At 38.4% G+C, this 72,089-nt stretch overlaps 3 protein-coding genes across 6 annotated transcripts; 1 reads left to right on the top strand and 2 right to left on the bottom strand.

The window, feature by feature from the left end:
• Positions 1 to 5,074: 5,074 nt before the first annotated feature.
• LOC104233860 (uncharacterized) lies at positions 5,075 to 15,862 on the top strand. 3 transcript variants are annotated; one of them, XR_712760.2, is made up of 9 exons: positions 5,075 to 5,184; positions 6,371 to 6,550; positions 7,177 to 7,282; positions 9,203 to 9,382; positions 12,215 to 12,703; positions 12,851 to 12,919; positions 13,000 to 13,074; positions 15,432 to 15,484; positions 15,580 to 15,862. XR_712760.2 is itself a non-coding variant. In XM_009787306.2 (8 exons), the coding sequence occupies exons 2-7, from the start codon at positions 6,503 to 6,505 to the stop codon at positions 13,062 to 13,064; spliced, it is 957 nt and encodes a 318-aa protein (XP_009785608.1). In that variant the 5' UTR covers positions 5,075 to 5,184; positions 6,371 to 6,502; the 3' UTR covers positions 13,065 to 13,074; positions 15,580 to 15,862. The 3 variants fall into 3 exon arrangements, 2 of the variants coding, with proteins under 2 accessions (XP_009785608.1, XP_009785609.1); XM_009787306.2 differs by lacking the exon at positions 15,432 to 15,484; XM_009787307.2 differs by lacking the exon at positions 15,432 to 15,484 and having other exon boundaries at positions 5,081 to 5,180.
• A 12,083-nt stretch (positions 15,863 to 27,945) lies between these two features.
• LOC138881952 (uncharacterized) lies at positions 27,946 to 45,812 on the bottom strand. The gene is made up of 11 exons (XM_070162257.1): positions 45,806 to 45,812; positions 45,662 to 45,762; positions 45,495 to 45,551; positions 42,079 to 42,264; positions 41,876 to 41,968; positions 41,709 to 41,794; positions 41,571 to 41,637; positions 36,598 to 36,664; positions 36,359 to 36,495; positions 29,043 to 29,134; positions 27,946 to 28,292 (listed from the first exon to the last, which is right to left on the bottom strand). Exons 1-11 carry the CDS (start codon positions 45,810 to 45,812, stop codon positions 28,235 to 28,237), a joined length of 951 nt encoding a protein of 316 aa, XP_070018358.1. The 3' UTR covers positions 27,946 to 28,234.
• On the bottom strand, positions 45,674 to 50,256 carry LOC104233014 (uncharacterized). Of its 2 annotated transcripts, XM_070162703.1 has the most exons (10): positions 49,477 to 50,256; positions 49,194 to 49,397; positions 48,325 to 48,429; positions 48,154 to 48,219; positions 47,901 to 48,065; positions 47,325 to 47,396; positions 47,114 to 47,244; positions 46,057 to 46,195; positions 45,854 to 45,959; positions 45,674 to 45,762 (listed from the first exon to the last, which is right to left on the bottom strand). In XM_070162703.1, exons 1-9 carry the CDS (start codon positions 50,002 to 50,004, stop codon positions 45,876 to 45,878), a joined length of 1,494 nt encoding a protein of 497 aa, XP_070018804.1. In that variant the 5' UTR covers positions 50,005 to 50,256; the 3' UTR covers positions 45,674 to 45,762; positions 45,854 to 45,875. The 2 variants fall into 2 exon arrangements, with proteins under 2 accessions (XP_070018804.1, XP_070018805.1); XM_070162704.1 differs by lacking the exons at positions 45,674 to 45,762; positions 45,854 to 45,959 and having other exon boundaries at positions 46,068 to 46,188.
• Positions 50,257 to 72,089: the final 21,833 nt, after the last annotated feature.

Raw genomic sequence — 72,089 nt, forward strand, 5'->3', positions numbered from 1 at the left:
ATCACTTGGTGGAGGAATATATAGTATTTCATTGCTACAAGTATGGATTATTGATAGGCTGCTTGGTTAGCATTTACATTGGTTGGGCCGTTTGTTAGTCTTAGGAAGATACAAAATTGGATTGGGATTAAAACGAATATGATATGTTGGTTCGAGCCATTTCATATATGAATTGGTAAAGCAATTAAGTCATGAAGCTAGCATATTTTTCATTTAGCAAAATAATCACTTATGAACATCCTTAGTTTGTTTTGGCTGAGTAAAGTAATTCGAGGTGCGCCATGTTGAATAAAATCCCAAAACCCATGGCCCTCATTTAATTAATTTTAACTCTTTAGAAATTGAGATTTACCATTTTTATTAAATAAGTCATGCCCCGCAGATAATTAATACTAACTCTTTTATAATCGGGGTTTGCCATCAATTGAATTTTTCATGACCTCCGCAAATTTCTTTTGTTATTTTGAACGATCGTAGTTTGCTTTAGACCCAATTTAGATTAGTATTGTGATTATGTATACGCTCGCGTAACATAATTGTAAATTTAACTCTTTAAAAAAAGGGACTCGAGGGATGCGTTCGCGCAGCTTCAAACTAAAATTTTCTTAAATAAAATACGTTATCAATTATGGATACGTACGCGTGACATAATTTTTGACGCTCTAAAACAAAAGAGTATACGTACGCGTAACTCAATTCTTTAATTACGAATAATCAAGTTTTTTTTTAAAAAAAAACGGTAAAAGTAAAATGCATGTAGGATATTAAATAATTTAAGCCAAGTATAAACTGTTAAACGACTGTGCTAAAACCATGGAATTCGGGAATGCCTAACACCTTCTCCCGGGTTAAGAGAATTCCTTACCCGGTCTTCTGGTTTCGTAGACTTAAAACTGAGTCAACCTTCCTCGATTTGGGATTTAAAACAAACCTGTGACTTGGGACACCATAAATTATCCCCAGTGGCGACTCTGAATAAAATAAATAATCCCGTTTCGATTGTCACTTAAACTGGAAAAAACTCTCTTATACCCCATCTCAGGTAAAAACGGAGGTGTGACAGAGCCCCTAGTAGTTTACCGGATAAATTGATAAGTCGGGCATTCCCAGCCCACCAAGCGAAACCCCTTTAACTATTCATGTCAACTAAATGGGGGGATTGAAGGGAATTTTGTGAAGAGAAAATGGATTATGGGAGTGTGTGACTTGAACTATTAATTGGTTTGTGTAGATATATGCCTGCCACATGGGAATTCACAACCAAATGTGTCTTTGTTCCAATCGTCGTGTAAGCCCTATACAGAGGATAGGCTGGTTCGCTTAAAGAGAATCTTTTCTATGATCCAAATTGGAATCCGTAGACAATCAAGTGAAATCCAATCCACGAAATAATTTGATCTATGGACAACATTATTGTGGTAAAGGTCGTAATGCCAGAGGAATCATTACCGCAAGGCATAAAGGGGGAGGTCATAAACGTCTATACCGTAAAATCGATTTTCGACGGAATGAAAAAGACATATATGGTAGAATCGTAACCATAGAATACAACCCTAATCGAAATGCATACATTTGTCTCATACACTATGGGGATGGTGAGAAGAGATAAGGATAATTTTGAATTTATATATATAAAGTTTTTAAATTTGAATTAAAATTAAAATTAAAAAAATTATCTTTTGTTACCATGTTATCATACTTAATTCGGTTAGTGATCATATACAATTATATTAGGAACTTTTGTTAGCTTAATTCAAATTATGTAAATACTACTTCGCCTCTGGCCAAAAAAAAAATACTCCATATAACTATAAACTCTTTTACATTTAAAATCCTATAATTATAGTCTATAGCTCGATTTGAATCTATATATATATTAAAGCCATAAAGTTACCATATATAATTGACTTTGTAGTTAAGCCAAATGACAAACTAATAAATGTCAATAGTATATGGTAATTTTATTCTATATTTGACTATGTTATATATATATATATATATATATATATATATATATATATATATATATAAGGATAATTTTGAATTTATATATATAAAGTTTTTAAATTTGAATTAAAATTAAAATTAAAAAAAATATCTTTTGTTACCATGTTATCATACTTAATTCGGTTAGTGATCACATGCAATTATATTAGGAACTTTTGTTATCTTAATTCAAATTATGTAAATACTACTTCGCCTCTGGCCAAAAAAAAATACTCCATATAACTATAAACTCTTTTACATTTAAAATCCTATAATTATAGTCTATAGCTCGATTTGAATAAAGTGAATTTCTTTTAAAATAAATATAATATATAGGGTACACATCTATGTTTATCCAGATAACAAAAAAAAGTCTAAAAGTTGATAAAAATTTACTTACATATATAATAAAGTAAACCTACATGTTGGGGAAAGAAACATTACAAAAATCAGTCAATATTCAACACTAGTTGTTTTTTTTTCTTTTTGAAAAAATGTTTGTTTGAAAAATCAATCTATATAAATGGACATCAAACAGATAACAAAACTTTGGCTATATAATTTATTAATTTCTATTTAACACCCTCTAGGAATTGAAAGGTATAAGCCGAAACCTCTTCATTTAGCTGCAGTCAAACCAACATTACAATGGTGTAGTATTTTTTTATTGAAAAATATTAGTTTTGAATCATTAGATTATGTGAAAGATTTTTTTCTCGATTTCAAAAGGAGGGATATTGGTTTCTAATTGATAGTTTCTATAGCGATTTTCAAGTATAACAAAAAAAATATTTTAAAAAAAATTGGTATGGCATGAAATAGTTATTTTTAAAATGTAAACAAATTATTTCGAAATGGGATTATTTTTTAAATTATAATGTAATTTTTAAAATAAAAGACAAGATATTTTTAAATTTTAGTAGAGAGTTTTTAAAATAATTATAATAGAAGTCATATCATGGATAAAATCAAGAAACCGAAATCTTGTGGATTATTACATAAATATCCGGGCAGATTTATTGTTTACTTTTTATAGCTAATATACATAGATGATATACCTATTACAAACGATTATACACATGTTACATATGAATTATATATAAATTATACATCCTCAATTTATTAATTTAAGTGGTTGGGTGACCTCCTGTTTATGTTGATAAGATAAAGCCAAAAGAATAATATGACAGAATTTCAACCAAAGACTAAACATATAAATAAAGTTCTTATGTAGACAATTTCTATTAAATTAAAACTCATCCTTTTTTACGAAATAACTTAATTTTATGTAAGAAAAGAAAGAAAAAAAAAGGATAAAAGAAAATAAATATAGAAAAAAATGTATGAAAAATCTAAAAACCAGAAATAAGAGACGACAACGAATTTTTTCTTCTGTTTCATCTTTGTTGAGTGTAAAAAATTTGGAAGACGATCTCATCGATTTCAAATATTTTTTTCAACTCAAATACATAGATTATAAGATAAGGATATCTTAGAATATTTTTTTTATTTAAATTGTGTGTCGTTTTTAAAAAAATTTACTATTACTAACAAACTGATATGGTATTCGAATTTGAATTTTATTGTAACTTAGTAGTTTGCATTGAGGTTAAGCCAAGTATGGTGTCGAGAAAAAATTGCTTGGCAATTTTAAGACAATATATGCAATGCTATATAATAACAATCAATTAATCTAACATTTAATGATTCAAAGAATAAAAAATCTGTATATGTATAGGGTATTCAAAATTTAAAATCTGTGGCTAGAGATATCGATAAACTCAAGATGGAGTCATACTAGAATAAAATTTACGGCCAAAGAATCATTTAAATTTTTAGATAACCGATTAAAGCGAATTTTAAATTAAAGATAATATCTTCACTTGCATCATTATAAAAATAATCATTATTGAAATATATATAATGTTGTAGAAATTGAAATTTCAAAATAGAAATATTTTTTTTAAACATAATAGCATACCAAATAAGAATTCAAGTCGTAGTAAAAGAGTCACGTCGTAACCAAAGAATCATTCATATTGTGCCAACCTTTGTGCTTTGCCAGAGCTCATAAATACGAGTTATTATTTTGCTTTGTGACTATTTTTAGGTTCCAATGACACCAATAAGAATGGTGCAAAAATAAAATTATCGCCATGTGATTTGAGAAAATGTTAGCCTTTTTTCATGTAGTGTTCCATAAACAATATCTAACAATTATCTATAGTTACCTAGAAGGTTTAAATTTTAAGGTTATTTACATATAATTCAAATAACTCACATATTTCACATGGTTAATATCAAATATCAAAATGGAGTCATGCTAGAAAGAAAATCACTCGCTAAAGAATTTTTTAAATTTTAGATAGCCGATTAAAATGAGTTTTGAATTAAGGATAATATTTTTACTTATATTGTTATAAAAATAATTATTATTTAAAAATAAAGTTTTAGAAACTGAAAATTTAAAATAGAAATAATTTTAGAATATATCAACACACCAAATAAGAGTTCAAGTAACAGTAAAAGAGTCAAGTCGTATCCAAAGAGTCCTTCATAGTCTCAACCTTTGATTGGTTTGCCATAAACACGAGTTATTATTTTGCTTCCTGACTATTTTTTGGACCCAATGACACCGGCGAGAATGATACTAAAAAGGAAAAATAGAATTATAACTAGGAGATTTGAGAAATGTTTAATCATTTTCATGCAGTGTTTCTTAATTAATATCCAATGATAATCTATATTTATCGAGAAGGTTTTACTTTAAAGATTTTTTTACATATAATCCAAATAACTCAAATATCTAACATGGTTAGTATCCGCGCATCTGCGCGGGTGCTAATACTAGTTAAAACTAATATGAAAAGAATACTCCTATGTATTTTCCATTTTTAGCCCATCAAGAAATAAAAGCAGTCAAAAATTTCCAAAAAGCTCCAATAATAATAATAATTAAAGAAAAGGATAAAAAAATGAGAGTGGAATTACACGAGGGAAAAGCAGAAAGGAGGTCATGCAATGGCGAAATAGCCACGTCATCAGTCTCCTACCTTTCCCTTTCTTCAATAAAAAGACTCCTCTTTTGAATCAAATAACACTTAGCTCTTATTATATTATTATACTTACAACTCTTCATTCAGACTCCTTTGCTCAAACACTTTCTCTCAATTTCTGAATATTTACGCTCTCAAGTAGGTAAGTTCTATTTTTTTTTTGTATTTATTTATATTGATGCATTTTCAAGTTGGTTCTTGAATCTTGATACTATTATGTATTCAATTGATCTCTGTTTCTATTTGTCTTTAAGATTTCTGGGTTTTGTGTATTTTTGTGGAGTTATTGTGTTTTTAATTGTGATGATCGTGATATGGAGTTGGCGTATGACCATGGAGTGGTTTTATATTTAGTGTGTGCATATACAGAAAGACGACTAATTTATTCTTTTTGTGTTTTGATTTTTCAACCCCTCTGCGCTAAATTGTCCACTTGTGAAGTTATAGGAAGTTGGATATGACCATAATGTGGTTTTATACTACGTGTGTATGTTGTTGGTTGTATTATGTATGCAGAGATGTAGTTCTTTATGGTTAATTTTACTATCTGGGTCATTTCGCTTTGTAGCTCAAGAATTGTAAGGTTTCTTGGAAGTAGAAGAATAGTGGACTAAGTGGAATTTCAGGAGGAAAGAAGTTCGAGATAAAGTTCTTGATGCATTTTTGCAATGACCTTATTTTCGTGTAACTGTATGTTAGCTTTTGTTATATCGCGGAGACTGAGTAGTTGAATGAGTCCTTGTAGCTCATACTTATGAAGTCATTGTATGATAGGGATTTGGCTACAAATTGCATCACCGAAAACCTTAAGGTAGGATTGTGTCTGGAGGTTTACTTTGTTACTAGGGATGGGATGGATTGTATTCGTTTGCAGTTATATATATTCATCCTTTCCCAATAGGTCAATTTTCTACTGACTCGTAAGATATTAGTTATTGGAAATAGCCTCTCTATCTCCACGAGTAGGGGTAAGGGCTGCGTACACACTACCCTCCCCAAACTCCACTATGTGATATTACACTGTTTTTTTCTTGTTGTTGTTGTTGTTGTAAGATATTAGTTGAGCTTCATCCTTGCTGGCAATAAGGACACCGAAGATCCTCTCATATCACTCCACATTCTTTTTGTTTGTTTTTTATTGTACTTGTCATCATTTAAGTCATCACGACTTATACATAGCCCTCTCTTCCCTTTTCCAATGACCTGTTGCTGCAGGGACATTAACTTGAATGCCTTGGTGAATCTTGTCGACCCCTGCATCCTCATATAAATTTCTCTTATTGAGCCTTGATATGTGATTTGCTAATAGTAAATATTTTTTAATGAAGCTGGACAGTAGGTGTAAGTGACCACCTTTTACAATATACTCATTGATGGTGCGCATAAGCTGGGTGTACACTTCTACTGAAATATTGGCATAGAACTTTATTGCAATAGTTCCAAGTGTTGGAGCCTCAAAAATGTCGAGCGGAGATGGAAGAAAAGTCTCTTGTGAAGATATACAAATGGTATGCTTTCAATCTTTCTGTAGATGAGTTGTGATCTCCTACTGTTACTTTGTCTCTTTGCTTAGTCTTATTCTCGGTTGTAATCATTCTTTAAGAAACACAATTGTCGAAAAGGTAAGAAGCAATTGTGATGATTCTAATTACTTTATTATTACTTCTCTAAAACACAAGAACTTGTTCGTGGTTCCTCTTCCCCATTAACATGGAAGAATGTTTTGCTGGCTCGTTGATGATGTATATGAAGATAATTACAACTAATAAAATCCTTGAGCCTGTCTCCTTATCAATATTTAACAACTAATAGCATCTTTTTGGGGACAAAGAGCGATTTAGTTCATTGGTTGAAGGAGAAATAGTTTTATTTTTAATTATTATTTCAGTTGTCCCTTTATGGAATGTTATCATTAATGACGTATACTTCAACCAACACTGCATAATCTAGTGTTGCATTTTAATATTATTCTCTGAAGCTTAACCCCCTCACTCTCCAAATAAAACCAAACCAAAAAGAAAGCTTGGGTATCCTAGTTAGTTGAGTTTTCACAATCACCAGCTGTTCTAAATTGAATAATCATGCGATGTGCGCAATGACACGTGAAAAAGCTGATGGTTGTTTTGAGTTTCAGGTGCAAAATCGGATAGAGCAGTGTCTACGGCAATACATGAGTCGAAAAGAAGTTGTGAACACTCTCTTCATCCAGGACAACATAGAGCCTAGATTTACTGAACTCGGTATGTTATATATTTTTCAAGGCATAACTCACTTCCTCCATGTGTTGTCAAATGAGGATGAACCTAAGAATTCATACAACACAGATAGTCCGAAAGAGATTTGAATAAGGATCAGAAAGCTCCCTATGGTTAATAGTGGCTGCTAGTATTCCTCATACTTCTTGAAAATACTAGATACATTATCAAAAAATACAATATACATGGAAAGTGTCAATCATAACTTATAGAAAAAGAGTTTCTTCTGCCCATGTCTTTTTAGCTCTTTCACACATGCTGATGTTCTATGCATTTTTAACCAAAAATCACCTTTTCGTGCTGTGACAGTCGAGTTTATTACTGCTTGTTATAAGCTTTATATTTTACTAGTTGAATGACCACCTCTGTTTGAGTGCCTTTTTTTTAGCTGTCCTGTGTTGTTGTCTATTTTTTATCTCTAATTTTACAGCGGAATGCTTCCTTTGTGTTTAACAAGTGTCTGAGGAAAACAAGTGTATGAATGCATGAGTATGTAAATATCCTTGAGCAGGGCCAGCTAACCTCCAACACTAGTGTCATTGCTTCTTTCCCCCCTTAATTATGGATTCATTCTTTAAATTCTTAGAACTCAAATAAGTAATGACTTTTTGCTAAACACGGCTACAGAGGTAGTTGTTCTAAGGATTTAAAGGTAGAAGCAATCTGAGTCATACCTTAAACTCTCTCTGTATTAATTTTATTTTTTGGTGCTTGATTGGGCACATTTTAAGATATTAGTTTGACTTGTGTATTGAGAGTGGAAGAAAAATATTAAAGTATTGGTTGAGAAATTAGTTTGATAGATAAAATGTCACATCAAAGTTTAAAAGTTGAATAGTTTAATATGATTGAATTCTTGAAAGTTGTGAAAGCTGCATAAAAATGAAATGGTGTCAAATATTTTGGAACATCCAAAATTAAAAGAGTCAGAAAAGTGGAATAGAGTCAGGATTTAAATATCTTCATTAAACCTTGTGTTAACAATTGTTTAAGCGAGTGACTGGAATTGAGAGCTTCCTAGATCAAACTTCCTTGGCCTATAAGAAAGAGATAGCTTCCTAGATCAAACTTCTGCGGCTCATAAGGAATTGGTTCTTACCAATTGGCATCCATTTTGGGAAAAGATCAAGCAAAAGATTAGTATCTTGTGCAACTTAACAATAGATTGTTGCATTTTTATCCGTGGACGAATTTCTATGTTATCCAACCATATGTTATAGTTTCTCATTTCTATTTTTTCATTTGCGTTTGGTTAATAGGCAAGAGGAACTGCATAACAGCCAGTAGTGAAGTAACATAAGATTAACTATTTTTTCACAATTATATCTTCTAGAAAGCAATACAGGGGGGCATGGATGGATGTGTCACAGAGCTGAATTTCTTGTTTGGGGTAACCCTGAGTATTGACCTTTTGGTAACTGGAAAAGATTGGGAACCCTGCACAGTAGGGGTTAGCTTATCTGCATCATATTTGATAGCATATTGTGGAATTTTTACAGAATTCTCTGACACTTCTGTCAACTAGGCTACTTTTAATCATTTGAACTCATCAGTGGGTGTAAAGCTGCTACATGTACTATATACCTGTGTCATTCGAGAAGCAATCAGAGAGATTTTTGTGCTGTCCTCTATTTATGAATGTACTCATGAACACTTGCAGCTCTAGCAGGCATATTATCAAGAAGATGGTATGTGAAAAGATGATATTAATACTAATGTGAAGCTACTAATGCCTCTAATGAGCTGTTTTTTATAGCATACAAATATACTTACTAACTATTCTCTGTGCTGTTTATTTTTGTGTCTTTGTTTCAGTATTGCTTTTATGCATGTAGCAATTCAAATCTTTTATGTGATTCTAGTCTCTTAACTCTTTAGCATGATGATGTTCTCCCTGTTTTCCAGTTTGGCAGAAACTAGAAGAAGAAAATCAGGAGTTTTTTCAAGCATATTACCTGAAGCTGATGGTGAAAGAGCAAATAATTGAGTTCAATAGGTTGCTTGCAGAACAGGTGAAGATGACGCAGCAAGTTCCAAGTGCAATTGCTTCTCTACCTATGTCCAATGGGTGTAATATTTCCCCATGTAAGATAGATATTTAGTGAAGCTTTCTGCATTTTAGTTGTCATGCATCAATCAGTATCTTGTCACTGAGTAGCTCTAGAAGCAGTCTTCTAACTGGCTCAATTCATGCTCAGTTTGTGCATATACCAAAGTAGTGTATAACTTTTTAACCATATGACTTTACCTCAAAGCACATCATACACTATAGCTGCACTTAAATGTAATTGGTTGGCAGACTCTTCCATTAGGTCTGCAATCGAAGCCTGTGTTCGCTCATTATGATTGGATGCTGCTGATGAAGTTGCCCTCATTTACGCTCAATTTCTGCCAATGCCTGAACACATCTATAAGCCTCTAGTTTTATCCTTCTTTATAGGTATTTTGATAAATCCTTCTTTATATAGATATATACTTCATTTGTCTTACTACGAGGAGTTATACCGTAACCTTCTGCTCCTTTCTTTCTGATAGCCTCTTGCATTTGCCTCCTCCGAATTTAAAATTTCTTTCCAGCGTCTGATGCATCACCCGCTACATTAAGTGTTATTTGCAGATTTTTAAACTATGCACCGCCATTGTAGAACATTGGCTTTCAACATACGTGATCCATTATTGATATGTTGATGAGAGTATTTGATGCATCTCTTTCCTGACATTACTCCTATTATTTTTGCTTAAACATGTCTAATATCCTATATATCTGGCTTTATGATCTGCGATGTTACAAACAACACCCCCCCCCTCACCCCCCCCCCCCCAAAAAAGTATTTGCACTTCCTTAATTCCCAGTAAGACACTCTTAGAAGCTTCTGTCTGACCGACGCCTAAATTTTTTTTTCTTGGTTGATTATTTTCTAATCCCTGTTGTGGTTAATGTGTCCTCCGGAAGGGTTGTATTGGGGAAGGGGCAAGTATATTGATATTGGTAAAGCCAGCAAGAACCATTTTATCTTATGCTGTAAGAACTCATAAAAGTTAGCACTCTTTTTGTTTTAGACGGAGGATCCAAATATGAAATTGTCATTCTTTGTTTTTATTTTCGTTGTTGAAAAAGCTATGCATATAGTGGTTTCGTCTCTAATCTGTTCCCACATGTACAAGTGTTCATAAGTATGCCATATGTCAAGTGTAAGCATTAGAATAGCGTTGAAGAGAGAGATTATTAATTAGATATTGTCCCACATGGTACAAATATCAAGCAAGTCTTGTATTTGACACCAATTAATAGGTGTCTTATATTCCATTATCATTAAGTCTTCAATATCTATTTTTATTCTTTATTTTTTCACATGGTATCAAAGCCTCTATGATCTTGTAGAGATTCGAGTAGCTCGTCTAAGACTTCCCACCCAGAAATACTTTTCTTTCTTTTTGCAGCAATCGTCTCCAGCACCACTCTTCACTCCAGCAATCGCACAACTCATCTCTCCAGTGACCAGCATCCTTCTCTCCTTAACATCACTCCTCTCTGCTTCAACCGTTTCTTCCTGCAACGGCTCTGGCGGCATCTTGCCTATTTAGGCAGCAATGTGTTCCTTTCTGGCAACCATTTGAATCACTGCACCTTTTTCCAAGTGAATGTTCTGGCGATGCGGCACCTCTATATGGTGACTGTTCCGGTAGGCCATGTCATTTCAGCATAACCATTGCAAGGGCGCCGTGTTTCTATCTGCTGGACATTTCTTGCTTTTGCACCTTTCTAGCCATTGTTTCAGCAACAACTTTTGCAGCGAGATTACAGCGACCAGAGCTGTTTCATCCAGCTTTTTTAGTCGTTTCTGGCGTTATTTAGTTTGCATGTTTGCAAATAGACAAACTCAAGATGTTTTCCCCATTTTGAGTTTAGGGGGCATGTTAGAATGATAAGTATTAGTATTAGAATAGTGTTAGCAGAGTTATGCTATTAGTTGGATATTATGCCACGTGGAACAAATATCACGAGTCTTGGGTTTGGCACCTTAAGTAGGTGTATTTTGTATTCTATTATAATTAAGTCTTCAACATAGTTCTTTCCTCTTCTTTTTTCTTTAACAAGGTTAGGGTGAACTCAGGAATGTAGAGTTTCCTTTCTAAGGATAGATCTGAATGTTCCTAATCCCATTTAAAAAAAAAACAAGACAAGATTGCTCTGATTTTCTTGTCCTACATTAGGTTTTTGATTTTCAGATGCTCTGAGCTCTTCTCAGCTTCCCAATCAAGAGATTCATTTGTGGCACTCTTTGTCAATGAGCTTTACAGTGTCTTAATCTTTAAGTATTGACTTCTTTAAGTGTTGTGAGCAGGTTTCCCCAAGATGTGAAGTAGATAGTATAGGGGTGAATGTTGCTGATTATGTCGAGGTTAAAGAATATGTAGTGTGCGTATATTGAGTTCATTTGTTGGAGGAGAAACTTATAATTTATACTTCCCAAACTTGGAAGAAATTGTTCCCAATCCTACTTCTTTATCTTTAAGCTTGTGTCTAGAGACGAGCTTTTTCCTGGTAAATAGTAGCCCTAATTCACCAAGCACGGATATTTGGCTTGGAAAAAATCGTTTAGCATGTAGCATCTGAATTTTTTTAGCTTATTAATTTCTTATTTTAATCCATTGAATCAACTAGTTTTCTATATTTTGAAATTAACGTGTAAAATTTGATGAGCCATTTGCTTTTAGTTTGTGTGATCTTATCTGCAACAAGCATGAAGAGTACTGTGTTCGGTTTGGAGTCAGCCACTAAATATCTTGTCCAGACTTATCCTTAAGTCAATGCCCTCTATGTGCTTTATTTTATCTGTGTTCTTGCTAAAACCTGCATTTAAGAAGCTGTGTTGTTGTCTCTACTTAATGTTATGTTTGCTTGCCTTACTGCAGTGCATCAAAACTCAACTTGCCATCCTGCAGAAAATGTTGGAACTGCTGCAAAGCCTAATGGCATGCATGAGCCTATACATGCAGATAGACACAATGCATTCAGTAATTGCAGCTCGTCTGTTCTCTCTTGCATGCAAACAGCAACTGATATTCCTGCCCATAGCAGGAAAATTGATGTTCCTCCTGATGTGTTTTTGGGCCAGCACTCTAATATGGGGATGAGACAAACATTGGATGGGAGGATTATTAAGACAGAACCTGTTTATGGTGGCAATTCTCCGTTTGCCTTTGGTCCTCATAGCAGTTACTTGGAGTCACGTGCTGCAATGGGCGATGCATCTGTTTCGTCATTTAGTAGTGTGGAGTCGAACACGCAGCCCCTTACTGAACCTCTTCTGGATGCTGACACCACTTCATTTGGATTTTTAGGGGAAATACCTCAAAATTTTGGTTTCTCAGACTTGACTGCTGATTTCACTAATAGTTCTGGTATATGTCTTCCTCTAGCCGTTCTCTCTGTAATTTCACCGATCATCTCTGGATTCTTTGCTTTTCCATTTTCAAAGTCTTAGGCATTCAGATGAGCTGGTATGATGCTAATTATGCATGCTTTACATCCATTTTGACCATGTTCAGATATACTGGAGAGCTATGCTAGGACTCCCTTTCTAGCAACAGATACAGACAACTTGCTTGATTCAAATGGTAGGGTACAGAACCAAGGCAAGACTTTTGTGCTTTTTGTTATTCTCATTCGATAACCAACTTTGTGTCTTGACTTTCAGGAGGCATTGAGAGATTAACCAATGCATCAGAAAACTTGAGATACAATGGTTTCACTGGAGATTGATTGTGTATAGGTACTTTCTCCATATTATAAAATTCATTAAATTTGCAGTATTTACTCTTATTGCAATGCATCAGAATACTTGAGATACAATGGTTTCGCTAGAGATTGGTTGTTTAGGTACTTCTCCCGTCTCATAAAAATTCATTAGACATGAAAGGCTCTGGTGATCATATTATTGTTACTCTGATTCCATTTTATATGATGATTTTGAGTGGACATGAAGTCTAAGATATTAATTTTGATTTATGGTGCACGTATCACATATAGAAGATTAAGCTAGAGATCGTCATTTGAGATGGTTAGCCATGTCCTGTGTGGATCTTCATGTGTCGGTTAATAGCCGTGACATTATGATTATGGAAGGCGCTAACTATGTATCAAATAAGTCAAATATCACATGGGAGTGAAGTTATCTCAAAAGTCTTAGAATTTCTTGGAATCTATATAGAACTAATTAAGAATAATACACAATTGCATATAATTCTTTTTGGTTTGGTAGGATCTTGTATGTCAGTCTAGAAATACGTGTGAGTATTAGAGAACTGAACGTCTGGTTTTACAAAAAATTTCTTATTTGTCTTAACAAACAAATTATTTAATCTTGAGTTTGATGTGCCGAAAAATAGCATAATGGTTATAGAGACCCAAACTAGTTTGGAGTTGAGGCATATTTAATTGATTGAATGAGAAGGAGGGGGATGAATTTTTGAAATTTGATTAGGTAGTAAGTTGATAGGATTCTTGTTCGAACGTGCTGAGAAATGTTTTTCTTGAGCCAAGGGTCTATACGAAACAACCTCTCTACCTCCACAAGGTAGGGATAAGGTCTGTGTACACATTCCTCCCTAGACCTCACACTCTGGGAATGCACCAGGTATGTTGTTGTTGTTGTTGTAGTAAGTTGATAGGGAGAAAAACTAGGTAAGTGAATTGAAATCTTGAAGTTGTTGTATTACAGTAATTATGTTAAATATTTAGAACATCCCAAAGTGAAGAGAGTATCATATACATTCAGCTAGAACATCCCATACGGGAAGACTTTGTTCTCAGCTTGGAAAAAATACTACGAGAATTATATTGTTCTTTCTTCATCTTTCTCTGTTCTCCTTCGAGGAGGACTTTGTTTTGGTAACTTAGTATTGCTCGAAGTAGGTCTGGTTTTTATGCCATGGGGCCAATTGATGTTTCTTTGAAAAATAATTTTCCAGCTTCCACAAGTCAAAATCAGGTGTAACGGTTTGCCTTTCACCAAGTATTCAAACAAATAACTCAAAAAGTCAAGAATCCTAGGAGGTTGGTTGAGTTAGCAAGCATCTTTTCATCAACTAGAAGGTCCTAAAACTAATCCCAGTCGGATGATGTGTGCTTGCTATGGAAGTCTTGTTATTATTTGTTTAGTGTAAGTTTATATGATTCTTTTTTCCTTTTTCGAGGATTCACAGACTAAAATAATAGAAATAATGGACCTAGCTACATAGATTTTTGAAAAAATTGGACGAGTAAAAAGGAAGAAAAAAGAATCATGAGAGTATAAATAATTGTGTTTCATATCTGTAATAAGTAGATTAGCATAACAACAACAACAAAAAATTCAGTATAATCCCACAAGTGGGTTTGGGGAGGGTAGTGTGTACGCAGACCTTACCCATACCTTGAAGGTAGAGAGGTTGTTTCCAATAGACCCCCGACTCGAGGAAAGATGAAAAGAAAGCAGGAGCACAAGCATTAACAACAAGATAATAAAAAAATGAAGCAAAAGGAACAACACGCAGTAATAGAAATCTCACAATTATAGAACACCAGACTAACACTAATACTACTGGTATGGGAAGAAATACTCTTGACTACGTACTAGCCTTTTACCTTAATTCTCGACCTTCATACCTCCCTATCAAGGGTGATGTCCTCGGTAAGATGAAGCAACACCATACCCTGCCTAATGACCTCTCCCCTATAATTATTTGGCCTACCTCTACCTCTCCTCAAACCACCAAGATCAACCTCTCGCACCTCCTTACCGGGACATCTGCGCTCCTCCAAACCATCTAATCGTTCGCTTCTTGCATCTTGTACTCCACCAAAGCCACTCCCACCCTGGCCTGAATATCTTCATTCCTAGTCCTATCAATCTTGGTATGCTCGCACATCCATCTCAACATCCTCATTTTTGCTACGTTTATCTTCTGAGTACTTGACTAACCAACACTCTGCCCTATACAACATAGTTGGTCTAGTAACCACTTTGTAGATTAGCATATGTTAATTAATTATCAGATAATGTTTTTGAATTTATTCAATTGAATGAATAAAAAGATCGTCAAAGTAATTTAGAGGTGTGTTTAAATTGACTTTGCTGAAATTGTACAGTACAATTGGAACTACAATTGGAACACATCTTGGTAGTTGTGCGTTGGAGGATGGTGATTTCTATTTGCTCTATTGTCTAAATTCTTTCCCCTTCTTTTGGTTATGATGGTTCAATGTAATTGACTCATTGTTGATGTTCTCACTGCAGATTCGATCAAACAAATACACAACAGTAGGTTTTGTATATGCCGCTCAAATTGTTTAGGATATTAGGATTATCTGGTATTGTTGGTTGAGGTTTTTTGGAGAATAATTCAAACATGATAGATTTCAGTAGAGATCTTGTACAAAGAGTTGATTGTGACTTAGAATATTGTTACTTTAGCCACGCACAGCATACTGTCTGATTTGTAGTACAACTATGGAACAGTGATGAAGTTTAGTGTATATTGGACCAGGAAATTGCAGCTTCTCCTTTTGTTGTTGGATAATCTTTAATTTTTTATGTGTAGTCTCTCTCTCTCTCTCTCTCTCGTACGAGGTGTATTACTTCTACTCGTGGTTAACGGAAAAAATTCTCCATTGTTGTTTGAAAGCAAGACGTATTCACCACGCTTAAATCCCAAGTTCTGAGTCATCTCTGCATTATTAAGGTCTCTATATAGTATCGGATGGTTCATTTTTATGTTAGTTATTAGCCTACTGCAATCAACTCGCTTTGTCCTTTCCTGTCTTGGGTTGTTTCAATGTTGAGGCTAGACAAGTGAGGCTTCCTCAGTTGGTAAAAACACCTCCTTTCGTTGCTCAGTTGGTAAAAGCACCTCCTTTCGAGTCACGCCGGAGGGAAAGTGTGAAAACACTATAGATCCTCCTAATTTGGGAGGGGTTTTAAAAATAAAATAATAATAAAAAAAGTTGAGACCAGAAGGTTGTGCCTATAACTGCAAAACCAATTAATATCCAGCAAAGAAAAACCTTTTTAGAAGACTTTGATAGGTCAACGAGCGGCCTATAAAGATGCTTTGTGACGTAAATTGACAATAAATCATATGTAATACTAAAGTGTTATGAATAGTTTGTACATTGGATGCCCATGTTGTGAATAACTTAAAGATTAAATCTCCTACTTTATGTCCATCATCTTTTTTCTTTATGCCTATAAAAGGCTATGTAATTGCAATGGAAAGATACACACAATTGAAGAAGAAAATCTCTTCCTTCTCTCTATCTATATTTCTTGTTCATGTTTTACTAAATTGCTTTTATTTTATAACACGTTATCAGCACGAAGCTCTAATTTTTATTTCAGCCATCATCTTTAAGTATGAAGATAACCAAGTTCATCGTTGAACTACAAAATATTGAATACCTAAAATCAGAAAATAAGCGGGTTGAATCAAGAAGAAACATATGTAAGTTTACAGTTTACTAATTTTCATTTATTGAACTTGAAAATTTTCCAAAGCTTTCAAGGATGTGATTCTTCTCTGTAAAATATGTGAGATATGTTTCCTTCACTTAATCTTCTTAGCCTAACAAGTATATGCGGTCCGCTTTGGAACTCTTATATCATCATTTATTAATAATATTCTTAGTTACATTGATTTTTAATAATAGCTAAGCTTTTCATATGTAAGCTTTCAAAACAGAACTTGCTTACTATGGTTTGAATATTCAGTTTTTTTAAGTACTTTAATTTTTGTTTGAATTTTTCATCAATTTGGATTTCTTTTGAACCTCTCTGATCACTTTAAACTATTTTAGTCTTTGTGTAATTGAAATAGCTTGATCAAGTGTGTTGACTTATTCAATAAATACTGAACATGCATACATTTTTAATTTGGCTACTAATATATCATGTAAACACTTAGTGTTTTTTTTATGTGTTCTATAATATTTATCAAACACTATCATAATTTATTACAAGTTATTGGATGTAAATTTGCAGCCTATAAATATATTGATAATTTTGAAGATGTCTCTCTCTCTCTCTTTTAGAAAAGAGGATTTTAAGATTCATTTATTTGGAAAGTGGTAACTGACAGATGTCAATGCTTAATTATGAGATTTAATTGTCAATGGATCATAATAATTTCTTAATCGATTTCTATATGGTTGTTACTACTTTGCTGATGGTTTATCACTACCTAAACTTTATTATATAATAGTTATTTAAAATTGAAAATCTTGCATTAGTAAATAACAATTGAATTATAGCAAAGTTTCATGATATACATGACTTGTAGAAGTGATTATATACTTATAACTAATCCCGCTTCTACTGATGACCACAAGATTGATAATTGATATTTTTCATAAAGGCTCAAGGGTGAGTCATACTGCACTTTGACATATTATGACAATGATTTTATGATCCATTTAAACTCTAATAAAATTTAGAAGAAATGTTCTGACTACAAACAATTGTATTTCATACAGATGCTACAAATAATTAATAAAGCTTTACGCTGATTTGAGATTTGTCCACTTATCTAAGAAAGCAAATGTGATTTGCTAAGTTGCAAATTAGTTGTTTACAACTTTCTTGGCATGTTATTAAAATTAAGGCTTGAGAGTGACTCTAAATATTGTTTAGCCTATTATACCATTGATTGAGGGTAAGACATTGAGATCAAGTCCTGATGCTCCATAATAATAAGAGTTGAGTTTGGATCCCAATTTATTAAGGCCTAACATGCCTTTATAGAGGTAAGACATTGAGTTTTGTGTCCCATTGTACCATACTGATGATATAATGATGAATAAAGAGAATAAATATTATTGTGTGGTTACATGAATATGTCATTGGTCGCGTACATGAAATATTATTTTGTCATGCCTTATAAAAGTTATTAAAGGCAAAATTAAAGCAAGAAATGATTTTGCTTATGATGATTTTGACCATGACAATTTATTATGATATAAGTTTCTCCGTGAAAGATACATTTACCATATGAATGGTATGATAAAATATCTTGTAGTACAAAAGTTATTAAGAGCTCCGGAAAAACTAATTTGTTACTACCCAGATGAATAAAATTATTCATGATATTGATATTGTAAAGTCTCAAAAGAAACTTTTTTGAGTTTCAAATGTATAAGTCAAAGTGGTTGGCATATTGAGACTATAAATGAAAGGAAGATTGAATATCTTCATATTTCTATAATCATACAAGGTAAATATGAAAGGTTACCCGATTTTCTTTCTATTTGTACTACACAAATAAAAGCATGATGATGGAATAATATGCCACAAGTAAACTAGAGGTTTACTAAAATAAATATTAGTTGGCATAACCGGTTGACCATCCTGGTTCAATTATGATGCGAAAAATTAATTGAGAATTACATTGGCATATATTGAAGAATAGAAAGATTCTTCAAGAAATATCTTGTGCTGCTTATTCTCATAATATACCAGTTAAGGTTGGGATTGAATCCCTTGATTTATAGAACAATTAAAAGGTGATAAATATATGGGCCCAGTCACCTGCCATGTGGACCGTTTACTATTATATGATTTTAATAGATGCATCTATTTTATGGTCACATGTGCATTTGTTATCAACTTGCAGTTTGGTTTTTGCAAGATTGCTTGCTCAAATTATTAGAGCACAATTCCAGAATATAAATTATGATGATTTATCTTAATAATACTGGTTTAAATCCAAGTTGGTTTAGCAGAAATTGTATGCCTCCAATTATAGCTAAATCATTGGTTATGAGAACAAAACTCCCAAAAACGAAATTTGGTATGAGATGTATTATTTAATATACAACAGCACTTGTACACATCTAGCCAAGTTATATATAAAAAATTCTCCCTATTACAATCGGTTCAGGGTCAGGAAACAAATAATTTCTATATAGAAATATAGATGTACTATATGATTTAATTATGCCACAAAATGCACAAAGATGAGTCCCCAAAGAAGGTTGAGAAATGTGTTGGTGATCCCAACATTAGGGGGAGAAAATGGGCAGCTAAGAAAGTGATACGTGAAATAAATTATTATGAATACATATAGATCCTCGCACAAGAAAATATGAACTTGAAGTTCAAGTGATAATTCATTTACAAATTATTGCCAGACGCATTTGCTGACCCAAAGCTAAATGTTATATTTCAGCTGTTAATGCTCAAAATAAAATAAAGTCCATAAGGGGCAGAGTCTATGGTACGCATGAAGCATAACAGACCAATCAGTTCCAAAGATAAAACTCCTTGAAGAAGGAGAAGGGCAAATATTCAAAATGGTCATAATAAGGAGGCAAGTGCTTTAGAAGAATACCACGACATAACACTTCGTAAAATCTCATGTGAGAGGCTCAGGTACCTAAAAAATAATGAGATAAATAGATCTCAATAAGTTATGTATTTATTGTATAATAATTGAACCGATATAAAATGATCGTCGACGATATTGTTAACATAATGTAGCGCTCAATATTATTAATATTGACGAGGATCTTGAGCTCAAATCTGTCATGAAATTTGGACAGATAAATGATTGGCCAAATGAAAAATACTCAATAAAAATTGACTTCACTTGAAAAATATAAAGTTGGACGGAGTCCCAACACCTGAAAGTATAAATCCAGTGGAGGTAAATGTGTTCTTGTGCGAAAAAGATCAAGCCGATAGACATAAAGACGACTTGTGTCACAAGAATATTTGTAAATATCCTGGCATTGATTATATAGAGACATGTTCTCGTGTGGTGGATGTAGTCATTTAAGATTTTAATCTGGCAATACATGAAAAACTTGATATGCGTATAATGGAAATTATTGAAGGATTTAAATTGTTCAGAAGCATATAAAAGTTTTCGAGAAACTTGTTCAATAAAGCTTCAGATATCTTATACGGATTGAAACAATCAGGTCGTATGTGGTACAATCGCCTGAGTGAATACCTGTTGAAAGAAGGGTACAAGAATGATCCACTTTGTCCCTGTGTCTTTATAAAAAGGTCTGGATCTGAATTTGTTATAATCGCCGTGTATGTTGATGATTTAAATATCATTGGAACTCCTGGGGAGCTTCCAAAAACAATAGACTGTTTGAAGAAAGAATTTGAAATGAAAGATCTTGGAAAGACAAAATTTTGTCTTGGTCTACAAATTGAGTATATGAAAGATGGAATATTTGTCCATCAATCAACATATACCGAAAAGTTTTTAAAGCGATTCTATATGGATAAAACATATCCATTGAGTACCCCGATGGTTGTGAGATCACTTGATATAAAGAAAGATCCATTCCGACCTCATGAAAATGATAAAGAGCTTCTTGTTGCCGAAGTACCATATCTTGGTGCAATTGGGCATTAATGTATCTTGCTAATAATTCCCTACCAGATATAGCTTTCTCAGTAATCTTATTGGCAAGATTTAGTTCTTCGCCAACACAAAGACACTGGAATGGTATTAAACATATATTCAGATACCTCCAAGGGACCATTGATATGGGCTTATTTTATTCAAATGAATCCAAGTCATCATTGATTGGTTATGCAGATGCAGGATATTTGTCTGATCCACACAAAGGTCGATCTCAGACAAGCTATTTATTTACAAGTGGAGGTACAGCCATATCACGACGTTCAACAAAACAAACTATGGTTGCTACTTCTTCAAATCATGCAGAGATAATAGCCATTCACGAAGTAAGTTGAGAATGCGTTTGGTTGAGATCGATAACTCAACACATTCAACAAACATGTGGTCTTTCTTCGAAAGAGAATATTCCAACAATATTGTATGAAGACAATGCTGCATGCATAGCTCAATTGAAAGGATGATATATCAAAGGAGATAGAACAAAACACATTTCACCGAATTATTTTTCCCACTCATGATCTTCAGAAGAATGGTGAAATAGATGTACAACAAGTTCGTTCAAGTGATAATTTGACTGATCTGTTCACTAAGGCATTACCAACCTCAATATTTGAAAAGCTGATATATAAGATTGAAATGCGTCGTCTTCGAGACATTAAGTGATTTTTCATCAGGGGGAGTAACTACACGCTGCACTCTTTTCCTTAACCAAGGTTTTGTCCCACTGGGTTTTCCTGGTAAGGTTTTTAATGAGGTAGCAAGCAATGCATATTATAAATAACTATGTATATCCCAATATTTTTTTTAAGTTCTTAATGAAACATATTATCTTACATGGACATCCAAGGGGGAGTGTTATGAATAGTTTGTACATTGAATGCTACATGGGATGTCCATGTTGTGAATAGCTTAAAGATTAAATCTCCTACTTTATGTCCATCATCTTTTCTCTTTATGCCTATAAAAGGCTATGTAATTGCAATGGAAAGATACACACAATTGAAGAAGAACATGGCTAAAGTTCCTTATTCTTCAGCAGTCGGAAGCTTGATGTATGCAATGGTATGTACTAGACCTGATATTGCTCACGCAGTTGGTGTTGTCAGCAGGTTTCTTGAAAATCCTGGAAAGGAACATTGGGAAGCAGTCAAGTGGATACTCAGGTACCTGAGAGGTACCACGGGAGATTGTTTGTGCTTTGGAGGATCTGATCCAATCTTGAAGGGCTATACAGATGCTGATATGGCAGGTGACATTGACAACAGAAAATCTACTACTGGATATTTATTTACATTTTCAGGGGGAGCTATATCATGGCAGTCTAAGTTGCAGAAGTGCGTTGCACTTTCAACAACTGAAGCAGAGTACATTGCCGCTACAGAAACTGGCAAGGAGATGATATGGCTCAAGCGATTCCTTCAAGAGCTTGGATTGCATCAGAAGGAGTATGTCGTCTATTGTGACAGTCAAAGTGCAATAGACCTTAGCAAGAACTCTATGTACCATGCAAGGACCAAACACATTGATGTGAGATATCATTGGATTCGAGAAATGGTAGATGATGAATCTCTAAAAGTCTTGAAGATTTCTACAAATGAGAATCCCGCAGATATGCTGACCAAGGTGGTACCAAGGAACAAGTTCGAGCTATGCAAAGAACTTGTCGGCATGCATTCAAACTAGAAGACAGTGCTACCTCCTCTGGATGAATGAGACTGGAGGGGGAGATTGATGATGTCCATCTCATTGAAGAAGTATTAGGCATGTGCCTAATAAGAGTTTTCTTTGGTTTGGTAGCCAACCTTGTTGACTTGGTTTGGTTGGTAGCCAACCTTGTTGAATTTCTTTGGTTTGGTAGCCAACTTTGTTGAATTGTGAAAAGTGTGTGTAAATTGTCAAATATTGTAGGCTTTAGAGGGTGAAGCTTTGGCTATAAAAGGAGAGCTTCAACTCTCATTTCTACACACCAACAAAGAGAGAAAGAAAGAGTGAGGTTTCACAGACAAGGTATAAGAAAATAGTCTGTGAGGAAAATAGAGAGTGAGCGATATTGTAGTGAGGTGGGAATATCAAAAGAGGGTTATTTCTTTTGAGTGTTGTAGTGGTCTTTGGAGTATTTATCTCCGACCTACAAAGTGTAAAATTCCTTACTATAGTGATATCAGTTGCTCCTCTCGGGGTCGTGGTTTTTTCCCTTATTCAGAAGGGTTTTCCACGTAAAAATCTTGGTGTCATTGTTACTCTTTTATTCTTGTTAATTACCGTATCTCGGTGCTACATTATTATTCCGCTTTATTACCGTGAATATTATTTTGGTAAGGGGTTTATTCCCAACAACTGGTATCAGAGCACAGGTTCTGCTCGTTCACTGAAATACTATTCACTGTCGGTAGTACTATACTTGGTGAAAAATAAAAATGTCCGGAGTAAAGTACGAGGTAGCAAAATTCAACGGAGATAACGGTTTCTCAACATGGCAAAGAAGGATGAGAGATCTGCTCATCCAACAAGGATTACACAAGGTTCTAGATGTTGATTCCAAAAAGCCTGATACCATGAAAGCTGAGGATTGGGCTGACTTGGATGAAAGAGCTGCTAGTGCAATCAGGTTGCACTTATCAGATGATGTGGTAAATAACATCATTGATGAAGACACTGCACGTGGAATTTGGACAAGGTTGGAAAGCCTATACATGTCCAAAACGCTGACAAATAAATTGTACCTGAAGAAGCAGTTATACGCCCTACACATGAGTGAAGGTACGAATTTTTTGTCACATTTAAATGTGTTTAACGGACTAATCACACAGCTTGCCAACCTCGGAGTGAAAATCGAGGAAGAAGATAAAGCCATCTTGCTATTGAACTCGTTGCCATCTTCGTACGATAATTTGGCAACAACCATCCTGCACGGTAAGACTACTATTGAGTTGAAAGATGTCACATCGGCTCTTCTACTCAATGAGAAGATGAGAAAGAAGCCTGAAAATCAAGGACAGGCTCTCATCACAGAAGGTAGAGGCAGGAGTTATCAAAGGAGTTCGAACAACTATGGTAGATCCGGAGCTCGTGGGAAGTCAAAGAACCGATCCAAATCAAGAGTCAGAAATTGCTACAACTGTAATCAACCAGGTCACTTCAAAAGAGATTGCCCAAATCCAAGGAAGGGCAAAGGTGAAACCAGTGGCCAGAAGAATGACGACAACACAGCCGCCATGGTGCAAAATAATGATAATGTTGTCCTCTTTATAAATGAGGAAGAGGAATGCATGCACCTGTCAGGTCCAGAGTCGGAATGGGTGGTTGACACAGCGGCATCTCACCATGCCACACCGGTAAGAGATCTTTTTTGCAGATATGTAGCAGGTGATTTCGGCACAGTGAAAATGGGTAACACAAGTTACTCAAAGATTGCGGGGATTGGTGACATTTGTATCAAGACAAATGTCGGATGCACATTGGTTCTAAAGGATGTGCGGCATGTACCTGATTTGCGGATGAACTTGATCTCGGGAATTGCTTTAGACCGAGATGGATACGAGAACTATTTTGCAAATCAAAAGTGGAGACTCACTAAGGGATCATTGGTGATTGCAAAGGGAGTTGCTCGCGGCACGTTGTACAGGACAAATGCAGAAATATGCCAAGGTGAATTGAACGCGGCACAAGATGAGATTTCTACAGATTTGTAGCACAAAAGAATGGGTCATATGGCACAAAAGAATGGGTCATATGAGCGAGAAGGGATTGCAGATTCTTGCCAAGAAATCACTCATTTCTTATGCCAAAGGTACAACGGTAAAACCTTGTGACTACTGTTTATTTGGTAAGCAACATAGAGTCTCATTTCAGACATCGTCTGAAAGAAAATTGAATATACTTGATTTAGTATATTCTGATGTTTGCGGCCCAATGGAAATTGAATCAATGGGCGGTAACAAATATTTTGTTACTTTTATTGATGATGCTTCACGAAAATTATGGGTTTATATTTTGAAAACCAAAGATCAGGTGTTTCAAGTTTTCCAGAAGTTTCATGCTCTAGTAGAAAGGGAGACGGGTCGAAAGCTAAAGCGTCTCCGAAGTGACAATGGAGGTGAGTACACTTCAAGGGAATTTGAAGAGTATTGTTCAAGTCATGGGATCAGACATGAAAAGACAGTTCCTGGAACCCCACAGCACAATGGCGTAGCCGAGAGGATGAACCGCACCATTGTGGAGAAGGTGAGAAGCATGCTCAGAATGGCTAAACTGCCTAAGTCATTCTGGGGTGAAGCAGTTCAGACAGCCTGTTACCTGATCAATAGGAGTCCATCAGTTCCGTTGGCGTTTGAAATCCCAGAGAGAGTTTGGACCAACAAGGAGGTGTCCTACTCGCATCTGAAGGTGTTCGGTTGCAGAGCTTTTGCACATGTACCAAAAGAGCAGAGAACAAAGCTGGATGATAAATCTGTTCCCTGCATATTTATCGGATATGGAGATGAAGAGTTCGGGTACAGACTGTGGGATCCTGTAAAGAAGAAGGTCATCAGAAGCAGAGATGTAGTCTTCCGAGAAAGTGAAGTTGGAACTGCTGCTGATATGTCAGAAAAGGCGAAGAATGGTATAATTCCTAACTTTGTTACTATTCCTTCTACTTCTAACAATCCCACAAGTGCAGAAAGTACGACCGACGAGGTTGCCGAGCAGGGGGAGCAACCTGGTGAGGTTATTGAGCAGGGGGAGCAACTTGATGAAGGTGTCGAGGAAGTGGAGCACCCCACTCAGGGAGAAGAACAACCTCAACCTCTGAGGAGATCAGAGAGGCCAAGGGTAGAGTCATGCAGGTACCCTTCCACAGAGTATGTCCTCATCAGTGATGAGGGGGAGCCAGAAAGTCTTAAGGAGGTGCTGTCCCATCCAGAAAAGAACCAGTGGATGAAAGCTATGCAAGAAGAGATGGAATCTCTACAGAAAAATGGCACATACAAGCTGGTTGAACTTCCAAAGGGTAAAAGACCACTCAAATGCAAATGGGTCTTTAAACTCAAGAAAGATGGAAATGGCAAGCTGGTCAGATACAAAGCTCGATTGGTGGTTAAAGGCTTCGAACAAAAGAAAGGTATTGATTTTGACGAAATTTTCTCACCTGTTGTCAAAATGACTTCTATTCGAACAATTTTGAGCTTAGCAGCTAGCCTAGATCTTGAAGTGGAGCAGTTGGATGTGAAAACTGCATTTCTTCATGGAGATTTGGAAGAGGAGATTTATATGGAGCAGCCAGAAGGATTTGAAGTAGCTGGAAAGAAACACATGGTGTGCAAATTGAATAAGAGTCTTTATGGATTGAAGCAGGCACCAAGGCAGTGGTACATGAAGTTTGACTCATTCATGAAAAGTCAAACATACCTAAAGACCTATTCTGATCCATGTGTATACTTCAAAAGATTTTCTGAGAATAACTTTATTATATTGTTGTTGTATGTGGATGACATGTTAATTGTAGGAAAAGACAAGGGGTTGATAGCAAAGTTGAAAGGAGATCTGTCCTTATTCTTCAGCAGTCGGAAGCTTAATGTATGCAATGGTATGCACTAGACCTGATATTGCTCACGCAGTTGGTGTTGTCAGCAGGTTTCTTGAAAATCCTGGAAAGGAACATTGGGAAGCAGTCAAGTGGATACTCAGGTACCTGAGAGGTACCACGAGAGATTGTTTGTGCTTTGGAGGATCTGATCCAATCTTGAAGGGCTATACAGATGCTGATATGGCAGGTGACATTGATAATAGAAAATCCACTACTGGATATTTGTTTACATTTTCAGGGGGAGCTATATCATGGCAGTCGAGGTTGCAGAAGTGTGTTGCACTCTCTACAACTGAAGCGGAGTATATTGCCGCTACTGAAACTGGCAAGGAGATGATATGGCTCAAACGGTTCCTTCAAGAGCTTGGATTGCATTAGGAGGAGTATGTCGTCTATTGTGACAGTCAAAGTGCAATAGACCTTAGCAAGAACTCTATGTACCATGCAAGGACCAAACACAGAGATGTGAGATATCATTGGATCCGTGAGCAGGTGGCGAACGAATCTTTACAGGTCAAAAAGATTTACACAAGCGAAAATCCTGCGGATATGCTAACCAAGGTAGTACCAAGAGACAAGTTCGAGCTTTGCAAAAAACTTGTCGGCATACACTCAAACTAGTACCTCTGATGTTACCTCCTTCGGGTGAATGAGACTGGAGGGGGAGATTTGTGGGGTCCAGCCCTTGAATTATGGAAGAATTCTCTTCCTTTGTTAACTTTTGTCAAATATGGCTGCTAAGCAGCCCACGTTCGATTTCTTTGTCAAATTAAGCAGTCTGCAGAACCTGTATTATCAAATGAGGTAGGATGTATTCTGCCTATAAAATGAGAGCTTCGGTTCTCATTTTTATCATCATCAATCTCAGAGGAAAATATATCTGAGAGCTAGAAAGAAAGAGTGAGGTTTCACAGACAAGATATAAGAAAATAGTCTGTGAAGAAAATAGAGAGTGTGAGCGATATTGTAGTGAGGTAAAATATCAAAAGAGGATTATTTCTTTTGAGTATTGTAGTGGTCTTTGTAGTATTTTACTCGGGCCTACAAAGTGTAAATTCCTTACTATAGTGATATCAGTTGCTCCTCTCGGGATCGTGGTTTTTCCCATATTCAGAAGGGTTTTCCACGTAAAAATCTTGGTGTCATTGTTACTCTTTTATTCTTGTTAATTACCGTATCTCGATGCTACATTATTATTTCGCTTTTATTACCGTGAATATTATTTTGGTAGGAGGTTTATTCCCAACAGTTCTGATATTGAAATAACCTCTGTAAAAACTGAGATAATTTTTGGAAAGTGCTCATAATTAGGACCCAAAAGCTCTCTGTCTGCTAAGGTCCCAATGGCAATTGGGACATTAGCTATGTGCTACGACAACATTGAAGTCTTCAGAGGAGTGGTAAAAATGAGACGTGGTCTGACTGCTAAGGTCATTGACCAGACCAGGACTATTGCAGATGTATATGGTGCTTTTTTTGACTTTTCTTGTATGCTGAAATCCAAGGTTAATAATAATGATCCAAATGAAACAAAAACTCTGAAGAGGCTCGAAGCGATCCTGAAAACTTGCAGAGATTCGGGAACCTTGAACAAAAGGAAATCCTACATAATCAGGAGCGAGCCTAATTACAGTCCAGTTCTGATTGTTGTCATTTTCATCATACTGGCTATTATTCTTGCACAGCTATCTGGAAACCGATCTTAGACGATATTTTGGGTTACAAAAAAGAAGTCAGGTCAAGGAAGACAGCACAAGCTCTTGGCCAATTATGTGATTAGTGCAGATTTTGATGTTTGTAATTCTATGTTCATTAAGTGATAGTTGCACCTTTTAACCTGACATGATAATTACGAAAACCTATTTTTGGTGGTTTGTTGGGTATGTACTTGTTTGCAAGCTACGAAAGCAAATTCCAAGTGTTGTAGAGTCACCATGATGTAATAAACATGTCTTTTATAATAGTTTGTTCATTTTTGTGGTAAAAAAAAAAAAAAAAAGCTCTCTGTCTGACCTGCAAATGAGAAAAATTTGCTAACACATTAAATACTAAACAAGAAATTAATATAAGAGATTACATATTAGAGTTTGCAAATTTCAGCTAGTGTTTAATTTGCTGAATGGGAAAATAGACAAATCCTAGTAACAACCACCAATAAGATGATCAAGTCAAACCGCCAAATGCTACAAAGATCATAGTTTAATAATTCATCTATGTAAAAAACATGGTGATGTTTTAGCACAAATGCTTGCTGTCAAGAGTCAAGGTTGCACTAACTAACAAAATTATGTTAAACCAAATAAATTAATTGCGGAAATCTAATGGACCAACTAATTAATGGGTTGAAGAAAACCAACAACAACAACAATAACATACCCAGTATAATCCCACGGGTGGGGTCTGGGGAGGGTAGTGAGTACGCAGACCTTACCCCTACCTGGAGAGGTAGAGAGGCTGTTTCCGATAGACCCTCGGCTCAAGAAAAGGTGGAAAGGAAGAATAGGGGAGAAGAAGAGGAGGAAAGAGGGGGAGAAAGACGATAAGCAAAGAAGAGAAAAATGTAGCATCAAATAGTAACCATCAAGGAGCAACGGGTTGAAGAAAGCCAATACAATTATATCATTGAAATTAGTATTGATAGGTTGTCATTTATAACCTTGTAACCTGCCTTGGCTATCAGTGCCAAGGTAACAAAAAGGAAACTTAAAAGGTAAAGTAGAGACCAGATGATGATAAAAGTACTAGAGCAGACTAGTTCAGTACCTTTCAACCATTGAACAAAGTTGGTCATGAACAAATTTGGCTCCATCCAAGTCACCTTTTATAGGCAGAGAATTCAACCAAGCTGGAATAATCTACCAGAAAATATGGAATGAGAACTTTGCGGAACTTTAAGTAGATTTTGAGGTACAAAGGAGGAGCATCATTTCATCTTGGAAGATCAAAAGCCACATGTTTTACCAAAATATTGATATGGTGAGTATATGCACAATGGGACAATACCCTTCCCAAAAAAAGTGAACAAGAGGAATATTCAGTTGTACCAAATACTAATCAATATATGTTCATAGTCCATTTTCCTTGAAACAAGGAAAAGTACTGATAATGTATGTTACACATCAAGTGTCTTCAGTTTGCTTTTAATACATAAAAGTGTCTAAACTCAGCTTTTCTTAAGTTGACTAAACACCCTCAGCTACAGGTTAATTAAAATTAAGTCAGTTGTAAAGGAATCAACCACTATAATCTATCTATATATGCAGGTATTATCTAAAAGGAACACAGGGAGTCACAGTGTATATGCGTTTAAACTTTTCCCCCTTCATTTTCTGGAGAGGTAGGAAAAGCAAAAACAACTGCATATATATTGTCATGGGTGGCTTTCCAGCCGTGCCCCATGACCCCTTGGGCGCGCCCCGTGGCGTCCTAGCAAGCCTTCCAATGCCTAGCGCCACGGACGGCCCCGTGGTCTTGGTCGCGCCAAGTGACAAGCGCGCATGTGCCTCTGTCGCCCCACCGATATCCCTCGCCAGCGCCCAACCGCAGGCAGATGCCAACAGCGCCGCGCGCGCAGACAATGCCGCGCGCGCAGATCCTGATGCCAAAGACTATGCTGCCGACAACGGCCCTGTTTTCTGCCTTATAGCAAACTAAGTCTTTTTCATTGTAAATATAGAGTAGTTTTATTCCATGTAATTTCATTATGTTTCTCTAGCTTAATCAAGTCTAGTCTTGTAGCTTTGGATTATTTTTTTAAGCATTATTAAGGGGGACCAAACAATCAAACTTTCTAGCTAGCAAACAATTCTCTGTACTGGTGTCTCTCCCCCTCGACACCGCATTTCCTTTCTGTAATAGCTTTCATTAATGCAATCAAGCTTTCTTTCATTCTCAATTCTCATTCCTGTTCTCTCAATTTCTCTTGACATTGGTTTTCCCGTACGGCACTGACAATCTAGTCTAGCGTACGGAGGGGACCTCAGTTGGCGGACAGCAACTGCACTGACATCAGTTGCTTAGCCTTACGTCGCCCTTCCAAGGAATCTCAGGAAGGCGCCGCGTAACAGTTGGTATCAGAGCCTAGGCTCGACATCGGACGAGGGAACGCATTGCCATTACCACCATTTCTGACCATGGTGAATCATGGGGACCGCATTGCGGCCCTTGAACAGACGGTTGACGGATTACTGCCCATCATGGATACGGTGCCTGAACTAAGAACCAGCCTAGGGCAAAGGTTGGATGACCTGGACCGCAGGGTGCTCCAGGCCGAAGTTGACATAGAAAACATCAGTCGTGACTCCGAGGGAGATCGGCAAACGGCAGCCACAGAGGCAGCCGAAATTTTTGGCAAATTCGAGGGACTCCAACAGGAGCGTGCCGAGGATTTAGCTTACAGGGCACAAGAGGCAGATAGGGTGACTGCCATGCAACAAACTATTGACGACTTGACAGACAAGCTCAATGTTGTCAATGCTGCCTTACAGGGCCTACTGCGAGGCGGTGGAAACCAGGTCGGGGGCGCTGCAAACCCCACCTCCGCGACACAAAAATTGAAAATTCCTGAGCCAAAGCCATACAGTGGAGCTAGGATGCCAAGGAAGTGGAGAACTTCATCTTTGATGTCGAACAATATTTCGATGCTGTTGGGGGCCTAGAAGAAGCTAAGAAGGTAGCAACTGCTGCCATGTATCTTCAGGGTGATGCTAAACTCTGGTGGCGGGTGAAATACGAAGCCATCAAGGCCGGTGAAGATGCTCTCGAAACATGGGCAGAACTGAAGGCAGCCATCCGCCTACAATTCTTCCCCGAAAATGTTGAATACAATTCAAGGAGAAAGCTACGGGAGCTCCGTCAGACCAAATCTGTGCGGGACTACGTGCGGGAATTCTCCGCGCTCATGCTAAGCATACGCAACATGGGGGACAAAGACAAGCTCTTCACTTTCCTAGAAGGGCTGAAACCTTATGCCCTCTACAAAGGCAACGGGTAGATACCCTGCCCAAGGCGATCCAAGCAGCTGAATGCCTTGGGGACTATCAAATGGAAGCTCGGAAGGATAGGCCTCAACCGCCTACCCGAGCGGGATTCAAAGGGGGCCAGTCTAGCAATGGTGGCCCTAGCAGAAGTGGGGGAGATCGGAGCTCAACCAAACCTAAGGCTCCCTCCACAGGCAGCAACAGTGCTGCGTCTAACAACAATGATCGGGGGAGGAAGCCTCCTTCAGGGTGCCGTCATTGCGGTGGACCACATTGGAACAATGAGTGCCCACAGGCACAGATGAATGCCCATCAGACTTTTGATGATGGGACGGATGACGATTCAGACGATGCGGATCAGACTGAACCAGTAGGTGCCTTCAATGCAATTGTTGGCTCCATTTCTGAGGCATTAGCAGAGACTAGTGCTGGTATCCGTAAGAAGAAGGACCCATGTCCAGTCACCAAGAAAGGGAAAAAGAAGGCGGATGATGAGACTCCTCTTAAGCACGAGAGGACCTTAATGTTCGTTGAGATGAAGGTGAATGGCAAGCCCATTCGGGCCATGGTAGACACGGGTGCTACCCACAACTACTTAGCCTCGACTCAGGTGGAGCGCCTTGGTCTAGTCGTAGGGAAAGGTAGAGGCCGTGTCAAGGCTATCAACTCACCTCCCCAGCCAGTGGGTGGAATAGCCAAAGAAGTACCGATGAAGCTTGGCCCTTACGAAGGAAAATTCAACTTGCGCGTGGTGATCATAGATGACTTCGAGTTGATAGTTGGATTGGAATTCCTGAGGCAAACCAACACCATGCCTGTACCGTATGCTGACATGTTACTGATGATGGGAGCAAACGGGGCCAAGCCCTGCGTTATCCCGTGCATGCCCATGAAGATGGCCGTTGAAAACATCTCGGCCTTGCAGTTGAAGAAGGGGGTCAAAAGAAACGAACCTACGTTCCTGGCAACCCTCTGCATCGAAGATGTAGAATGCTCCTCGGGTCCCATTCCTGAACCCGTGAAGGAGCTACTACTAGAGTTTGAAGATGTCATGCCACAAGACATGCCAAAGCGACTACCGCCTAGGCGCACTGTGGATCATGAAATTGAGCTGGTGCCGGGCGCGAAGCCACCTGCCCGGGCGCCTTACAGAATGTCACAACCCGAACTCACCGAGCTTCGGAGACAATTGACGGAAATGCTAGACACAGGGATTATCGTGCCCTCCAAATCCCCATACGGGTCCCCTGTGCTATTCCAAAAGAAACATGATGGTAGTCTACGACTCTGTGTGGACTATCGGGCTCTAAACAAAATTACTGTGAAGAACAAGTACCCTATTCCGTTAATGGCAGACTTGTTCGATAGACTGGGTGGTGCGACGGTGTTCACCAAAATAGACCTGAAGACAGGTTATTGGCAAGTTCGGATTGCAGAGGGTGATGAGCACAAGACGACCTGTGTGACAAGATATGGGTCGTACGATTTCCTGGTTATGCCATTCGGCTTGACTAACGCCCCAGCTACATTTTGCACTTTGATGAACCAAGTCTTCCGAGAGTACATTGATGAATTCGTGGTGGTCTACTTGGATGACATTGTGGTATATAGCCAAACATTGGAGGAACACCTGATGCACTTGCGGAAGGTCCTAGCTCGATTGCGGGAGCATGAACTATATGCGAAGCTATCTAAGTGCTCCTTTGCTCAAAAGCAAATTGACTTCCTCGGACATGTCATCGAGGAAGGGCGGATCAAGATGGACCAGCAGAAGATTCAGGCAATCACAGATTGGCCGCCACCTAAGGATATCCACGCCTTGAGGGCGTTCCTTGGTCTATGCAATTTCTATCGGCGATTCGTGAAAAACTACTCCCTCATTGCAGTACCATTGACAGAACTCCTCAAGAAGGTCACGCCTTGGGAATGGGGACCCAAGCGAGCGGAGGCCTTTAACGCATTGAAAGCGGCTATGTCTAGTAGCCCCGTCTTGGCCCTTCCTGATCTGGCCAAGCCATTCGAAGTACAAACAGATGCATCTGACTATGCCCTCGGTGGCGTCTTGCTACAAGAAGGGCATCCTGTGGCGTACGAGAGCCGGAAGCTAAAAGATGCAGAGCGGCGCTATGCCGCCCATGAGAAAGAATTATTGGCTGTCGTCCACTGCTTGCGCCTCTGGAGGCACTATCTGCTGGGAACCCCGTTCGTGGTCAAGACAGACAACACAGCTGTTAGCCATTTCATGACCCAGCCGAAGTTGAATGGTCGACAGGCCAGGTGGCAGGAACTCCTAGCTGAATTCCACTTCAACCTGGAATACCGAAGTGGGAAGACCAATCATGTTGCTGATGCGCTCAGTCGGAGAGCTGATCTAGCATCAGTGTGCTTACTCGCCACCCTAAGGGGGAGCGAGGTAGCCACCTCCATCAAGGACCAGATACAAGATCTACTCATCAAGAGATCCTGCTTCACAGTATTTGGTTGATTTGGTAGGACAAGGCAAGACTCGCCAGTTCTACATGGAAGATGGTTTTCTGAAAGTGAAAGGGAACCGACTTTATGTTCCTAAAGGAGGAGATCTACGAAGGACTCTTCTAGCGGAATGTCATGATACTCTGTGGGCCGGCCATCCCGGTGAAGAACGCACCATGGCGTTACTTCGCCGTGCATATTATTGGCCTCAAATGGCCGATGACGTTGCTCAGTATGTGAAGACTTGTCTAGTATGCCAGAAGGACAAGTCAGACCGCTTAACACAGGCGGGACTCTTGGAACCACTAGCTGTCCCAAAGAGACCTTGGGAAAGTGTTTCCCTGGATTTCATCACCGGATTGCCCAAGGTCGGAGATCTAACAACTATCTTGGTTGTGGTAGATCGGTTTTCCAAATATGCTACCTTTATTGCTGCCCCACAATATATATCAGCAGAAGATACAGCTCGACTCTTCTTCTCTCATGTCGTCAAATATTGGGGCCTACCCAAAGATATTGTTAGTGATCGTGACTCACGCTTCACTAGCAACTTTTGGACCCAACTCTTTAAGTGTCTTGGGTCGAAGCTGAATCACAGCTCAAGTTTTCATCCGCAATCTGATGGCCAGACGGAGCGGTTCAATGGTATGTTGGAGGAATATTTGCGTCATTTTGTAACCGGATCGCAGAAGAATTGGGTGAAGCTTCTGGATGCTGCTCAACTGTGTTTCAATTCACAAAAGAGCTCTAGTACAAACAAAAGCGCTTTTGAAATTGTTACCGGACAGCAACCGCTACTCCCACACACCGTCAATGCACCAAATATGTCTAAATCTCCTCGAGCTGCTAGCTTCTCTAAAGAGTGGAAGCAAAATTTGGAGATAGTGCGGAGCTATCTTGTCAAGGCTCAAAAGCGGATGAAGAGGCATGCTGATCAGAATCGTCGCTTTGTTGAATACCAAGTAGGAGACAAAGTGATGGTCAAAATTCCAAAACGTTACTTATTTGCAGGGGTCCATGACCCTCGCTTATTGCAAAAATATATTGGACCCTTGTCCATTGAAAGGCGTATTGGGAAAGTTGCATACCGGGTGGATACCCCAGCTTGGTGGAAAATTCATCCTGTTTTTCATGTCAGCCTCCTGAAACCTTTTCGGGAAGATACAGAGGATCCTTCAAGGAGCCAGCTCACAATACCCAGTATTCGAGGGCCCAATTCAACCGGGAAAAGGCGTGTTGAAGCTATCCTTGATGATAGAGTGATTCATGCCTCAAGGAAAGATCACCAGGAGTTCTTGGTGAAATGGCAGGGCTGTGATACAGAGGAGAACACTTGGGAGAGGGGAACAAACCTCAAAGCCTACAAGAGCCTAATTGAAGATTATCTTGCAAGTAAGGCGCCGAGGACGTCGCCAACTCAGGTGGGGGAGAATGTCATGGGCGGCTTTCCAGCCGTGCCCCATGACCCCTTGGGCGCGCCCCGTGGCGTCCTAGCAAGCCTTCCAATGCCTAGCGCCACGGACGGCCCCGTGGTCTTGGTCGCGCCAAGTGACAAGCGCGCATGTGCCTCTGTCGCCCCACCGATATCCCTCGCCAGCGCCCAACCGCAGGCAGATGCCAACAGCGCCGCGCGCGCAGACAATGCCGCGCGCGCAGATCCTGATGCCAAAGACTATGCTGCCGACAACGGCCCTGTTTTCTGCCTTATAGCAAACTAAGTCTTTTTCATTGTAAATATAGAGTAGTTTTATTCCATGTAATTTCATTATGTTTCTCTAGCTTAATCAAGTCTAGTCTTGTAGCTTTGGATTATTTTTTTAAGCATTATTAAGGGGGACCAAACAATCAAACTTTCTAGCTAGCAAACAATTCTCTGTACTGGTGTCTCTCCCCCTCGACACCGCATTGCCTTTCTGTAATAGCTTTCATTTATGCAATCAAGCTTTCTTTCATTCTCAATTCTCATTCCTGTTCTCTCAACTTCTCTTGACATTGGTTTTCCCGTACGACACTGACAATCTAGTCTAACGTACGGAGGGGACCTCAGTTGGCGGACAGCAACTGCACTGACATCAGTTGCTTAGCCTTACGTCGCCCTTCCAAGGAATCTCAGGAAGGCGCCGCGTAACAATATATATGAAATTTATCAAATAGATAGGAGAACTATATTTAAAGAAAAAGAAAGTAAAGGCTGAATAATGGAACCTCCATGCATTTGGAACTAACATTCAAAGAGCTTAGTTATTACAGCCATATTCAAATTTCCTAATATTAAAATTCCTTGTTGAGTTAACCAAAGACACCTTTCAACTAAAGGCTTAAATAAGAATTACAGGGTACTCTTGTGAATCACTATATGAGTAGTTAAGACTAGCACTGTGTCTCTACATTCCTAGTTTACTGGAATCGCTAATCGAGCTGGTATAATGGCTTCAGATTTTAAAATCTATAAGACAAAGGTGATCAAAAGACTATAGCAAGTCCAGAACTGTTGATGCATGAAATGAAGTTAGTAATGAAGTAACTTAAATCTAAACCTGATATTTTAGAATAACTCGAGAATATATGAGTTGAAGGTATATATAATGCATGAACAAGAAAACTTTAGTGATTATCAGAAGTACAAACCTGTGCTGAGTCAATAGTCTCCCGATGAAACTGCAATATCTTATCAAGTGCAGAAATAGCATTATCATATGCAAGTTCATTCTCAACTTCACGAGCCCGAAAATGCATTATCACCACATTGATCCTTGGAAGAGCCTCTGAATCATGTCATGAGATTTAGTAAATACCAAAATAGATCACTCTTTTTCCACTTCCCCACGATGAGAGGAATCTCAATATTATGTTTAACAGTATTATACCTCCAACAAAAGGTCTGAAAACAGAACCAGCGTATTCCGCACAAAGCCCAAGTCCAAAAAGCGCATTCTGAACATGACACTTGTTAGAGATAGCTATGTAATTGTCCCACATTAGAATAGGAATAGTATCTCCTTTGTATAGAGTAGCTATAAATAGCACCTCTTGTATTGCATCACACACAATATCAATATATCATATTTTTCTCCCGTGCCTTCTCACATGGTATCAGAGCTATCGTGAGAGATTTATCGCTGTGCATAAATTCCAGCGATTCCGGGAAGTAAAATCAGTCACCGAAACCCTTTTTTTCCGGCGACTTTCAAAGTTGTTTTGCGTCTGCTTTGTCTCGGTCAGTGTTGTGCACAAAATCCAATACTACCACAAGAGTAGTCACTGTCCGGCGACCAAATCCCAGTGAAAATCTCCGGCGGTACTGTAGCTGTCCAAAGAAAATTTTCCGGCGAAGTTCCAACGTTGCGTGGGCCACCTTCCGGCCATTTTTTGGCGACGACTCTTCAGGACAGATTGTTTCCCTTGCAATTCCGAGCCTACCCATCCAGGTTACACCAAATTCCGACCACTTTTTTATTTTTCCGGCGTGAACAGTGATTTCAAAAAGTTGACTTCCGGCCATTTTTTGAAAAAGTTCCTTCAGAACAGTTGGGTCTTCTGGTAATTCCGATCCTACCCCTACCGTTTTTATTTCATTCCGGCCACTTTGAATATTTTCCGGTTGCAACAGTAACTTTCCAACTGCTACAGTAGTTTACTATTCTGGTTCAGTGTTCCTTACTCTATTTTCAGTGGATTACAGTTGATTATTTCTCTTATTTGGTAATAATTTACAAGATGTCTTTGGGAATTGATGTTTTTGGGTCTAAAAGCATGAGTTCTGGAAACTCTAATGTTATGATTACCTCGGAACCTTTAATGGGAGGTTCAAACTACTTAGCTTGGGCTTCATCTGTCGAGTTGTGGTGTAAAGGTCAAGGTGTGCAAGATCATCTGATTAAACAGTCTAGCGAAGGAGATGAAAAGGCGATAGCGCTTTGGGCAAAAATTGATGCTCAATTATGTAGCATCTTGTGGCGTTCTATTGATTCTAAGTTGATGCCTTTGTTTCGGCCATTCCAGACATGTTATTTGGTTTGGGCAAAGGCTCGTACGTTATACACTAATGATATATCTCGCTTCTATGATGTGATATCACGGATGACAAACTTAAAGAAGCAAGAATTAGATATGTCTACTTACTTGGGTCAGGTACAGGCAGTCATGGAGGAATTTGAGACATTGATGCCAGTTTCTGCTAGTGTGTCAAAACAACAAGAGCAGCGACAGAAAATGTTTCTAGTTCTTACACTCGCTGGACTTCCTCATGATCTTGATTCAGTACGAGACCAGATTTTGGCGAGTCCGACTGTCCCTACAGTTGATGAATTATTCTCTCGATTACTTCGCCTTGCTGCAGCACCAAGTCACCCAGTGATTTCATCACAGATACTTGATTCCTTTGTTTTTGCATCCCAGACAGTGGATGTTCGGGCATCTCAAGCTATGGAGAATAGACGAGGAGGCGGTCGTTTTGGGAGATCTAGACCCAAGTGTTCTTATTGTCACAAACTTGGACACACTCGCGAAATGTGTTATTCCTTAAATGGCCGTCCACCCAAAAATGCCTACGTTGCTCAAAGCGAGACTACAGGTAACCAGGGCTTTTCTGTATCTAAAGAAGAATATAATGAGCTCCTTCAGTATCGAGCAAGTAAGCAAACATCTCCACAAGTAGCCTCAGTTGCCCAGACTGACACTCCTATTGCTGGTAATTCTTTTGCTTGTGTTTCCCAGTCTAGTACTCTTGGACCATGGGTCATGGACTCAGGCGCTTCTGATCATATCTCTGGTAATAAATCACTTTTGTCGAATATTGTATATTCACAGTCTCTTCCTACTGTTACTTTAGCCAATGGATGTCAAACTAAGGCACAAGGAGTTGGACAAGCCAACCCATTGTCTTCTATCACCCTAGATTCCGTTCTTTATGTTCCTGGTTGTCCTTTTAGTCTTGCATCTGTTAGTCGTTTGACTCGTGCCCTCAATTGTGGTATATATTTTATTGATGATTCTTTTATTATGCAGGACCGCAGTACGGGACGGACAATTGGTACAGGTCGTGAATCAGAAGGTCTTTACTACCTTAACTCGCTCAGTCCTTCCACAACATGTCTAGTTACAGATCCTCCAGATCTAATCCACAGACGTTTAGGACATCCGAGTTTATCCAAACTTCAAAAGATGGTGCCTAGTTTATCCAGTTTGTCTAGATTAGATTGTGAGTCGTGTCAGCTTGGGAAACATACCCGAGCTTCCTTTACGCGTAGTGTTGAGAGTCATGCAGAGTCTGTTTTCTCCTTGGTTCATTCTGATATATGGGGTCCTAGTAGAGTCAGTTCAACCTTGGGATTTCGTTATTTTGTTAGCTTTATTGATGATTACTCAAGATGTACTTGGCACAGCTTGTTATTTGATTAATAGGATGCCTTCATCTCCCATCAAGGGTCAGATTCCACATTCAATATTGTTTCCCCAGTCAGCCTTATACCCTCTTCCACCTCGGGTTTTTGGGAGCACATGTTTTGTTCATAACTTAGCCCCGGGGAAAGATAAGTTAGCTCCTCGTGCTCTCAAGTGTGTCTTCCTTGGTTATTCTCGTGTTCAGAAGGGATATCGTTGTTATTCACCTGATCTTCATAGGTACCTTATGTCAGCTGACGTCACATTTTTCGAGTCTAAACCTTTCTTCACAACTGATGTCACTTCTGCTGACCACCATGACATATCTGAGGTCTTACCTATACCGACTTTTGAGGAGTTTAGTAATCCTCCTCCACCTTCAACCACAGAGGTTTCACCCATACCAACTTTTGAGGAGTCCAGTATTATCCCTCCTAGTTCCCCAGCCACAGGAACACCAATCTTGACTTATCATCGTCGTTCGCGCCCTACATCAGGCCCATCTGGTTCTCGTCCTGCACCTGATACGGCTCCTACTGCGGATCCTGCTCCTAGTACACCGATTGCACTTCGAAAAGGTATACGGACCATACTAAACCCTAATCCTCATTATGTTGGTTTGAGTAATCATCGTCTGTCATCTCCCCATTATGCTTTTATATCTTCATTGTCCTCGGTTTCCATCCCTAAGTCTACAGGTGAAGCATTGTCTCTTCCAGGATGGCGACAGGCTATGAGTGATGAGATGTTTGCTTTACATACAAGTGGTACATGGGAGCTTGTTCCTCTTCCTTAAGGTAAATCTACCATTGGTTGTCGTTGGGTTTATGCAGTCAAAGTTGGTCCCGATGGCCAGATTGATCGACTTAAGGCACGTCTTGTTGCCAAAGGATACACTCAAATATTTGGGCTAGATTACAGTGATACCTTCTCTCCAGTGGCTAAAGTGGCATCAGTTCGCCTTTTTCTATCCATGGCTGCAGTTCGTCATTGGCCCCTCTATCAGTTGGACATTAAGAATGCCTTTCTTCATGGTGATCTTGAGGATGAGGTTTATATGGAGCAACCACCTGGTTTTATTGCTCAGGGGGAGTCTCGTGGCCTTGTATGTCGCTTGCGTCGGTCACTTTATGGTCTAAAGCAGTCTCCTCGAGCCTGGTTTGGTAAGTTCAGCACGGTTATCCAGGAGTTTGGCATGACTCGTAGTGAAGCTGATCACTCTGTGTTTTATTGCCACTCTGCTTCAAGTCTATGTATTTATCTGGTAGTCTATGTTGATGATATTGTTATTACGGGCAATGATCAGGATGGTATTACTAATCTGAAGCAGCATCTCTTCCAGCACTTTCAAACTAAGGATCTAGGCAGATTGAAGTACTTTCTAGGTATTGAGGTTGCTCAATCTAGCTCAGGTATTGTTATTTCTCAAAGGAAATATGTGTTAGACATTCTTGAGGAAACATGGATGACAGGTTGCAGACCTGTTGACACGCCGATGGATCCGAATTCTAAACTTCTGCCTGGACAGGGGAAGCCGCTTAGCGATCCTGCAAGCTATAGGCGGCTGGTTGGTAAATTAAATTATCTCACAGTGACTAGGCCCGACATTTCTTATCCTGTGAGTGTTGTAAGTCAGTTTATGAATTCTCCCTGTGATAGTCATTGGGATGCAGTTGTCCGCATTATCCGGTATATAAAATCGGCTCCAGGTAAAGGATTACTGTTTGAGGATCGAGGTCATGAGCAGATCGTTGGGTACTCGGATGCTGATTGGGCAGGATCACCTTCTGATAGACGTTCTACGTCTGGATATTGTGTTTTAGTAGGAGGAAATTTGGTGTCCTGGAAAAGTAAGAAACAGAATGTAGTTGCTCGGTCTAGTGCAGAAGCAGAATACCGAGCAATGGCTATGGCAACATGTGAACTAGTCTGGACCAAACAATTGCTCAAGGAGTTGAAATTTGGTGAAATCAGTCGGATGGAACTTGTGTGCGATAATCAAGCTGCACTTCATATTGCATCAAATCCGGTGTTTCATGAGAGAACTAAACACATTGAGATTGATTGTCACTTCGTTAGAGAAAAGATACTCTCAGGAGATATTACTACGAAGTTTGTGAGATCGAATGATCAACTTGCAGATATTTTCACCAAGTCCCTCACTAGTCCTCGCATTGATTATATATGTAACAAACTCGGTACATATGATTTATATGCTCCGGCTTGAGGGGGAGTGTTAGAGATAGCTATGTAAATGTTAGAGATAGTTATGTAATTGTCCCACATTGGAATAGGAGTAACATCCCCTTTGTATAGAGTAGCTATAAATAACACCTCTTGTATTGCATCACACACAATATCAATATATCATATTTTTCTCCCGTGCCTTCTCACAACACTAGTTAATGGTGTGTGGATGAATCAAATAGCAAATGTAATTTGACCGAAATGTATGAACCTGTCTAACAAGTGGGATTTCGTCGTTTCTTGCCTCCAAAAGAAAAGGAAGATATATATTAAAGTACCTAGTTTGGACATAAAGTAACTATCAGATTTATGACCTTATTTAAGAAGAAACTCATAAAGATAGACCTACTTTAGAGCTTCTTCGCCGCAATACTCCACAAGTTTATCAAAGATGAAAAAACATGTAATTCTCTCTGCAGCTGTTTTATCCTTGCTCTTCAAGCAGAGAAAAAAGGACATAAGAAAAACAACCTATAGGGTTAAAATGACATTGGTTATCATGAGCTGAAACTTTACCTCACTAGGCATTAGATATGATGAAAGCTCATAAAAAAAAGGCAAGAAAGCAGCCTTGAATGTTTCGATCAATGTAACCAATATGTGACCAACCTGAAAAAAGATGTTTATGTAACTCGAGAATAAGTTAAAGCGAAAGTCCTGTATAAAGATAACATGGCGTCATGAGTTAAATCTGAACTTGGTTCTCCGATCAAACATACATTTTCAAAAACTTCATCTTCTTGCTCTCTTTCCTCCCTCAACAGTTCAGCAGCCTCAACATCAAAGTCTTTTGATTTTGCTCTCTCTGTAAGTTCTCCTTTTCTGCGTGAAATTTCCGTGATGACGTGCTTTATATCACCAATGATGCTACAGACCTGTTCTTCATTGAGAAGTGGTCCGCAGATCTAAAAGAAGACACGAAAAGGACCATAGTAAGCCAAAATTGTTTCTAACTCACTTAGTTACCAGAACTAGTTATGTCTCTTGCTTTGAGAGTAATTGTTAGTTTGATAGTTAAATAGTAGTAAATAACCCTAATCCATATGTATTAGGAGTATGACATGTATTATATATATAGGGCTCATTGTATCATTGTTAACAATTAATCAAGAATATTTTCTCCCGTGCTTTCTCACATGGTATCAGAGCTTTGGTGAGAATAAGTCGCTGTACGTCATTCCAGCGACATCCGGGAAGAAAGAACTCTGTCACCGTGAGATTTTCCGGTGACCTAAGTGACTATTTGCGTCAAAGTCACTAATTATCAGCGTTGTGCAAAATCCAACACCACCAAAAGGTTCCCAAGAGAGATCCGACCAAACCCCAAAAAAGTTCACATGAAAACACTCATCCACGCGCCTGCCGGATTTCTGCCGCCGCCGGCGCGTCTGTCCCACGCGCCGGCGCGTGAGGGCTGTTTCGGCCAGAATTTCAAAAACTTTCTTTTGGACAGTGTAATCGCCTTGTTTTTCCGAGCCTACCCATCAAGTTTACATCAGATTTCGACGATTTTTTTTATTTTTCGGCGAGCTACAGTGTTTCCGGTGAACAGTAATAGTGAAAACAGTGATTTCCAAACAATTTTCTGGCCTTTTCCGGTGTGAACATTATAATGTCATCCTTAGAAGCCTTAGACTCACAATTCGTTGGATCGAATGCATTAAATCCAATCCAGATGGTTTCTTTATCGGATTATATTGAGTTCCTTCCGTACAAAGCACGCAAATAGACATCTTCAGGATTAGCCTCCGTTGTTCCAACAAATAGTAGCATGACTGGTGTCTCCCAATCTTCACCTTCTGAGTCTTGGGTCATTGATTCAGGTGCATCTGATCATATTTCTGGTAACAAATCTCTTTTCACTAGTATCTCATATTCTCAATCTCTTCCAACAGTCACAATGGCCAATGAGTCTTAAGCCATGACAACTGCAATAGGTCAAGCAAGTCCACTTCCTTCCTTACCTTTAGACTCAGTTCTTTATGTTCCTGGTAGTCCTTTTAATCTCATAGCCGTTAGTCGCTTAGCCAAATCACTTAAATCTACTGTTTTATTTCTTGATGACCTTGTTTTTATACAGGAACACAGTACAGGGCAGATCACTGGTACCGGATGTGAATCAGATGGACTTTATTACCTTATCCTTGCAAAATCACATGGACTCGCATCTTATCTTCCTCCAATAACTTCTCCCGTTACTGATTCACCAGATTTATTACATAAACGGTTAGGACATCCGAGTTTGTCAAAACTTCAGAAAATGATACCTGGTTTATCTCACTTGTCCACTCTAGAGTGTGAGTCGTGTCAGCTCGGTAAGCATACCCGCTCCCATTTCCCACGGCGTCTTGATAATCGAGCAGAGTCACCTTTTACTTTAGTCCATTCAGATGTTTGGGGTCCTAGTCGGGTTAGTTCTATCTTAGGATTCCACTACTTTGTCAGTTTTATTGATGATTATTCCAGGTGCACTTGGATATTTTTGATGAAAAATCGATCTGAATTGTTTTCTATTTTCCAGACCTTCCACGCTGAAATTCAAAATCAATTTGGGGTTTCTATCCGCACATTTCATAGTGATAATACCCTAGAGTATTTGTCTTCCCAGGCAAAGGCTTATTGTTTGAGGATCGAGGCCATGAGCAGATCGTTGGATACTCAAATGCTGATTGGGCAGGATCACCTTCTAATAGACGTTCTACGTCTGGATATTTTGTCTTAGTAGGAGGAAATTTGGTGTCTTGGAAGAGCAAGAAACAAAATGTGGTTGCTCGGTCTAGTGCAGAAGCAGAATATCGAGCAATGGCTATGGCCACATGTGAGCTAATTTGGATCAAACATTTGCTCAATGAGTTGAAATTTGGTGAGATTAGTCAGATGAGACTTGTGTGTGATAATCAAGTTGCTCTTCATATTGCGTCAAATCGAGTGTTCCATGAGAGAACTAAACACATCAAGATTGACTGTCACTTTGTTAGAGAAAAGATACTCTCGGGAGATATTGCTACAAAATTTGTGAAGTCGAATGATCAACTTGCTGATATTTTCACCAAGTCCCTCACTGGACCTCGTATTGGTTATATATGTAACAAGCTCGGTACATATGATTTATATGCACTGGCTTGAGGGGGAGTGTTAGTTTGATAGTTAAATAGTACTCCCTCTGTTCCAGTTTATGTGAACCTATTTCTTTTTTGGTCCGTTCAAAAAGAATGACCCCTTTCTAAATTTGGTAACAATTTAGTTTAAACTTACAATTCTACCCTTAATGAGAAGCTTTTATAACCATGTAAATACTCTGGGCCCTTTTTTGACTTGTTTAGGACCACAAATTCCAAAAGTCTTCATTTTTTCTTAAACTCCATGCCCAGTCAAACATGTTCACATAAATTGAAACGGAGGGAGTAGTAAATAACCCTAATCCCTTATGTATTAGGAGTAGGACATGTATTATATATATAGAGCTCATTGTATCATTGTTAACAATTAATCAAGAATATTTTCTCGTGTGAGAACTTTCTCACAGTAATCATGAACATTTCATAAGTTGACCTAACAATAATCTTTTTTTTTAATTATGATGGTGTCTAAGCCAGCTTGAGCGCACCTGAACTATTCCATCGGATACCTGCTACCTCCACCAACACAGGTTTTAGTAACTCTGCCATCAAGGCTTAGGCTTGACTTAACAATGATTTACTGAAATGAAGTTCCGACATGGAGTCCATCTACTACATCATTAATTATATGTTTTTCAGTCTTACCTATTCATGTCAAGGGAGCTTTTATAGTTATCAGACTTTGGTCCACATTTCAATTTTCAGGCATTTTATTATGGTCCAAGTATGCCTTTTCGTAGGAAGAACAATAAATTCTGCATGTGCTCATACACAGACTAAGTATCAAGTCAGACAAAGCGTCTAATCTACTTGATCACTGAACTATGCAAGTCACTTTTCGTGTCCCCAGGTCTCGCTCTATATATGGTTGTAAAGCGTTGATTGGACCATGCTGTACTATCTTACTTATCATAGTGAACATAAAAATCTCAAAGGCAGCACACCACCATCATAAATGAACAATACAAAGTTACAAACTTGGATCAAAGTAAAAAGAGCATCTTAACATGACGTACCTGTAGGCAGTTACCCAATGAACGCAATATATATGCACATAATTTTGTCTCAGGCTCCTGCAGGAGATAGCAATCAGAAGTCACTTTCTTCTTATTTAGATAAATGGAGCTCAAACCTTTTCCCCATAGACAAAAGAAAAACATAATAGTGATGTGTTGAAGGCAACCGAATATAAAGCGTCTCCCAGAGCCAATATTATATTGCCAGACAACTGCTTGAAGTATGACTCTCCACCTTGAGCAGCCCCATTCTCTACCGCCAGTTTAGCTGAACGCAACAGGACGTATAATCCTTAACCACAAATAAAAACATCTCATACGAAATAATATTGGAGAAGGTAAAGGAAAATAAAGCATACCACATTGAAATCATGAGTTTCTTTATCCTTTTTTACCACGAGCAGCATTATTCCTGATGTTATTGTGCATATAGAATTTCAGAAGGGGAGCAAAAATTGAAGCAGCCTGTTTCATGATATAACCGATAAATATCACCCGTTAATTTTGAGTACACTTAACATTACATGGAAAAAAGTAAATGGCAAGTGATATTCATGCTAACCTGGGGTATCCATGGGTAGAAGTCTTCTTTCATGCTCAGAGCATACAAAGCAAGGTTACTACAGGCCACAAATTTCGCATATAGGAGGTCACTTCCTTTGATGCATATTAATTCATCCCAAAGCTTGACTTTCTGTGTACTACAAAATGGTGAAACTTAAGCGATAACCACCTCTCCATAGCAGTCTTAGTATTGATCAGTAAAGCAAAAGAAATACTCCTAACAAGAAATCATACATATTCAGGAGAAAATATGTTTAACAGGTGAGAAAGGCAGCAACTATAGGTGCTCCTAAAGATGTGGCCGGTGACTACACATATGGATACGAGTTTGACAACAGGATGTGGAAAATTAATTGAACCATGCCCGGTATGGTAAAAACTTACCTGCACTCGATGTTTACACCGAACCATATGATTACTATGCTTAAGTGATTCTATGAGGTGAGATTATATATTACCTAGCCATCATTAAGTGAGAGAAGTGTTTGTGCTAACACGTGGTATACCTTCTGGCGGATATCAAAGCAATATAGGTCGATCATTTTCTTGCCAAAGTTAGAGAACATGTTATGCCACTTTGAGCTATAAATTTAAACGCAGATACGAGGTATTAGATGGAGACTTACAAGTTAATGATTTTCGGGAATTTTTGCGAGTAAACGTTGGAGATAAAAAGGAGGAGGAAAGGAAGGTATTTGGATAAATTGAGAGAAAACTGATTAGCTGGAAGAATCAACAAAACAGGCTCAAGATTAATCTGATAAAGAAAAGAATACCATCGTAAGTGGATCCTAGGGTCAGGAGCTAGCATCATACGACCACTATGAATGGAATGCTTTTACAAATTATATGTTTCTTCTTTTTGTGTTTCTATTACTTGATTGTGTACAATTAGGGAATGGAAAGATATGAGAATGGAATGTACTTTCAGCTGGACTTGAGAAAATGTGTTCAGACTAGTAGGCGTGTGCTATAACGCAAGCATTTTCTAGGAAAATGTGTTTCATGAGAAGTTACCACAAAAATGTTCCCCAAGTCTAATAAGAAAAGCTTACCTGCTATATGGTCCATTAGTGAATACGGTCTTATCGGGCTCAAGTTGAGCACATTCAACCAAAAATGGCATGACCGTACTCATGTAAGGAAGAAAATCCTTCCCCACGCACTGGCAAATTCTGGACCATGCCTGCGATGAAATCAAGAAAATATGAGAGGCCAATCTAAAAAGAAATTCTAAGCCTGTAAAATCAAAGGATTAACACATACCTGTAGAATGTAAACAATAGTATCAAGCTCTTTCACCCGTGATTCTTGTAATGACTTGAGCACTTCCATAGCCTATAGTGTCACCAAAAAAAATATAAAAAGAAAATGTTGGCGTTGAGATATGAATAAAGGGATAAGATCACACCGGCATACCACAAAGAGATGAAACAAAGTGCTGGAAGAGATGTAGAATGTAGGATCAAAAAGGAACTTGTAGGAGAAAGTATATCAAGTCATTAGACATTGCTCCCAAGTCCAAACTGTTGAAGAAAATGGTAATTCAAATTGGTGCAATCAATGCTATGGTTTGTCTCAAGAAAGCCATCTGACAAAGCATAGCTAACGCAAATGCAAACAGGAACGAAGACATTCCATCAATGGTTATACATGAAATGTGTCTTCTTACATAAACTTTGTCACTTAATCATCATTAATTAAAAAGTATTTACACCGCAAATTATCACTTAACAATGGTAAATTCACAGTATATAGATACGTTTTCACATGGCACACTAATGTATGTGTTCCGCATCACACACATATGAAAAGAAATATTGGGCATATTTGGGAGAAGACCTGATGCAAGTCATCTCTGAATTTCTCTTTGCCAACAGCAATCCCAACAAAGCTTATGCATTCCATGGCTTTGCTTCGAATAATGTGATTAGACTTATCATTTGCATTTACCAGCAGAGCTTTCAAATGCGGCGTTACAAAATCATAGTACTTTTGGAAGTGCTCCTGTTGAAGTATGATATATTAACCATCATTATTCACAACATAAGTAGAAGTAGAATTGAGTCAAAAAATAAATGCAAGTAGGTACTACTTTAGAAAAATCAGCTATATAACCCAATGCATCTAATGCTGCTTCCTGAACCATTTGATTGTCAGTCTGCATTTCAAACAACAGCAATCACTAGGAAAATACAGCATGAATCTCTTAGACTTGTTAGCAGTAATCAAACTTTATAACATGGCGGCCTCTACTTTCGCGTACCTGCAGAAGTACAAGCAGTTTGTTGAGTATCCCATCTAAGTAGGGTACCAAAGTTTCAGGCTTTTTAGATATACAGAATTTCATGACAGCTACTGATGCATGTGCCTATGAAAATTCCAAAAAGAGTAAAAGGAGTCACTTAGTTGTTATCATGAATTGAATGAAGCAGTAATAACACATTTATACCAAATCTTTATGCAATAAATTCGTCAAACTCTATTAAGGGCCACTTCAGATACTTCGCCTGACATATCTCTCTGTAGTAACTACTTCTTCTGTAGTCTTGTACATTAGCGGTCATTTTAGGCAAGAGCTTTATGTAGTCATAAGCTTAAATATGAAGCCAGTGCGCTATTAAGGCTCCAGAAGGAAGATTCACAAACATACTTAATTTGCCTTGTATTGCAAAATAGCAAACGTGGATGTTGAGGGCCAATTGGTAACAGATGTTAATGATAGTCAAGAGACTTCTCAAAAGATTACATCCAGACCAAAAGGACTCAAGCAGAATGCAATAGAACGACGAGTCTGGTATAGAATTGTATGCACCAACAATGTAGGTTATTTTGGTCCTGTTCTAAGCCCTGATTCTTATCAACAAACATACTAGAATATGTAAAATTAATTAATTATTCTCTCTACTTACAATAACAACAAACTTTTAAGGATTAAACAGATTAAGACTATACAAAGTTATAAATCATCAACTTTATGGAATATGTAAATCCATGGTAAAGGTGCGCAACAAGATAGATACTTTTGCTGGATGTTTCCTGTATCAATAATAATCAATTCTTTCATAGCTCAACTGTAATTTGGGAAGTCTGCAACAGCCATATATTAAAGATTTTTACCACCATAGGCCAGACCTGAACTCGAGGATTTTGAAAATCATCCATAGCTGAAGCTAATGCAGGCAATACATGATTATGATATTTTTCTTGCAAATCTGGAAAGAATTCAATTGACCACCAGGCAATTGATCTAATAGCAGCCCATCTGACTCGAGGATGAGGATCTTGGAAAGGTTGCAGAACCATATTCACTAGTTGCTCCAAGTAGTTGATCATCACCTATAAACATAGAAACCGTAGATTCTCTGTTTGACAACATAATCATGATAAATACACTAATGAGACATCAGCCTTGTACCTTTGAGCTTCCTTCAACAATATAAAAAAGTGCAATGAGAGCTGCGTGGCGTTTCTCCCACTCAGGAGCAACCAAGTAAGCACTCAGCTGCTCTATGGCAACAGGAGCAATAGTTTTGTCACCTAATGCTTTAGACAACTGTTCCAAACCACTGCAACCAAAATAGTATCCTTTTGTTACCCCTGCATTCTCATTGTTGGTCTCCGCAGTATGCCAATGAGGTTCATCCTTAATATCCAGTAACAAATTAAATAGAATTTCAAGGAAAGTGTTAGTAAACCATGGCAATTTTTGTAGCATGCCAAGGGCCTTCTCCTTCCCTTCGAGCAATTTTAACACAAAGCTAACTGCCATGTGCCTTGTCGGTTCTTTCAAACTCTTAGCCTCTGCTATCTCAAACATAGTGTTCACCACATCTGCTAATTGTGTCCTTAAGAACCTAGGCTCATTCTTCGCCAATTTAGTAAAAAATGACAGCACGTCCTGGGCTAAAACATTTTCACTGTTGCTCATTGCATCAGTCAGCATCCTTAGCGTAGCTGGCAATAGATTCTGAAACAGCTGCCTTTCATTTAAACTCGGTAGGCACCGAATGAATCTGAACGCTGTGGTCAGGACTGCATTTCAGAAGGGTCTTTTCAGAAGGGTCTTTTGGAGGTCTTTTCAGAAGGGTTTAGGCATACAAGTGAATCTCAGCACTGCATTTCATCCGCAGACTGACGGACAGGCTGAACGTACCATTCATACACCGGAAGATATGCTACGAGCATGTGTTCTAGATTTTAAGGGGAATTGGAATGACCATCTTCCACTCATAGAATTCGCCTATAATAATAGCTACCATTCCAGTATTAAAATGGCCCCATATGAGGCATTATACGGGAGGAGATGTAGATCACCAGTTGGATGGTTCGAAGTCGGTGAAACAGAATTATATGGGCCAGATTTGATTCACCAAGCCATTGAGAAGGTGAAAGTGATACATGAGCGATTGAGGACGACACAAAGCAGGAAAAAATCTTATTCCGATGTCCGACGTCGTGATCTGGAGTTTGAGGTTGGTGATTGGGTTTTCCTGAGGATCTCACCAATGAAGGGTGTTATGCGTTTTGGGAAGAAAGGTAAGCCGAGTCCAAGGTATATCGGGCCGTATAAAATTCTTCGACGAATTGGACAGGTTACTTATGAGTTAGAATTACCATCCGAATTGGAATTTGTCCACACGGTATTCTATGTATCTATGTTGAGAAAATTTATTGGAGACCCTTCTCGAGTTGTCCCTATCAAAGATGTACAAGTTACGGAGGACCTATCATATGAAGAAGTGCTAGTGGCTATATTAGATCGACAAGTCCGCAAGCTGAGAACAAAAGATGTAGCTTCTGTCAAAGTATTGTGGAGGAACAAGAATATGGAAGAAATGACATGGGAAGCAGAAGAAGAGATGAAGTCTAAATACCCTTACTTATTCCAGAATGAAGATAACAAGGATGCTGGTGGAACACAGGATACATTGGAAGGTAAAACGGCTCTATGAGGTAAGCAATAACTTGAGAATACTCTTCCTTAATACAAAATGGTGATATGCAGATAATGTAAATATCCATAATGCTTTGTGTAGCCTTGTGAGGCCATATGTTGGGCTTAACTGCTTGCAAGTTTTTCTAGTGACCATTTTATAGGAGAAAAGTGATCGGAAATTTCCGTTGGAATCCACGATGATTTGGACTCCCCATAAACCCTTACATTCGAGGACAAATGTTCCTGGGGGGGGGGAGGGTGTTAAAACCCATATTCACATATGTTAGCTCATGCCATAAGGTATTCGACGTAAATCCATGAAGAGATTATCTTTAAGATGATAAGAAGTTAATCCTATTGGTCTTAAATGATACAAAGGTGTATAAGGGCAGTTAACAAGTATTAGAAGTTAAACGAATCAAGGATGTTGTCAGCCGTATTTTTGGGTAAACCTAGAGGTGCTTAATACTCTCAAGAGGTAATGTTTTAAGGTATTTGAATCATATAATATCCGTATTATCAGTCTTGAAGTCAAACGAGTTATTAGACAAAAGTCGACAAAAGTTGTCGCAACTTAGGTTTATAATTTTACTTAAATATTAGGTCAAATGTTACTAAGCTTTTATCCCAATTTACTTAGACGTATGGGGTGATCTACCCACCAAATTGAAGATCTATGAGTTTAATTTCTAACGCATTAAACCGTTCATCGATACGATCTCATAATAGAGATATATTCGCGTTTTGGCGAGACTGCGCCAAGCACCTTTCTATGGGGCCCACTTAAGCAGTTTAAGACATTTGGATATCCATATGATGCCTCCAACCCATTTTAAATCAATTTTTTTACTATATTTAGACCTTAGAACCCTAAAAATACCATCTCAAGGTTCTCTCAAGATTCAAGACCCAAACAAAGGGCAAACGACACAAATCAAGTGTCGGGAATCCCGTGGCGCTAGTAAGTTTCTTGTTCTTCTTGTTGTTGCTCATTTTTGTGTTGTTCCAGCTCGTGTGAGAGGTTGTTTTAAGGAGTTTATGTTCTGTAAATACTACCTCAAGTTCTTAATATCAACCCTAGGTGATTTCAAGCCTTCTAAAGTGATTCTAGTGCCGAAAAACACTAATTGATTGCTAGTTTCGCTTCCTTGTTATTGTGGCAGCATTGGAAGGATATTTCATGGACAATTAAGGTCAAATTGGAGTTGTTCTTTCTGTCTAAAGGTAAGGAACCTCTTACTCTACATGTATTTAAGATTATCCAAGTTGTGGCTAAGTCATTGAAGCTAGAACTTGTGAAATATATATCGAAAGGCTTGATAGTAATGTTATCGGTTGGTGGACTATTTTGGGAGGTTCAATATGATTAACATTGATGTTGTTTAGGCTGTTTGGTGATTGTTTTCACTTGTGGGAAGTCATATAAAAAAGGGAGGTGCTGTCCATTTCATCGTAAAATAGGTTGTGGTCTGTACATAATAGTTACGACGCTTAAACGTTAACGATATTGTCATTTCTCCTATTGTAGACTAAGGAGTCGTGAAATTTGCATAGCTTGAGGTTCGGCAGTATACACAAGGTATGTGAGCCTATCCCTTTCCTTCTTTTGCACGACTCCGATTGTACATAATGTAATGAACGAGCTTCCAAAGATATTCTACTCTTAGAAGCTAGCAGTACTTACATTATTTCCCCTCTTATGGAACGATTGATGTTAATGTTGCTTCTCTTATTCTTATGTTATCAATGTTGTTGGTACTTCCTGATTCTTATAAGATTCATGGTAAAGAGTTAGTCCTAATAACGTGTACAGAGGATACCGACCTTACGTCACTCCGAAAGGTTTAGAACGCGATTCTATGAGTCGAGCATGCATTGTATATATGTATCTATTTTACTCTACCGAGTCACGCTATAGTTGGCCGGGTACAGCACCTATTGTGCAACCACTGATCAGTTGGGTTTTATCGAGCTCGACGTGGCTGGGTACGATTCTACCGAGCCTTATGATGGCTGAGTACGATTTTACCGAGCCTATTACGGTCGGGTATGATATGATGATGATGATGCCCATAGAGGGGTATATTTTACAAGTTTATGTATATATACATATGTATCATGCATTTCATGTCAGTAGCTCTCAGAGGTACTTAGATGTTACAAGTTGTATATTCTCTATCCCTGCTTATATTACTGTTCGTACTTATGGTTCCATGCCTTACATACTTAGTACTTTATTCGTACTGATGTCCTTTTATTTGTGGACGCCACATGTCGTGCTGTAGGTCCTGATAGACAGGCAGGTGCAACTCCCCCACCACAGTAGGCTGTCCAGTTCAGCGGTGATTGGCGAGATCCCTTCTTCGGACTTGTCGTAGTCTTGGTATGCATTTTTGTTATAGACATTATGGGTATGTCGGGGCCATGTTCCAGCAATGTTGCAGTACTTATGTTCCTTTAGAGGCTCATAGACAGGTGTCGACTCATGTATAGTTTGGTATGCCTTGTCGGCCAGTTTTTGTTGTATAGTCTTTCATGGTAGCGTGGTAGCTCGTACCTTATATATAGTTTCTTGTTTGTATGGTCATCCCATGTTATGTATGTTCATGCCATCATCTTTTATTGTTGGTTGTCCATGATCCATGTCTACCATTTATATTGATATCGTCGGCCCCAAAAGATAATAAAGAAGGTTAGATAAAAGGTATGTTAGTGCTCGGAAAGTATGGACGGGTGCTAGTCATGGCCCTCCAGTTTGGGTCGTGACAACAAAGACTTTAGTATCCCTCACTAACTTGTAACACACCTATTACAAGCCACTTTATAATACCTCTATTATAAAGACTTCCAACTCAACTAACTCTAGCTAAGACACAAACACAATGGTTTATGATTTACAAAGGTTTCCTACACCATGCTTCTAACTAAGCTAAGTAGGAATTACAAGTGAAGAACAAAATAACAAATACTCAACAAACCTAAGGACTTAAAATATCTTCAATCTTTAGATCTGGTCCTTGAGGTTGCAGTAACTTTGTTCTTGAGAGATGTGGTGGCTAGCACTTGAGAGAATATTTTCTTTTGATTTGCAAGTGTTAAGAAGATGAAATCCCTTGCCTCATGTTAATAATATGTGTGTGTGATATCATCAAGGGTGATGTGATAAAGTGCCTTTTAGTTTGGCCTTAGCAAGCTACAGCTGGTGCTACTGCACTGCTGCCAGACCATACAATGCAACAGCTTTTACAGCTGTAGAGTTGACTGTACAACGACCAGGGAGTTGAACCAGACATCTGACTAGTTACTCTGAATGCAAGGGAACTAATTGTATCAGATTCCTTATCTTGTTCTATCATGAAGCTTGTCAAATCATCAAAACAAAAGACACATAACTTATTAATTTCCCCCTTTTTGGTAATGACAAATTTAGAATTGATATTCCCCTTGAGAACCAGATCTCCACATTGTTCCCCCTATGAATCAGTCATATTCCCCATGAGAACCAGACCAAAGGAACTGATCACAGATGGTTCTTCAAGATTGTTTGGCAAATCATCAAAGCACAAAATAACATAACTTATCAATTTCCCCATTTTTGATAATAACAAACCCAAAATTAATGTTCTCCTTGAGAACCATATTCCTCACATGTTTCCCTGCGGATCAGACCTATAATCAACATGTTATCAGCAACGTTCCCCATGTGAAGCAGTGCTATCTTTCATGCACAACACAACATATCAATTCAATTATGTTCCTCCCCTGGTTGACACTTATGTAACTTCCCCCATTTGGCATAATTGAAAAGAATAGCATAAGAAGCAAAAAAGAAGTTCAGCAGCATTAACTCATGCCACTTGGGCAACACAACATAAATAATAACAAGAACAACAAGTGAATGTCATTGCACAAAAATAGAGTGATTTCCCATAGTAAAGTAATTATAACAAAAGCATAGTAGTTTTAACAATATAGAATATGACAATTTAAACAACTAAGTACCAATGTCATCAAATATAGGGATCAAAAGAAGAAAGGAATTTGAGGGAATTTGGAAGGAGTGAAAGATATGGATCACTGGGCAGGAAGAAAAGTAAGGGGCTAAGGCCTTGATGAGCTTGTACATTCGTTCATTCACTCTCCTTTGATCAATGATCATCTGCTCTCTCAGTTCCTCCACCTGTTTCCTCAATATTTTATTCTTACCCTTCAACTTAGCATTCTATTCTGCCAAGGGTCCACGGGGACCTGGTTCTCTACCTATCTGAGCAGGCTGAACCATTAATCAGATCACCAAGAATCTTGCCAAGCTTCTCCTCATCAAGAACAAGCTCAATCCCATACATACATAGCATCAGAGTATCACATACAACATAGAAGTATTTTTTACTTCTTATTCATAAACCTTGGGACTTGGAGGAACAAAGAGGTGATTCTATTTTTGGAACTCAATAGAAGTTCCTCCATTTTTCAGTAATATCAGAGTCAACACTCTTCCTAACAACACTTTTTGAGACTTCAGAGTCTTCTACCTCTCCAAACCCGATAACTCAACATTTTGCTTCTGAAGGAACCATATTCCTCACTCACACTACCCTTTCTTTCCCTGAGCGACCTTGCTCCCTCTTATTTTTCTCAATCTGTTCACCCTTATCATCTGCTGGATTTTTCTTATCCAACTTTTTTTTCTTCATTTTTTTGAATTCCTTCTCACAAGTGAAGATTTTTCCACTTCATACTCTCTTCCACAATCACCACATCAGCAGGTCATACCACTTCATCATCAATCAACCTACTTTTCATCAATCATTTTTACTGAATTAGAGGCTCATTTAAGCATATAACCCAGGAGAGGAAGATCATCATCAGAATTAACATCCTAAGAAGGATTTGAAGGACCAGGTCCGTCATTCAGTTCCCCCTTTTCCAGCACATTCACTGATTCCTCCATCCTTCAAGGCTTTTACAAACCCAGCAACAATTTCAGCGTCACTCTCTAGAATATTAGATCTACCCCGTTCTTTTTCAGTTAAAGTCCCATCAAAATCTACCAAAGACTTCCTAGGTTTCGATTCAGATGGAGTTAGGATTTTGGAAGGTGATAGAGTTGGGTTCACTTCTGGCATATTTAGAGAGAGTTTTTTTAGATAAGATTTGGGTGTGAGAGAAGGAAATGGTTTTTCGGGGCAACAAGTCAGTTGAGAAAAGGTTTAACATTTTGACTTCAAAAATTTAGGGAGATATGGGAATAAATTAATGACATTACACTTCAGTAGCTTAAAAACGAAGAGACTTCTAACCTGAGTCACAAGAACTAGGTTCCTTAATGGTTTTTGAAAATTTGAGCAAAAACTCTTAGAAGGGCAATGTTACTCTTACTTGTTTTGTCCTGAAACTGCCATGTATGTAAACCAGTAACAATATAGATTTTGAATTAGATGTCGCCGAAAAATACTTTTTAGCATTGTACCTTTCCTTCTTAACATAACCAATCATCGAGGGGCCAGGTCCTTAGTTAAGCTTGATCAACCCCAACTCCAGATGATTTCTTTCAAAGTGTTCACATCTCAGCACCTTGGTGAAAATGTCTTCTATCTTGTCCTATGTCTTCCAGAACTTCATACAAATCAGAACCTTTTCAACATTATCCCTCAAAAAGTGATGTTACACATAAATGTGCTTTGTCCTCTTGTGTTGTATCGGGTTCAAGCTGTAAATACACCGAAGTCTTCAAGATATTGCTTGATTTGTAGTAGTTGAGCACAACAAGAAGAAGCAACCATATATTCAACTTCAGCAGTAGAAAGAGCCACACTGTTTGTTTCTTTGTACCCCATGAGATCAAGCATGACCCCAGAAAATGTGTCATTCCAGATGTGCTCTTTCTATCCACCAGATATTCAACATAATCAGCATATCTAACTAAGTCAAAAGTATCTCCTGAAAAATAGACGAGGACCAGGTCTTGCGTTCCTTTAGGATACCTCAAAATTACCTTGGCAATCTTCAAGTGAGAGTCTTTTGGGCCAGGTACCAATCATTATTCTGTTTGAAAGACTAGGGACCAGGTGCCACACTTGGTTCCTCTCAACTGATGGAGTTCTTCTTGCATAGCAGCTATCCAGTTAGTATTTTTCAATGCTTCTTTGATGTTCTTAGGCTCGATTTGAGACAAGAACGCTAAGAGGGAAAAAATGTTCCTTGCCTTAGAACTAGGTTGAATACTAGAGTCTAAGGGTGTGATTACATTTTGAAGGGATATGAACTCTTTTACTTCTAGTTGGATACTTGAGCTTTAGAATTTGAAGGACTAGGTTCCTCCATATATGAATCATCATTGACATCTACAGAATAATGGCTTCCACTCTTTTGTTCTGCATTAGGAGTACCTAATGCAGCATCAACAACCCTATGTTCAACTTCAGTCGAGGTGATAGAGGGATCAGGTTCTTCTGTGCCTTTTGGAGATTCTACTGCATCTCCTTAGATGCTTTACTTGACTTGACTCATCAAATCAGTCTTTCCATTTGCAATATCTATAGATTTATCAGGAGCATTTGTAAATTCTCCATCTTCATCTTCTTTGTTATGTGACCATTTGCCACCATTGTTAAGAACAAAACATTTTGTATCCAAAGGCTCTCGGGTAAGTCAGCGTTGGTTTTCTCCCATTGAGCAGTTCATAGAGAGACTTCTTAAGAGGGGACCTGATCATACATTTGTTAATCAAGTAGCAAGCAGTGTTGAATGCTTCGCCCATGAACCAGGCCCTCCATAACTGACTTTTTCAGCAAATAAAAATTCTCATGCCCCAGTCATTTGTGCCATAACTATACATCATCATCAATGATATTTAAGCATGTTAAATCACTACCATTTAGTGAATCAAGGTCTGTAACATAGATATTCTTGAATCTCTTGGCTATCAATACCATTTCACCAGTTTTAAGATTGGTGAAAGTGCAAGATTTGGATAAGAACTTTACTTCATTTTTCCTTATCACAGATTTGAGACACACTCAACAAGCTATATTTCAAGCCATTCACATAGTACACATTTTTAATTGCATGGGAGAGTGTTTCGTCAATTTTGCCAACTCCAAGAATATAGCCTTCTTGTCATTTCCAAAGGACACACTCCGACCTTGGAAGGCCTAGAGTGAGAGGAAATTATTCATTCTTCTAATTTTATGCTTAGAGCAGCCACTATCCATGCACCATTTTTTTACTTCTACTTCTCACTTCAGCCTGCACGCTAAATCAATGATTAGACTTAGGAACCCAAGCCAACTTGGGTCCCTTATAATGATTGAACAGGCGGATCAAACTTCTTTTTGCTCATGCATGCAACACATATATTCTTTTCAGGGAACCATGTTCCTCATCAGTAGGCCGCTTTTCAACAAAAACTTTGTTTTTTGCAAAGACTAAATTTTAATTTTACAAGAGTCCTTGTAATGATCCGTTTGACCATAGTGAGTACACAACCAATTATCAACCATAGTTACATATTTTCTATGGGGATTATAGGAGGTTTTAACCTTTTGGAACCTGATTCCTTGCTTGTTTCCACCATTACTCTTGTACATAGACGTTATTACATCAGAGGATCAAGTATATTTAAGTGACTTATCAAGATCATTTTTAACCCTCTTCAAATCCTCCTAAAGTTGTCTATTCTTTTCAAGCTCGGCAACAAGACTTGTTTTAACTTTCTTAAGCTCACTCTTAAGCTCAAGTTAAGACTTACTAGCCACTTTTTTACCCTTAATGTTGTCCATCCAATATTTTGTTTGTTTTTTCAACAAGTTATTTTCTCTAGTTACTTCTTCTAATTGTTCCTTCAAGTTTACAATAGCAATTACCATGTCATCCCTTTGTTGTTCTATGTCACCAATTTCTTATATTAAAACATTTTTCTCATTAATGAGGCTATGATAGGCATCAATCAACACATTTGCTAAGGACATCAATTTTTTCTTAGAGTAAGTTTTTAAATTTCTTTGAACATTAAGAAAACTTACCTCATCTTCCTCCTTGTCATCATCAGATTTAGCCATGAGTGCAAATATTGACTCATATTTTGAAGATTCATTATCAGCAACCATCATAGATGCATCTCCTTGGTCATCCTCACCTTCAGATTTGCAGGAGGAATCTCCCCAGTCAGCCAAAGTTTGCTTCACCATGTTGTCAGCAACATCTTTTCTTTTAAATTTCCTGACAAGGACCTGGTTCTTCTTAGCTGCCTTAGCAGTGTTGGTTTTGTAATGATCCTGCTTATGAAGAGGGCGATCTTTAATGAAGTGTCCAGGTTTTTCACACTTCTAAAAGCAATCATTTCCTTTGAAATTCCTGCTGGAACTTCCTTTCTTTGGGATCCCACCATTTTTACAAACCATCTTTTGAAATCTTCGAGTGAGATACGTCATTTTAGATTCATCACTACTTGAATCAGTGTGGGCAGCTTTGAGAACCAGGTTCCTCTCCTCATTGGGCTCTCTTCTTTCAAGATCCTTATTTCTTTTCATCTCATATGCTTTGAGATTTCCAATAAGCTCGTCAATAGTTAGCTTCTGCAGGTCTTTGACTTAGTATCTTCCAGACTAACTTGTTGGTTGGAATGGTTTCACCAAGAGAATAAAGCTCATTGATTATGGAGGTAAAACGAGTATGCATCTCTTGAATGGACTCATGCTCTTCCATTTTAGAGAGTTCATACTCAGTTTTAAGCATATCTATTTTGGACTGCTTTACCTGAATAGTTCCTTCATGAGCCATTTGAAGAGCTTCCCAAATTTCGTTGGCAGATTCACAGGCCGAGATACGATTATACTTGTCTGGTCTAATACCACACATAAGAATCTTCTTTACCTTGAAGTTCTTCTTAATAGCTTTTCAGTCAGCACCATTGTATTCTTTTATTATTTTTGGAACAATCCTTGTTCCCTCTCCAATAGCCCTCATAGGGACAAAGGGACCATAACAAATCATATCCCAAAGCTCGGAGTCCTCAGCCATTATGAAGTGATGCATTCTTGTTTTCCACCAACCATAGTATTGGCCGTTGAATCTTGGTGGTCTGTATGTTGATTGTCCTTCCTCGAAGTTTAGTGGAGCAGCCATGAAGATCTTTTCTAGGTGTTAACCTTTTAGAAAGAACATGCTCTGATACCAATTGATCGAATTTAAGGGTCCACCAAACTATATAGAGAACCAAGTTCTCTATCAGTTCCCATAGTAAGCAACAAACTATAGAACCAAATAGTAGAGGGAACCAGGTTTTCTATATGTTCCCATAGTAAATCGGCAGTAAATAAAGAACACACAATATTTAGGTGGAAAACTTCTTGCTTAAGGGATTAAAAACCACAACCTACCCTAGTAGGATTTTAACTCCACTAACCGAGCAAACTTCAGGTTACAACCTATGCAACCTAGGAATTAACCTCTTAATCCCTCACTAACTTGTAATACTCTATTACAAGCCACTTTGTAATAACTCTATTACAAAGACTTTCATATCCCTCACTAACTTGAAACATACATATTACAAGCCACATTGTAATACATTTATTACAAATACTTCCAACTAGAGTAACTCTATCCAAGACACAACCACAATGGTTTATGATTTACAAAGGTTTCCTATGCAATGCTTCTAACTAAGCTAAGTAGGAATTACAAGTGAAGAACAAAATAACAAAGATTCAACAAACCTAAGGACTTAAGATATTTTCAATATTTGGATCTGGTCCTTGAGGTTGCAGTAGCTTTGTTCTCTGAGAGATGTAGTGGCTAGCACTTGAGAGAATATTTTCTTTTGAATTGCAAGTGCTAAGAAAATGAACTTCATTGCCTTATGTTAATAATATGTGTGTGTGATGTCATCAAGGGTGGTATAATAAAGTGCCTTTTAGTTTGGCCTTATCAAGCTACAGCTGCACTGTTGCATTGCTGCTAGACAGTACAGTGCAACAGCTTTTATAACTATAGAGTTGACTGTAAAACGGGATAGCAAAAAGATTAAAAGTATTGATTGAAAATGCCTCTCAATTTTTTATTAAACATGAAGGGCTTTAAATAGCCAACTTGAGAACATAATTGCCACGACCCAAAATCCAACTAGTCGTAATGGCACCTAACCCAACTTGCTAGGTAAGCCAATTAACAGCTGTCACACCTCCTTTTTCACCGCGCCACCGTAAAGGGGCGCAGAGGGAGTTTTTCCAATTAAGGACGATCGAAACAGGATTTACTATTAAAGATTCAGAGTCGCCACTTGGAAGATTTATGGTGTCCAAAGTCACCGGTTGAATCCCGAATCGAGGAAAAGATTGACTCTATATTACAGTCCGCGAACCAGAAATCTGAGTAAGGAATTCTGTTAACCCGGGAGAAGGTGTTAGGCATTCCCGAGTTCCGTGGTTCTAGCACGATCGCTCAACTGTTATATTTGGCTTAAATATCTGATTTAAATACATGTTGAACCTATGTGTAAATTTTAACTCTTTATCGCTTTTATTCATTTTAATTATTATTTTAAAGAGAATTGCAACGTCATTAAAACACGTCTTGAACCACGTCACATCAATGCACCCGTGATTTTTGGACACGTTTTAACATCGCTGGGATTTGGATTTGGGTCACATAAATGCGCACCCGAATTTAGGGAGGTAATGTTATTAAGATACGCGTCTAAAGAGACTAACACGTTGTTATTTTGGACGAGGCCGTGAAATTCGCTAAACGGCCTGTCCCGGAATCTAAGTATTTAATATATACATTTAACGAGGGCCCCACCATTTATGTGTTTATTCAGCGAGACTCATCTCATTTTACTATCTTTAAAGGGCAAACCTAAAGCAATCTATAGTGTTCTACTTAGTTCGTTTCTAAAATAAAAGGAGGTTCCTAGTTAATTATATGGTTTAAGAGCTATTATAATTGGGTCATGAACACCACACGTTTAAAATCAGAACCTAAGTACGCAGACGGGCATGGCTATTCACCAACCTGGGCCCAGGTCCAAACGAATGTAGTGTTAAAAACAGGACCTGGGCCATCTTATTCAAGTACTGGGGCCCAATCCGCCTAAATACGGGCTATTGATCTCTTTTCGACAAAACACATCACTCTTCCGATTTTAAACGAACTAAACACTTAATGAAACTTACTTAAGTTATTCTACACATATTCAACAATTTGCCACGTAGAAATGTGAAGTGATTATATCTAATTAAGTATATTACTACAGGTTTTAGAAGAGCAATAGTTAGAAAGAGGTAATTTAGATGTCTATTCCTAATCCTAAACTCAAGCCATTGATATTAATATTAGATTGTTGTATTAATTAAATAGTCCATTAGGCCGGATTCTAACGGACATGCATTCGAAATACACTACCTAATAATTAATCTAAAACAAACCAAATATTATTGACTAAAACACCCCTTTTGACCAAGAGCAGATATAAAGTTCATTCGAAAGTTCACAAATTAAATCATTACAAGAACTATCCAGTTATACATCCCGCAGGTATTTACATGATATTAGTGAGTGAGATATCCTAATATACAAATCAGTAGAAAAGCTAAATCAAACTTAAAGCTTCAAATCTTCATGTATATTCATGCTTCATGTTTTCAGCTTACAAATAACCAGGGTTACAGCTGTCTACCTGGAAATTTCAATACAATGAGAAGAGAAGGAGGTCAGCAACGGGTAACAATTCCAGCAATTAACAACAACTCAACAGCAGCAAGTCAACCCAAGTTCGAAGCCCATAAAATTTTGAAAACCAAACAGAGTTGATAGAACAACCTCAAACAATGCCAAAACCCAAGAATGAATCAGGGACTGAAGTATAAGCAGTCAGCTGATCTATCCACTAACTCGAACCAACAAACTCGAAGCAAATAGATTAAGGGACTTAATTCTAGTTCAAAACTGAAAAAGATAATGAGAAGGATCAATGAAACAGTATTCTCTTTTCTCAATGTTTTCACACCCCCTCAAAACTGTATAAGAACTCTCTCCAAAACTGAATGCCTTCAAAAATCGATATCTCTCTAAAAAACTGATTTTAAGCCTTCAAAACTCTCAAACTCTTTAAAACTGAAATCCTTAAGCTCTAGGAAACTCCCTCAATTTGGACTCTTTCTATGTGTTTTTGACTCTAAACTCTTAGTCCTCGTCTAAAAATCTCTCCCAATGTTCTTCTTAATATCTATCTCCTTTTCTGCCTTAAGGTCTGCCCAAAAGAAAAGCCAGACCAGACTAAAAAGGATCCTCTACACTGTGTAAAGCTCCTTTCATTTATAGCCAAACCTTATTCACCTTCCAGCTCTTAGGAGCATTAAGTTAATTAAGAAAGTATTTCTGCCCATGGTATTCCTCAACCACTACTACATGTTTTGTTCTCTTTTTAATTCACTTGTTCCCCACTACCCTTGTCTTTTCTTTATTTAAATTCAAATAGGTATGGGCACCTATTTTTTAATCCATTTTCTTTAAACCCTCCCCTACCATTATGTCTTGTTCCCCATTAGCACTAAACAAATGCATTAGTTTAATGTTAATTAGTACTTAACTTAAACTAGCCATTTTTAAACTTTTCAATTCCCAAATTACCCTTCTAAAGCCCCTAAAATTACTGTCCTACCCAATCCCTTTCACTATGTATCAAACCCTTCAGCTATAACCAGTTCAAACTATCAAAATCCTAACAACTGACTCCTAACTCAACCAGACAGATTACAAAACTTCATGTTGGAAAGACCACTAGACCTCCTGATGACCAACTAGGCAGATAATTAACAACATGAATTGCAAACAAAGAGAATCACACACTATAGAATAAGTTTTAATTCACAACAATTTGGCTAAACCCAACTACTATCAACATGAGACTGCCATTAGAGATGAGGCAAAGCAAGTGTCATGAAACGAAACCTGATTAGTCTAGGCTCAGACAATCACGAACCATTTCCTAAGCATTAGGTCTATAGTACAGGATAACATCACTGATTAAGGGATCACAACGACAACATAATTGGTAGCCTGAACTTGACCAAACTAAACAGACACAAATTAAACTAGTTCTTTGACAAATTCAACTCGCAAACTGGCCCAAGTTTGGACTTTAGACTACTGACCATAATTCAAACGGGAAATTCATGCCAATTTATAGAAGAGGAAGGGACAGAGTAAACAAACGGAACTGCTAGAGTGAACAATCAAAACTGGACATAAAAGACTTACTCAAATCACAACTCGATAAAAAAACTCGAGGCTCTTCCCATTTTCAAGCTGAGACGGACTTTAACCATGTGTTTTCGAAGGAAAACAACATGGCTAAAGTCAGTCTCTGGCTCAAAATTCATGGAACCTGGCCTGCCTAACTTCGATCTGGAATCCGAGCTACCTCACGATGATTTGAAAAGAGTCGATCAGGGATTCATGGTGAGGGGGTCCAGGAGATCACAGGGTGTGAGTTTGGTGGTATTTGAACGGATTAGGGTTTGGGTCAATTCCTTTGATCTAAGATTCGAGGAGCTCGGGGGTGATTCGAAGAAAAATGAGCGTGGGACTGGAACGAGGAAGTCTTGGGGAAGCTGTGGTGTGAAATTGGAGGCTATTGGACGAGATAGGGTTCCGGCCTGATTTTCGATCTAATATTCGAATCATATGGCTGGGATTCGAGGGATAAGAGTTAGGGATTCGGAATGGGGAGGTCGAGGGGAATCAGTGGTTAAAAGATAGGGTCGTTTGGACCACCGGAACCGCCGTGAGGCGATTTCCGATGGGCGGAGCATGGTGGTTGAAGGCGGAGGATCTGTTTGATCTTTGAAGCTCAGAGATGAAGAGGTGAGGGGGGGGGTGGTTTTGGGGGAGGGGTAGGATTTAGGAATATATACCATGTGGGGAATTTAATCCCGGCCGTTAGATCAATTAAGATCAACGACCAGGATCAAGGAAATTAACCAATACATCTTCGTTTGGTTTAAGTAGGGGGTCAGTTTGAACCGGGGAACGGGTAAGGGAGATTGAATCTCAGCCGTTGGATCGATTTAATCCAACGGCCTTGATTAGAAGTGACCAAACGACGTCGTTTTAAGACGTCTCTAGCCAGGCCAACTGGACCTGGTAAATGGGTGATTTGGGCCTGATTTTTTGGTCCAAAAATAATGGCCCAATTCGATTTTCACTCTTTTCTTTTTTCCTTTCATTTTCTTTTAATTCCTAAAAACCAAAAATTCCTAAATTAAATTGTAAAACCAAGATTATTTTTAAAAAGATATTAATTAACCCTTAACAATAATTAACACACAAGATCAAATATTGATTAAAATAAAAATCACACAATTAAAAAAAATGACAAAGCTACCAAAATTCATATTTTTGTGATTTTCATTCTTTAAAATAGGACGTGGTTTAATTACTTCAAAAATGCACAATTAAATCCTAAATATGCATGCAACATGTATTTTGGTATTTTTCGACTAGTTAAAACAGGATAAGCGTTCACAAACAAAAATACAAATAATTATCCAAAAATGCCACGCGAATTCTAAAAATTGTACAACACATAAATTTGTTTTATTTTTTGATTTCTTTTGGAATAGTCTTCATGAAGCAAAAACCACGTGCTCACAGCTGCCCCTCTTTGTCCGAAAACACAAAGAGTTTTCGCGCAAAGATAAAGTGAGCGGATACGAGTGATTTTTGCCCGTTTGGCTACTCCGTGTGAAGCATTTTTTTGAAAGATTTGACCGAACCCCTGCTTCAAAGGTTTCCTAGATATCCCCGGCTAAAAGGGAATCAGGTCAATGTAGTTCGGGAAGTTTTGGTAGCTGGGACTACCATGGGACTGCATTTTTGCTGTTACTGCTGCTGCATGCTGTTGCTACTACTTTTCGGTATCCTTATTACACCGTGCCAAAAGAAAACTAAAAGCTAGACTAAGCTAGGGATTACAACATCTTATCTATCTTCAAACTTTCTATTGTAGTCTTCCTTATGATTTCTGCAGCGGAATTTATGCTGGGGATATTGTGTTGTAACCCTCCGCTTTACTGACTTCTGACTTGAAATTGAGTGTAGTCTTCCGTTCTACAGGCGGGCTCCAGACTTCAGACTTGAAATTTATTCCTCTGTTCTACAGGCGGGCTCCTGACTTGTTTTGAAATATACTCCTCTGTTCTACAGGCGGGCTCCTGACTCCAACAGTAATCTAAAGATAAAACAGCCTCCATTCTTCAGGCGGGCTCCTGACTTCAACTACAACTTAAAGATATAACACCTCCATTCTCCAAGCGATCTCCTGACTTCCAACACGACTTAAAAATATAACACCTCCATTCTCCAGGCGGGCTCCTGACTTCGACAACTTCTTAAAAATATAACACCTCCATTCTCCCAGCGGGCTCCTGACTTTAACAACGACTTAAAAATATAATACCTCCATTCTCCAAGCGGGCTCCTGAATTCAACAGCTTCTTAAAATGTAACACCTCCGTTATCCAGGCGGGCTTCTGACTCCTTCAATGACTTAAAGATATGACAACCTCCGTTCTACAGGCGGGCTCCTGACTTCATTAACTTAAAATATAACAACCTCCGTTCTACAGGCGGGCTCCTGACTCCTTTAACATAAAATATAACAACCTCCGTTCTACAGGCGGGCTCCTGACTCTTTTAACTTAAAATATAACAACCTCCGTTCTAACAGGCGGGCTCCTAACTTCTTCAACTTAAATATAACAACCTCCGTTCTACAGGCGGGCTCCTGACTTCAAACACGACTTAAAAAATATAACACCTCCATTCAACAACTTCTTAAAATGTATAACACCTCTATTCTCCAGGCGGGCTCCTGACTTCTTCAATTTGAAATGACAACAACCTCCATTCTCCAGGTGGGCTCCTGACTTCAACTACAACTCAAAATGTAATACCTCCATTCTCTAGGCGGGCTCCTGACTTCACTACTTCCCAAAACATAATACCTCCATTCTCCAGGCGGGCTCCTGCCTTCAACTACTTCTTAAAATATAGCACCTCCATTCTCCAGGCGGGTTCCTGACTTCAACTACAACTTGAAAATATAACACCTCCATTCTCCAGGCGGGCTCCTGACTTCAACTACAACTTGAAAATATAACACCTCCATTCTCCAGGCGGGCTCCTGACCTCGACTACAACTCAAAAAAATATAACACCTCCATTCTCCAGGCGGGCTCCTTACTTCAATAAATCTTAAAAATGCGTTTTATTGCTGTGGTTCCTTCCTGCCTCTTGAACCATTTTCCTTCTAACTTGAATCATCTTCTTTCAAAACTGCTTCCCTCAAAACTGGTGTTTCATTCCTCTGAAAACTGCTGGGGATAACACCGGTGTTTTATTCAAAAAATATGTTATTTTCCTCCTTCAAAGACTACTTCCCTTAAAGCTGGTGCTTTCCTTCCACTGGAACTACTTCCCTTAAGACTTGTGTTATCTTTCTTCCGAAATTGCTTCCTTTAAAACTTGTTTGGCCTTCTTCCGAAAACTGCTGGGGATACCATTTTTCCCCAAACTTGTGTTATCTTGCTTCTTCCCCAAGTGGGTACCGGACCTCCAGAAAATTTTCAAAATGAAAGAAATTTTCTGCCCCAGTTTGACAATCTTTCTTGTATCATGATGTCTTTTCATCATTTATACCATTTCCTGTCTCTGCTTTAAATAAAAGAAACTTTTTGTTAGTTTAAAACGTGGTGAATGGTTGTGCCATTCCTGCTGGGGATGGTTTTCTCTTTCTCTTTTCCTAGCTTTGTGTTCCATTACATCACCAAAGCTTGATGGGGATGAGATTATTTGTTGGGGATGATATTCCTGCTGGCGATCATATTCCTGCTGGGGATGGCTTTCCCCTCTTCTTTCCCTGCTCCGTGTTGTCCGACCCTCTTAGAACTTGGTCGATAATCTGCCAGGGATGCTCTTGTTTCTTGACGATTCTTTATTCACTAATTGTTGCTTCCCACTTTTCTCCATACTCTCCCCGAAATCCTAGACCAATCCATCATTTGGTCTTGCAACAAACGTCTTTCTCGTTCCGTTGCATTATCTTTGGCCCATCCTATCCACATTGTATTTTTGCACCATCTTGGCAGTTGGTAATAAGCTCTGAAAATCCTTTTCAAAAACAAACTGCTGGGGAGATAAAGTCTTTAAAAATTAAAAATAAAAATAAAAATAAAAATGATGAATTCAAGAAAATAAAAGAAGAGTAGTTTTCTGAAAAATGTTGGGGAGAAGAAGAAAAAAAAGAAAAGAGCTTATCTGAATGGTACAACCGATCCCAATATCATGTCGTGCATTTTGGATTAACCAACCTAGTCAATTTATATCAATCAATCTTTCTGATGGCCTTACTTTGTTGGGGATATGTAAGTGCCTAATTCTTTTGTCGACTCAACATCTTTGCACTACTTGATGCCTCGACGGATCCTTTCCATCAATCTTATCTTGTTTGCCTCTTTTGACCCCTTGTCGCCTCATAGTGCCCTTCGAGGGGTTTTCACTAATAAGACTCTCTCATTTCCCTCAACTCCCGTCGCCTTATGGTGCCTGTGAAGGTTTTCACCGATAAGACTCTCTCGTTTTATTTCTCTCAACTTCCGTCGCCTTATGGTGCATGTGGAGGTTTTCACCGATAAGACTCTCTCATTTTATTTTATTTTTTCCAGCTGGGGATTGGAGTGTTACCGATATGACTCTCTCTATTTGGGATTCTTTCGGTTATCAATTCATTTCCAGCTTATGATCCTCTTCTCTGCTGGGGATCAAAGTGTTATTCCCGACTTCCATTTGCGTGACTTGGCACTTCTCGGATACTGATCGGGAGGTATTTTTTGGAAATCAATATGAGTTTTTATGTATGGCTAAAATGAAAAGGGGTATCAAAAAGTTCAAAATAATTTTGATAGGTAAAACATTACAACTCTTGGAATCAAACTTCCTTCCCAAAATTACAAACACAACTTCTGCCCCAGTTTCTTACTTGGGGGATTTTTATTTTTCGTTACACTATGACCGAGCCGTGAGGCGCCTACGTATCCTTTTGAGGAATCAGGTCAAACGTAGTTCCAAATTCCTTTGTTTTTCTTGTGACTTTTCTTTTGTCGTTATTATCATTATTATTCTCTTCTCTTTTTCTTTCATTTTCATTACTGATTTCAAAAGAGGGGTATGAAAGAAATAAATAAGGCTCAAAAGGGGAAGCAAAGGCTGAAGTGTTTGGATGGAAGAACAAATTGCCTCCGTCATTTCATTCTCCGATACCATGCCAAATGCAAACAACAATTACAATTACAATTAAAAGAAATCATACATAATATCTCTTAACTGCGTCAGAATTGATAGCCATGTCGACGCATTTCCCTTCGATATCTGTTAAACATAAAGTGCCATTGGACAACACTCTGGTTACAATGAATGGCCCTTGCCAATTCGGGGCGAACTTGCTCTTTGCCTCAGCCTGATGTGGGAGGATGCGTTTCAGCACTTGCTGGCCCACTTCAAACTTCTGGGGACACACCTTTTTGTTGTATGCTCTTGCCATTCTCTTTTGATATAACTGGCCATGACACACAACTGCCAATCTCTTTTCATCAATCAAGTTCAACTGCTCCAAACGGGTTTTGACCCACTCTTCATCATCAATCTCAGCCTCAACAACAGTCCGAAGGGATGAAATTTCAACTTCTGCCGGTATCACTGCTTCAGTTCTGTATACCAACAAATAAGGAGTTGCACCTACTGAAGTACGAACAGTGGTGCGATAACCCAACAACGCAAATGGTAATTTTTCATGCCATTGCCTCGAACCCTCTACCATTTTCCAAAGTATCTTCTTTATGTTTTTGTTGGCTGCCTCAACTGCTCCATTCACTTTGGGACGATATGGGTTGGAATTGCGGTGTGTAATCTTGAACTGCTGATATACTTCTTTCATCAAACCGTTGTTAAGATTAGCACCATTGTCCGTGATGATCACTTTTGGGATCCCAAATCTACAGATGATATGGGAATGAACAAAATCTACCAATGCCTTCTTGGTTACCGACTTGAAAGTTTTAGCTTCAACCCACTTAGTGAAATAATCGATGGTCACCAGAATAAACCTAAGACCGTTGGATGCTGCTGGCTCAATTGGTCCAATGATATCCATGCCCTAGGCAACAAATGGCCATGGTGCTGACATTGTATGCAATTTTGTCGGCGGGGAATGAATCAGATCTCCGTGTATCTGACACTGATGACATTTCCGCAAGAAACTGATACAATCACGCTCCATAGTGAGCCAATAGTACCCCGCTCGAAGAATCTTCTTCGCCAATACATATCCGCTCATATGTGGCCCACAAACTCCAGCATGTATCTTTGTCATAACTGTCGTGGCTTGACTAGCATCTATACATCTCAACAATCCCAAATCTGGTGTTCTTTTGTACAACACTCCTCCACTAAGGAAAAATCCATTTGCCAGTTGCCGAATGACTCTCTTTTGATCTTCGATGGCCTACTCCGGGTATATCCACATCCTGAGGTATTCCTTGACATCATAAAACCATGGTTCGCCATCCAGTTCTTCCTCTAACATGTTACAATAAGCATGCTGATCACGAACCTGAATATGCAACGGGTCAATATAATTTTGTCTGGGTGGTGCAACATTGATGCTAAGGTGGCCAATGCATCGACAATCTCATTATGAACTCTTGGGATGTGTCTGAACTTCACTGATCGAAATCGCTTGCTCAGATCGTGCAAACATTGTCGATATGGTATGAGGTTCAAATCCCTTATTTCCCATTCACCCTTAATTTGATGCACCAGGAGGTCCGAGTCTCCCAAGACCAAGACGTCCTGGACATCCATGTCTGCAGCTAACCGTAAGCCCAAAATGCATGCCTCATATTCAGCCATGTTATTAGTACAATAGAAATGTAGCTGTGCCGTAACAGGATAATGATGTCCTGTTTCAGAAATAAGTACCGCTCCTATTCCAACTCCTTTCGCATTTGCGGCTCCATCAAAGAAGAGCTTCCAACCTGCTTCCTCAGATAATTCCAACTCATCTATATGCATCACTTCTTCATCAGGAAAATTCGTCCTCAATGGCTCGTATTCTTCATCAATAGAATTCTCAGCCAAGTGATCAGCCAATGCTTGGGCTTTCATGGCCGTCCTCGTCATTTAGACGATGTCGAACTCTGTGAGTAATATTTTCCATTTCGCTAACCTCCGTGTGGGCATAGTCTTTTGGAAAATATACTTCAGTGGATCCAAGCGTGAAATGAGATAAGTAGTATATGATGACAGATAATGCTTCAATTTCTGGGCCACCCAAGTTAGGGCACAACATGTCTTCTCGAGTTGAGTGTACTTAACCTTATAGCCTGTAAACTTCTTGCTAAGATAATAGATGGCTTGCTCCTTCCTTCCTGTAATATCGTGTTTCCCCAGTACGCATCCAAACGAATTCTTCAGAACCGTTAGATAAAGAATTAACGGTCTTCCTGGCTCAGGTGGAACCAACACAGGTGGATTTGATAAATATCCTTTGATTTGGTCAAATGCTTCCTGACATTCCGCCATCCATTCTACCGCAACATCTTTCTTCAGTAGCCAAAAAATGGGTTCACAAGTTGCTGTGAGTTGAGCAATAAACCTGCTGATATAATTCAACCTTCCCAACAGACTCATTACTTCTGTCTTGTTCTTCGGCAGTGGAAAATCTTGGATGGATTTGATCTTTGATGGGTCCAACTCAATGCCTCGCCGATTGATGATGAATCCCAATAGCTTCCCAGATGGAACACCAAATGCACATTTGGCCAGATTGAGCTTAATATCGTACCTTCGAAATCTTTGGAAAAATTTCCTTATGTCTGCTATGTGGTCTTCCTGATTCTTGGATTTTATGATCACATCGTCCACGTATACCTCAATCTCTTTGTGTATCATGTCATGAAACACAGTAGTCATTGCTCTCATGTACGTTGCCCTAGCATTCTTCAAACCAAATGGCATTACCCGGTAGAAAT

Source organism: Nicotiana sylvestris, chromosome 11 (assembly GCF_000393655.2).
Source record: "Nicotiana sylvestris chromosome 11, ASM39365v2, whole genome shotgun sequence".
In the NCBI taxonomy this organism is placed as follows: Eukaryota; Viridiplantae; Streptophyta; class Magnoliopsida; order Solanales; family Solanaceae; genus Nicotiana; species Nicotiana sylvestris.

Excerpts from the sequence above, each read along its gene's own strand:
- LOC104233860 (XM_009787306.2), top strand. The coding sequence starts at position 6,503 with ATGTCGAGCGGAGATGGAAGAAAAGTCTCTTGTGAAGATATACAAATG. Across the intron at positions 6,551-7,176 it reads CTTGTGAAGATATACAAATG|GTGCAAAATCGGATAGAGCA; the intron begins GTATGCTTTCAA and ends TTTGAGTTTCAG. Across the intron at positions 7,283-9,202 it reads GCCTAGATTTACTGAACTCG|TTTGGCAGAAACTAGAAGAA; the intron begins GTATGTTATATA and ends CCTGTTTTCCAG.
- LOC138881952 (XM_070162257.1), bottom strand. Across the intron at positions 45,552-45,661 it reads TGGGAGACGCTTTATATTCG|GAGCCTGAGACAAAATTATG; the intron begins GTTGCCTTCAAC and ends TATCTCCTGCAG. Across the intron at positions 29,135-36,358 it reads AGACTATTGACTCAGCACAG|ATTATTCCAGCTTGGTTGAA; the intron begins GTTTGTACTTCT and ends ATTTTCTGGTAG.
- LOC104233014 (XM_070162703.1), bottom strand. The coding sequence starts at position 50,004 with ATGCTGACTGATGCAATGAGCAACAGTGAAAATGTTTTAGCCCAGGAC. Across the intron at positions 47,397-47,900 it reads TCAGAGATGACTTGCATCAG|GCTATGGAAGTGCTCAAGTC; the intron begins GTCTTCTCCCAA and ends GTGACACTATAG. Across the intron at positions 45,960-46,056 it reads TCTACCCATGGATACCCCAG|GCTGCTTCAATTTTTGCTCC; the intron begins GTTAGCATGAAT and ends ATCATGAAACAG.